The 72,089-nt window shown below is 36.8% G+C and overlaps 2 protein-coding genes across 3 annotated transcripts; one reads left to right on the top strand and one right to left on the bottom strand.

The window, feature by feature from the left end:
* Positions 1-6,188: 6,188 nt before the first annotated feature.
* Positions 6,189-22,590, bottom strand: proza (protein Z, vitamin K-dependent plasma glycoprotein a). 2 transcript variants are annotated; one of them, XM_059347139.1, is made up of 9 exons: positions 22,434-22,590; positions 20,238-20,397; positions 19,083-19,219; positions 18,966-18,990; positions 17,553-17,666; positions 16,740-16,874; positions 15,025-15,140; positions 14,227-14,344; positions 6,189-9,053 (listed from the first exon to the last, which is right to left on the bottom strand). In XM_059347139.1, the coding sequence occupies exons 2-9, from the start codon at positions 20,338-20,340 to the stop codon at positions 8,518-8,520; spliced, it is 1,284 nt and encodes a 427-aa protein (XP_059203122.1). In that variant the 5' UTR covers positions 20,341-20,397; positions 22,434-22,590; the 3' UTR covers positions 6,189-8,517. The 2 variants fall into 2 exon arrangements, with proteins under 2 accessions (XP_059203122.1, XP_059203123.1); XM_059347140.1 differs by having other exon boundaries at positions 20,238-20,429; positions 22,434-22,559.
* Positions 22,591-40,291: 17,701 nt separating this feature from the next.
* Positions 40,292-69,950, top strand: gpr139 (G protein-coupled receptor 139). The gene is made up of 2 exons (XM_059347156.1): positions 40,292-40,427; positions 68,825-69,950. Exons 1-2 carry the CDS (start codon positions 40,292-40,294, stop codon positions 69,820-69,822), a joined length of 1,134 nt encoding a protein of 377 aa, XP_059203139.1. The 3' UTR covers positions 69,823-69,950.
* Positions 69,951-72,089: the final 2,139 nt, after the last annotated feature.

Raw genomic sequence — 72,089 nt, 5'->3', positions numbered from 1 at the left:
AAAATGACCAAAAAAAGACACAAGAAAGACACAAAAAAAGACAAAAAAAAAGACACAAAATTACTAAAAAAAGACACAAAATTATTATTTTATTATTTTTTAAAAAGACACAAAATTTACGAGATTAAAGTGGCAAATCCACGAGGAAAAAATGTGCAGATTTATGAGATTTAAAGTGGTGAATCTGGGAGAAAAAAGTTTCAGATTCACCACTTTAAATCTCTTAAATGTGCGATTTATTTCTTGTAGATTTGCCACTTTAATCTAGTAAATTTGAAACTTTTTTCTTGAAATATTAAGTGTTGGAAGCTGCTGTGTGGTGGGGGTCTGCAGAGCCTGGTGTCTGTGGATTCCTGGAGGGAGAAGATTGGGGACAGTTTTTGGGGTTTTTGGGGTGTGGGGGGATTATTGGAGCAGATCTGTGGCGAGCCTTCACAGATATCAGAGCGCTCATTACACAGAGCACCAGACTCTAACTCGTCTATCAGACACACTGCTAGATCTGTTAACCCCCCGCAAGGAATCAGACTCCACACAGACACATAATCCCCCAGAGTCTGTTGTTTCATGTTGCCCCCTCCAGATGCACCAGACATAAATATGCACGTGTGTGTTATGCATATATACAAGCGTGCACTGCAAAAAAAATGGTGTTAAAACAAGATAGAAACAGTAAATCTGAGGGAAATGATCTTGCTGCATGGACAGATAATTTACCTTGACAAGATTTATTCAATTAAGATTATTAAATCTAGAAATAAGCATGTTGAACACTTAAAATAAGAAATTAACACTTAAAACATGGGTCTCAAACTCGCTGCCCGTGGGCCAATTTTTTTTGGTAAAAAAAAAATGTGTGTCTTTTTTGGTAATTAGTTAATATATAATAATAATAAGCAATAGTTAGGTCTTTTCTTTTTAGTAATTTTGCATTTTTTTCAAAATAACTATATAATAATAACAATAATAATAAAATAATAATAATTTTCTGTCTTTTTAAAATAATTTTCTGTCTTTTTTAAATAATTTTCTGTCTTTTTTTAAGTAATTTTGTGTATTTTTTAAATAATTTTGTGTCTTTTTTTGGTAATTCTGTGTCTTTTTAAAGTAATTTAGTGTTTTTTCAGTCATTTTGTGTCTTTTTTGTCATTTTGTGTCTTTTTTTAGGTCATTTTGTGTCTTTTTTTAACTAATTTATTTTTTTTCTGCAATTTTGTATCTTTTTTTTGTCATTTTGTGTCTTTTTTAAGTAATTTAGCTTTTTCCTGCCATTTTGTGTTTTTCACCGTAAAATCTACCGACATTTTTTACAGTGCACACACACTCACACACAGGGAGGATTTGCCATCACAGCATGCAACTATTTTTGGGGTTTGGGGAGAGTTAAGGATTATTGATGTAGGACAGCAGCCAGCTGTACCCAAACACTGGAGAAACATTCAACCATTTACATCAATCTGGTCCAGCAAAAGGATCATTTAATATGTGTAGAGAGAAAGGTTTTACATTGAGTGCTTTCTCTTTCCTCCATCAGTAATAATGTCCTCTAATGTGTCTCTCCAGGGCCTTTTCATTCATGTCTGATATGCTGCAGGTCCATCAACCCGTCCACACAAGGACCCACTACTTTTATTATTGGACCAGATCACTGACTATTTAAAAAGACACACAATTATTTAAAAAAGACACAAAATTACCAAAAAAAAACCCAAAGAATGACCAAAAAAGACACAAAATTATTTTAAAAAAGACACAATTATTTAAAAAAGACACAAAATTACCAAAAAAACCCCCACAGAATTACCAAAAAAGACACAAAATTATTTTAAAAAAGACACAATTATTTAAAAAAACACAGCATTATTAAACAAAGACACAAAATGACCAAAAAAAGACACAAAATGACCAAAAAAAGACACAAAATGACAAAAAAAAAAGACACAAAATGACTAAAAAAAGACACAAAATGACTAAAAAAAGACACAAAATGACTAAAAAAAGACACAAAATGACCAAAAAAAGACACAAAATGACAAAAAAAAGACACAAAATGACCCAAAAAAGACACAAAATGACCCAAAAAAGACACAAAATGACTAAAAAAAAGACACAAAATGACTAAAAAAAGACACAAAATGACTAAAAAAAGACACAAAATGACTAAAAAAAGACACAAAATGACCCAAAAAAGACACCAAATGACTAAAAAAAGACAGAAAATGTCTAAAAGAAGACAAAAAATGACCAAAAAAGACACAAAATGACAAAAAAAGAAACAAAATGACAAAAAAAAGACACAAAATGACCCAAAAAAGACACAAAATGACCCAAAAAAGACACAAAATGACTAAAAAAAAGACACAAAATGACTAAAAAAAGACACAAAATGACTAAAAAAAGACACAAAATGACCCAAAAAAGACACCAAATGACTAAAAAAAGACAGAAAATGTCTAAAAGAAGACAAAAAATGACCAAAAAAGACACAAAATGACAAAAAAAGAAACAAAATGTCTAAAAAAAGACACAAAATGACAAAAAAAGACACAAAATGACCAAAAAATACACAAAATGACAAAAAAAGAAACAAAATGTCTAAAAAAAAAAACACAAAATGACTAAAAAAAGACACAAAATGACCAAAAAAAGATACAAAATGACCCAAAAAAGACACAAAATGACTAAAAAAAGACACAAAATGACTAAAAAAGACACAAAATGACCAAAAAAAGACACAAAATGACCAAAAAAATACACAAAATGACAAAAAAAGAAACAAAATGTCTAAAAAAAGACACAAAATTACAAAAAAATACACAAATGACAAAAAAAGAAACAAAATGTCTAAAAAAAGACACAAAATGACAAAAAAATACACAAAATGACAAAAAAAAAGAAACAAAATGTCTAAAAAATGACACAAAATGACAAAAAAAGACACAAAATGACTAAAAAAGACACAAAATGACTAAAAAAGACACAAAATGACAAAAAAAATACACAAAATGACAAAAAAAATACACAAAATGACAAAAAAAAGAAACAAAATGTCTAAAAAAAGACACAAAATGACAAAAAAAGACACAAAATGACCAAAAAAGACACAAAATGACTAAAAAAAAAGACACAAAATGACTAAAAAAAGACACAAAATGACTAAAAAATACACAAAATGACAAAAAAAAGAAACGAAATGTCTAAAAAAAGACACAAAATGACTAAAAAAAAAAGACACAAAATGACTAAAAAAAGACACAAAATGTTCCACTGTTTCACTTGTTTTAATTGTTTTGGTCCTTAATGATCTAAATCAGATATTACAGCTTGTTGCTGAGATTTTATGACCTATACTGAGTAAATACATGCTGGAAACTAGAATATCAACAGTTACAAAGCTGTTTCATCAACACTTACAATTATAAAACTGATATTTCAAAGTAATAATTTCTCCAGGGCCTTTTCATTCATGTCTGATATGCTGCAGGTCCATCAACCCATCCACAGGACCGACTTGTTTTCTGTGTCAACATTATAAATCCCAGGTCTCTGGATCTGTTCCTGCTCTTCATCTAGAACTCATCTTCATCTCTTTGTGTTCTCAGCCTGTCAAACATCTCTCACTCTGTCTCTTTTCTCTCTGCTGATATTTTGTCCCTCTCCGCATTCACGTCACGTCCTCGCTTCCCCATTCTGCTCAGGTTTTTCACTGCAAAAACTGAAATATAACTCAGATTAAATATCTTAGATTAGGGGATATCTGCTTATTTATTGTCTGATAAGACAGTTCTTCTTAGTCAGCATCTTTTATGTTCCACTGTTTCACTTGTTCTGGTCCTTAATTATCTAAATCAGATATTACAGCTTGTTACCTGGGGGCCGCTGGAGGCAGTATCAGAATGACCAAAAAAGACACAAAATTACCAAAAAAATAGACAAAATGACTTATAAAAAAAGACACAAAATGACCAAAAAAAGACACAAAATGTCTAAAAAAAGACACAAAATGACAAAAAAAAAGACACAAAATGACTAAAAAAGACACACAATGACTAAAAAAAGACACAAAATGTCTAAAAAAAGACACAAAATGACCAAAAAAGACACAAAATTACAAAAAAGACATAAAATGACAAAAAAGACACAAATTGACAGAAAAAAAAACAAAATTACTTAAAAAAGAAACAAAATGACCAAAAAAGAGACAAAAATATTTTAAAAAGACACAAAATGACCCAAAAAAGACACAAAATTACTAAACTACTAATTTTTTTTGGTAATTTATAGTCATTTTAGTCTTTCTTTTTGTCTTTTTTTTTTGTAATTTTATGTCTTCTTTTGGTCATTTTGATTCTGCCTCCAGTGGCCCCCAGGTAATTTGAGTTTGAGACCCCTGCTCTAAGGTATTTTTGGGTTCCTTAAGATTAGATATTTTTACTTGTTTTGGAAAGTCTTGCCAATTTTTGCACGTTTTCTCTTCTTTTTGATAGGTGGCTTTTTGCAGTTTGGGTTTGTTTCATGGAATATAATCTGTGATATGGAGGTGAAACATGAAACAGACTTTAGAATGAATCCCCAGCAGCTCAGAGCAGCTTTAAGTGTAGCTGTCGTTATATTATCTGTAAGCTGGAGCATATAAATGGAGCTGGCAGCAGCAGACTCAGGAAGGAAGGAGCTCCACTCACATTAATCTCCACTGGACGGCCCAGTAAAGGAGCACAGCCATTTTTGGGAGAAAGGAGCCATCTCCTAGGTGAGCGCCATGGCAACAGCCAACGTGGGCCCCAGCTTTCAGGGCTGTCCTTTTCAGGCGCCCGATCAGAAGTGGCAGGCCAGGTTTTTGTGTTCTGTGGCGTCTCTCTCTCTCTCTCTCTCTCTCTCTCTCTTTCCATTCTTCTGCCTCCTTTTCTCCTCCTGTGTGACTGGGCCCTGGCCTTCACCAGGAGGCTGTGAGAAGCTCAGAGGTCTGTGGGAAAATGTTGCCAGACAACACGAGGGTATGTGGCAGCGAGGGAAGCTAATATCAGCACAAACAGGCAGAATAATCAGGCTGCTGGAGAGATTTAAAGAGATACGGCTGGTTTGAGCTGCAGAGTGGAGGAACTGATGATCTCTGCTTGGTGCAGGATAATAATAATAATAATAATAATAATAATAATAGCAATAATAGTAATAATGATGATGATAATAATAATAACAGTAATAATAATAATAATAGACCTCCTGACGTCTAACACACTCCAAAACAGTGAATTATGTAAATGTATCTTCCATTTTAACATAAGCCTTTGCACACACACACACACACACACACACACACACATCCAGCCCCTCACAAACATCATGTATATATATATATATATATATATATATATATATATATATATATACATGATGTTTGTGAGGGGCTGGGGCTGACCAATGAGGCCTGTTGTTGTGATGATAATGTGACTCATTGCACAGGATGATGTGCAGTACCTGACAGAATTATTATTATTATTATTATTATCATTATTAATATTTTTATTATTATTATTTATTTATGTATTATTATTATTATTATCATCATTATTATTATTTTATTATTATTATTATTATTATTGTTATTATTATTTTTAATTATTATTTTAATTATTATTATTATTATTGTTATTATTATTACTATTATCATTGTTATTATTATTTTATAATTATTATTGTTATTATTATCATAATCATTATTACTATTATCATCCTTATTATCATTATTATTTTATATTATTATTATTTATTATTATTGTTATATCATTATTATTATTATTATCATTATTACTGTTATCATTATTATTATCATAATCATTAACAATATTGTTATTATTATTATTGTTATTATTATCATAATCATTATTATTATCATCATTATTATTTTGACTGGAATGATCACTTGAAGTCTTTTTAAGGCCTGTGTTTACTTTCCTTTGCTTTCATAACTATTTCTGTTCTGATGTGCAGCCAGAACCAACAGAGAGGTCAAAGGTCAGTCAGCTGCTCCAGACTGCTTCAACTGTTTACTGAGTCAAATGTCTCAACGACGATCGGAAAGAAAACTAGTTCACATTCAAAATGAATCATAATCACAATCAACTAACAATCGTCCTCAGCATCCAGAATAACTGGTGAACATCCTGAAACAATGAGAGAAGAAGTGAATCTTGTGTGTTTTTATGGTTTATTACATTCAGAGGACACTTATTAGCTGTTAGAGTTACAAGGTCCAAGTCAACCAGAACAGTAGTCACTAAAATAACATCACATAAAGGTTATTAAAAGGGATGAACATCACTAAACACATGCTGAATAATTCATTTCTGACCCGACAGACTCTTCTTCTGTGGTTCTGTCATCAGGGCGCCCCCTGGTGGATGAAACAGGAACTCCACAGAAGCTTAAATAACTTAGAGTGAGACTATATGGATGTTATAGTTTCCATTATGAGAGAGATATTATTATTATTATTATTATTATTAGGAGATAGAGACAAAACCAAGGTGGAGCTAGAACAGGGGTCAGCAAATTAAACAATTATACCAAATTAAAAGGTTATTTCTTCACATTTTAATGTTCATTTATCATTAGTGGAGGCCAAGGTTATAATAGTTTTGGATTTTTCAAATTCAGTTAGTTTTAATTCGTTTTTTAGAGTGAGTTTGCTAGTTTTAATTTTTATTTTATTTTTTTTTATGCTTAGTTTTAGTTTAGTTTTTATTAGTTTTAGTCTAAATTTCGTTATGATTTTTTTGTTTTCAAATTCAGTTCGTTTTAATGAGTTTTTAGAGTGAGTTTGCTAGTTTTAATTAGTTTTTATTTTTTGAAAATGCTTAGTTTTAGTTTAGTTTTTATTAGTTTTAGTTTTTTTGTAATGGGGTATTTGTTGGGTGCCAGATTTTAAAATACAAAACCAGATAGATGAAATAGATTTAATATCAGGACATTTTCACTATAATTTTAGTTAGTTTTGTAACAAGTGTAGTAACATGATTTTCCTTTTTTTGCACCGATTTTTCGAATTTTGCAGTGTGCATTCAGCTTTTTTTGTGTTAACTGTTTTTTGTTATTTCTTTGTGTGTTTTTATCTGTTTTGCATGTGTATTTTTGTGTTTTTATGTGTTTTTGTGTGTATTTTTTGTAATTTAAAAAAAATGTTTTTGATGTGTTTTTTGTGTGTTTTTATCCGTTTTACGTGTATTTTTGTGTTTTTTATGTGTGTTTTTGTAATTATTTTTGTGTGTTTTTTGTGTTCAAAATGTTGATCCAGTAAGTGAAATTGAAAAAAATAATAATCAGGTCATATAGTTGATGTTGTGCTGAAAACAATAATACCAACACGTCATGGTGAAGAAGTCCAAAACCATAAAAAGATAAGGTTTGTGGCTCCATTCCAACATTTTTTCTCTTTTTTTGCCAACAGCGGCTCTTTTGTTAGTAAAGGTTGCTGACCCCTGAACTAGAAACACTCAATGAAAATGTGATTCCCTGTTTTTAATATTTATTTACCTGCATCAAACTGTATTTCCCATAGATATCTATGAGAAAGGCTAGATGGCTCGAGGCAGCTCGCCCACTCATAACATCAGTCTAAGGTGCACGAAGCATTTAAATAACCAGAGATTGATTCATTTTAAACCGATTTTCAAACGGTTTGGTTTGTTCTAAACCTCAGAGTTTTGGTTATGTTCCTTCGGTTATGTTCCCTCAAGAATAATTTTAATACATTTTTATATAAGTTATTCTTGAGTATGCAGGAACATAACCACAACTCTGAGGTTTATAACAAACCAAACCATTTGAAAATCAGCTTAACTCTATGGAGTTTTGGGCTATTTTGTCCATTTCTGAATCATTTTCATCCTGCCTGTATTCACCACTTAAAACATGTTTTAATGCCATGTTGTATTTGTGTGTCTTCTTTTTTTTAGTCATTTTGTGTCTTTTTTTGGTCATTTTCTGTCTTTATGTGTCTGTTTTTAGTCATTTTGTGTCTTTTATTGGTAATTTTGTGTCTTTTTGTGTCTGTTTTTAGTCATTTTGTGTCTTTTTGTGTCTTAAGTTGGTCATTTTGTGTCTTTTTGTGTCTGTTTTTGGTCATTTTGTGTCTTTTTCTGTCTGTTTTTAGTCATTTTCTGTCTTTTATTGGTCATTTTCTGTCTTTTTGTGTCTGTTTTTAGTCATTTTGTGTCTTTTTGTGTCTTTTGTTGGTCATTTTCTCTCTTTTTGTGTCTTTTCTGCTTTGTTTTTACGTCTGGATATGATGAACAAGTCATGCTTTGGAGCTTTTGGCGACTCCAGAGGGTTAAAATGAATCAATCTCTGGTTATTTAAATGCTACATGCAACATAGACTATGATGCTATGAGCTGCCTGTGGCAAGATGGCCGCCATGCAAGAACATTGGCCTCATTGTGTAACAGCGTGGTGAGCCATCTAGTGTTTATAAATACATATCTATGGTACTTCATCTCCGTTAACCTCCATGTTTCTCAGACTAGCGTGAGCTCATGAGCGTCTGCAGCCAGCCGAGGTGACGCGACACCTTCTGGAAGACGAATCCTCGGCTGCAGTCGGCGCCGGGCGGCTGGATGACGACCCCGGTGAGGAAGAAGACCTCCCGGTGCAGGGTGAGCAGGGGGCTGCCGGAGCTCATGGTGCAGTCGGCGTTGGGCCGGGGCTCGGTGCAGCCCAGCCGGGTGGTCATGAGGTCGGGGAAGGTCTCCAGACACTCAGCCAGAGGTTTGTACTGCAGCGAGTTCAGCATCAGGTTCCCCTGGAAGGCGGCGCCCTGGGTGGGGTCCTTCCAGCCGGACACGATGGCGGCTTTGTCTCTGGTCATCAGGACGTTCTCCGCAAAGTCCCTCTCCGGCAGACAGGCGGCGGCAACCTCCTTCTTAAAGACGATGCGGTCACTCAGCTCGATGACGGCCAGGTCGTACTCAGGACGTCCCTGAACGTAGCGCGGGTGGTTGTGGACCACTTTCACATTCAGAGAACGTTCTCCGTCCTCGTAGTCGGTGCTTTGTTTACCTGAAGAGGAGACATTAAGATTCAGGGGATTCTCAAAGATCATGCACATAAATACACTGTAAATAAAAAGGTGTTTAGTCTAAAAACCAGATCAAACAGTAAATCTGAGGGAAATGATCTTGCTGCATGGACAGATATTTTGGGTCGTTTTGTGTCTTTTTTTTGTAATTTTGTGTCTTTTTTTGGTCATTTTGTGTCTTTTTTTTAAAAGTAATTTTGTATTTTTTCAATCATTTTGTGTCTTTTTTTTGTCATTTTGTGTCTTTTGGTAATTCTGTGTATTTTTTTTGTCATTTTGTGTCTTTTGGTAATTCTGTGTATTTTTTTTTGTCATTTTGTGTCTTTTTTTGGTCATTTTGTGTCTTTTTTTTAAAGTAATTTTGTATTTTTTCAATCATTTTGTGTATTTTTTTGGTCATTTTGTGTCTTTTTTTTAAAGTAATTTTGTATTTTTTCAATCATTTTGTGTATTTTTTTGGTCATTTTGTGTCTTTTTTAAAGTCATTTAGGTTTTTTTGCCCCCTCCAGATGCACGAGACACAAATATGCACGTATGTGTTATGGATATATACAAGCGTGCACTGCAAAAAAAATGGTGTTAAAAACCAGATAAAAACAGTAAATCTGAGGGAAATGATCTTGCTGCATGGACAGATAATTTACCTTGACAAGATTTCTTAAATTAAGATTGATAGAAATAAGCATGTTGAACACTAAAAAACAAAAACAAAAACAAAAGGGGTGTCTAAAAACAAGATAAATTATCTAACACATCTAAATCTAAATCTAAATCACACAAAATGACAAAAATCTGGCATAAAATGACCTAAACAGACACAAAATGACAAAAAAAAACAGGTACAAAATTAGAGAAAAATACACAAAATGACCAAAAATAGGCATAAAATGACCTAAACAGACACAAAATGACAAAAAAAAAACAGGTATAAAATTACAGAAAAATACACAAAATGACCAAAAATAGGCATAAAATGACCTCCCCACACTGCAATAAAGGTGTTTAGTCTAAAAACCAGATAAAACAGTAAATCTGAGGGAAATTATCTTGCTGCATGGACAGATATTTTGGGTCATTTTGTGTCTTTTTTTGTAATTTTGTGTCTTTTTTTGGTCATTTTGTGTCTTTTTTTTAAAAGTAATTTTGTATTTTTTCAATCATTTTGTGTCTTTTTTTGGTCATTTTGTGTCTTTTGGTAATTCTGTGTATTTTTTTTGTCATTTTGTGTCTTTTTTTGGTCATTTTGTGTCTTTTTTTTAAAGTAATTTTGTATTTTTTCAATCATTTTGTGTATTTTTTTGGTCATTTTGTGTCTTTTTTAAAGTCATTTAGGTTTTTTTGCCCCCTCCAGATGCACGAGACACAAATATGCACGTATGTGTTATGGATATATACAAGCGTGCACTGCAAAAAAAATGGTGTCTAAAAACCAGATAAAAACAGTAAATCTGAGGGAAATGATCTTGCTGCATGGACAGATAATTTACCTAGACAAGATTTCTTAAGTTAAGATTGATAGAAATAAGCATGTTGAACACTAAAAAACAAAAACAAAAACAAAAGGGGTGTCTAAAAACAAGATAAATTATCTAACACATCTAAATCTAAATCTAAATCACACAAAATGACAAAAATCTGGCATAAAATGACCTAAACAGACACAAAATGACAAAAAAAACAGGTATAAAATTACAGAAAAATACACAAAATGACCAAAAATAGGCATAAAATGACCTCCCCACACTGCAATAAAGGTGTTTAGTCTAAAAACCAGATCAAACAGTAAATCTGAGGGAAATTATCTTGCTGCATGGACAGATATTTTGGGTCATTTTGTGTCTTTTTTTGTAATTTTGTGTCTTTTTTTGGTCATTTTGTGTCTTTTTTTTTAAAGTAATTTTGTATTTTTTCAATCATTTTGTGTCTTTTTTTGGTCATTTTGTGTCTTTTGGTAATTCTCTGTATTTTTTTTGTCATTTTGTGTATTTTTTTGGTCATTTTGTGTCTTTTTTTAAAGTCATTTAGGTTTTTTTGCCCCCTCCAGATGCACGAGACACAAATATGCACGTATGTGTTATGGATATATACAAGCATGCACTGCAAAAAAAATGGTGTTAAAAACGAGATCAAACAGTAAATCTGAGGGAAATGATCTTGCTGCATGGACAGATAATTTACCTTGACAAGATTTCTTAAATTAAGATTGATAGAAATAAGCATGTTGAACACTAAAAAACAAAAACAAAAACAAAAGGGGTGTCTAAAAACAAGATAAATTATCTAACACATCTAAATCTAAATCTAAATCACACAAAATGACAAAAATCTGGCATAAAATGACCTAAACAGACACAAAATGACAAAAAAAAACAGGTATAAAATTAGAGAAAAATACACAAAATGACCAAAAATAGGCATAAAATGACCTAAACAGACACAAAATGACAAAAAAAAACAGGTATAAAATTACAGAAAAATACACAAAATGACCAAAAATAGGCATAAAATGACCTCCCCACACTGCAATAAAGGTGTTTAGTCTAAAAACCAGATAAAACAGTAAATCTGAGGGAAATTATCTTGCTGCATGGACAGATATTTTGGGTCATTTTGTGTCTTTTTTTGTAATTTTGTGTCTTTTTTTGGTCATTTTGTGTCTTTTTTTTTAAAGTAATTTTGTATTTTTTCAATCATTTTGTGTCTTTTTTTGGTCATTTTGTGTCTTTTGGTAATTCTGTGTATTTTTTTTGTCATTTTGTGTCTTTTTTTGGTCATTTTGTGTCTTTTTTTTAAAGTAATTTTGTATTTTTTCAATCATTTTGTGTATTTTTTTGGTCATTTTGTGTCTTTTTTAAAGTCATTTAGGTTTTTTTGCCCCCTCCAGATGCACGAGACACAAATATGCACGTATGTGTTATGGATATATACAAGCGTGCACTGCAAAAAAAATGGTGTCTAAAAACCAGATAAAAACAGTAAATCTGAGGGAAATGATCTTGCTGCATGGACAGATAATTTACCTAGACAAGATTTCTTAAGTTAAGATTGATAGAAATAAGCATGTTGAACACTAAAAAACAAAAACAAAAACAAAAGGGGTGTCTAAAAACAAGATAAATTATCTAACACATCTAAATCTAAATCTAAATCACACAAAATGACAAAAATCTGGCATAAAATGACCTAAACAGACACAAAATGACAAAAAAAAACAGGTATAAAATTACAGAAAAATACACAAAATGACCAAAAATAGGCATAAAATGACCTCCCCACACTGCAATAAAGGTGTTTAGTCTAAAAACCAGATAAAACAGTAAATCTGAGGGAAATTATCTTGCTGCATGGACAGATATTTCGGGTCATTTTGTGTCTTTTTTTGTAATTTTGTGTCTTTTTTTGGTCATTTTGTGTCTTTTTTTTAAAGTAATTTTGTATTTTTTCAATCATTTTGTGTCTTTTTTTGGTCATTTTGTGTCTTTTTGGTAATTCTGTGTATTTTTTTTGTCATTTTGTGTATTTTTTTGGTCATTTTGTGTATTTTTTAAAGTCATTTAGGTTTTTTTGCCCCCTCCAGATGCATGAGACACAAATATGCACGTATGTGTTATGGATATATACAAGCGTGCACTGCAAAAAAAATGGTGTTAAAAACCAGATCAAACAGTAAATCTGAGGGAAATGATCTTGCTGCATGGACAGATAATTTACCTTGACAAGATTTATAAAATTAAGATTATTAAATCTAAAAATAAGCATGTTGAACGCTTAAAATAAGAAATTAACTCTTAAAACAAGATAAATTAATGAAGTGGCCCGAGCAGAGTGAACTGACAGTTATTTGTTTCTTAGCAAGATAAAAAAAAAAAACCTTTAGATTTAGAAGTGTTTGATTTATTTTGTTCATTTTGTGTCTCTTTTGGTAATTTTGTGACCGAAAAAAAGATGTAAAAAGACACAAAAAAAGACACAAAAATGACCAAAAAGAGAAACAAAAGACGTAAAATCACCCAAAAAGACATAAAAAGAAAAAAACAAAACAAAAAAAGAAACAAACATACTTAAAAATGACCAAAAAAAGACACAAAATGACCAAAAAAAGACACAAAAAGAAAAAAATCCCCAAAAAAGGATGTACATTGAGGTATAAAGCAACACAGAAATAGTTATTTTAAGAAAAAGAAACTTAATCATCAACATGATTAGACATGCACTGCAAAAAAAGGTGTTTAGTCTAAAAACCAGATCAAACAGTAAATCTGAGGGAAATGATCTTGCTGCATGGACAGATAATTTACCTTGACAAGATTTCTTAAATTAAGATTATTAAATCTAAAAACAAGCATGTTGAACGCTTAAAATAAGAAATTAACTCTTAAAACAAGATAAATTAATGAAGTGGCCCGAGCAGAGTGAACTGACAGTTATTTGTTTCTTAGCAAGATAAAAAAAAAACCTTTAGATTTAGAAGTGTTTGATTTATTTTGTTAATTTTGTGTCTCTTTTGGTAATTTTGTGACCGAAAAAAAGATGTAAAATGACACAAAAAAAGACACAAAAATGACCAAAAAGAGAAACAAAAGACGTAGAATCACCCAAAAAGACATAAAAAGAAAAAAAGAAAAAAAAAACGTAAAAATGACCAAAAAAAGACACAAAATGACCAAAAAAAGGATGTACATTGAGGTATAAAGAGACACAGAAATAGTTATTTTAAGAAAAAGAAACTTAATCATCAACATGATTAGACATGCACTGCAAAAAAAGGTGTTTAGTATAAAACCAGATAAAACAGTAAATCTGAGGGAAATGATCTTGCTGCATGGACAGATAATTTACCTTGACAAGATTTCTTAAATTAAGATTATTAAATCTAAAAACAAGCATGTTGAACGCTTAAAATAAGAAACTAACTATCTAACAAGATAAATATCTAACACTTCTAAATCTAAAGTTTTTTTTTAATCTTGGTAAGAACCAAATAATCATCAGGTCACTCTGCTCGGGCCAGTTCATCACTGCTTCCAGCTTTAATTTATCTGGTTTTAAGAGTAAATTTCTTATTTATGAATACTTTTTTAAAGGCATTGTATTCTGGAGTTTCTTTTATTGGTAGTAGCAGTAATCGTGGTAAAACCAACACCACCAACTCACCAACAGCCACCTTGAAGGTGCTGTATTTGTTGGCGCACTGAGCTGAAGTCAACACCAAACTCTCCTTCAGGATGACGCCGCTGCAGAAACCTGCAGACTCTGAGCTGGTCAGAAGAGCCTGCAGACACCAAGACATGAAGCAATAAGACTCTGGTTCACTGTCACCTGTAGCGTGTCACAGTGTGTGTGTGTGTGTGTGTGTGTGTGTCAAGGTTATTATAGTTAACGAAAACTAACAAAATAACGAAAACTAAAGTTAAAAAAACATTTTCGTTAACTGAAATAAAAATAAAAACAAGAGTTTTTAAAAAAAACGATAACTAACTGAAACTGTATTGTGTGGTTACAAAACTAACTAAAACTAACTGAAATTATCGTGAAAATGTCCTTAGTTTTCGTTTTTGTCAACTTTTTTCATACATAATTCAGTGTTTCTATTTCAACATGCAGGAACACATGGTGAATATGTTTACTGAGACTGGGATGTTTACACTCCAACCCAAATACAAAACACCCAGAACTGTAAGAGTTAATAACCTTATTGAGGCTGAGATGATAAACCAAAAGGAAATGAAGGCACATACCCATTACAAAAAAACTAAAACTAACACTAAAACGAATAAAACCTAAACTAAAACTAAGCATTTTCAAAAAATAAAAACTAAACTAAAACTAGCAAACTCACTGTAAAAACTAATTAAAACTAATTGAATTTGAAAACAAAAATTCACAACGAAATTAAAACTAAAACTAATGAAAAATCCAAAACTATTATAACCTTGGTGTGTGTGTTCCTACCTGCCAGGGACACTCTGTTGAAGAGCACCTGAGGCCTTCAAAGTTGCTGCGAATGTTTTCGCTCAGTCTGCTATCCCAGCGCCTCAGACTGTTCACCTTACCGCAGGGGAAAGTCACTGAGGAAGAACGGGAGACGGTTAGAAACACTTTATGTTAACCAGGCGGCAACCTCCGGGTCTGAGCCAGGCGGCAACCTCCGGGTCTGAGCCAGGCGGCAACCTCCGGGTCTGAGCCAGGTGGCAACCTCCGGGTCTGAGCCAGGCGGCAACCTCCGGGTCTGAGCCAGGTGGCAACCTCCGGGTCTGAGCCAGGCGGCAACCTCCGGGTCTGAGTCAGGCGGCAACCTCCGGGTCTGAGCCAGGCGGCAACCTCCGGGCCTGAGCCAGGCGGTAACCTCTGGTTCTGAGCCAGGCGGCAACCTCCTGGTCTGAGCCAGGCGGCAACCTCCGGGGCTGAGCCAGGCGGCAACCTCCGGGGCTGAGCCAGGCGGCAACCTCCGGGGCTGAGCCAGGCGGCAACCTCCGGGTCTGAGCCAGGCGGCAACCTCCTGGTCTGAGCCAGGCGGCAACCTCCGGGTCTGAGCCAGGCGGCAACCTCCGGGTCTGAGCCAGGCGGCAACCTTCTGGTCTGAGCAGGGAGGCAAACCAGGAAGTGCCTTAAGCGGCATTCTACCAAAATTCCAGCAGGGGGCGCTAAGTTTGGCTGCAAAAACGATTTTTGTCCATTCATTTCAGTGCAAAATGAGAAAACTTCTCACTTGATTTATCACCTCAGAAATGTTTTTCAGGACAACACTATGGTCTCAATCACTAGTAAAAAATCTTCTTCAAGACAATCTGATGTTAATAGTGTAAATAATGTCCCCATTTAGAAGAAAATAGAAGATAAAGGATCGTATGATTTGGGGCGGGGCTACCTTTGATTGACAGGTCACTAACAAGACGAGCCGTCATCAGGAGAGAAGCAGAACAATGCGTATCCACGGCAACGAGTCAATAAAGTTACATATAACGTTATATACATATTAAAAAAGGACGTTTAGCGGTTTGGTCTCATAACTTTGACCCTTTCACTGTTTTGTTTTTTGCTAGCCAAAATAAACATCCCAGTTAATGCTAACATGAATTAGCATTAACAGGGCAATAAACAAAAACAAAATGTTGGTTCCTGACCTCAGAAAACTGAGCAGCGACTCCTTGGAGTGTCTGTTAGTCCAACCGAACGCTGAACAAGACATTTAATGGAATGAATGAAAACGTTCAAATAAACTGTCATTAAGTGAAAATACAGTGAAAGGGTCAAAGTTATGAGACCAAAGCGCTAAACCTCCTTTTTTATATCTATATAACGCTATATATAACTTTATTGACACGTTGCCGTGGATACGCATTGCTCTGCTTCTCTCTTAACATCAGATTGTCTTGAAGAAGATTTTTACTAGTGATTGAGACCATAGTGTTGTCCTAAAAAACATTTCTGAGGGAATAAATCAAGTGAGAAGTTTTCTCATTTTGCATGGAAATGAATGGACAGAAATCTTTTTGCTGTAATTTTCGGTAGAATGCAGCTTAAGGCACTTCCTGGTTTGCCTCCCTGCTCAGACCAGGAGGTTGCCGCCTGCACTAAACACAGATTAAACACAGGCCAGGTGGTCCTCCGACCACTAGGGGCGTTTTTTTAGTTCAGTTAGACTGAAACAGTGACAACAGACGTACCTGCAGCCTCACACTTGTCCTTTTCCTGGGTGCTGAGCTTCCATCCAGGGGCGCAGGAGCATTCGTAGGACGTGTAGCCTGGTTTACAGAACTGGGAGCAGCCTTTGTTCAGCTCCAGGGTGCACAGAGTCTGGTCTACATGGTGGAAACACAAGGGGTTATTATAGTTAACGAAAACTAACGAAATAACAAAAACTAGAATTGGAAAAACATTTTTTTGTTTTTTAAAAAACGATGAAACTGTATTTTGTGGTTACAAAACTAACTAAAATTATAGTGAAAATGTCCTTCGTTTTCGTCTTTGTCAACTTTTTTCATACATAATCCAGAGTTTCTATTAGAAAGAGGATTCTATTAGTGAACATGCAGGAACACATGGTAAATATATTTACTGAGACTGGGATGTCTACACTCCAACCAACATTCAAAACACCCGGAACTGTAAGAGTTAATAACCTCATTGGGGCTGAGATGATAAACCAAAGGAAATAAAGACAAAATTTGACAAAATGACCTCTTTGAATCTGGCACCCAACACATAGCCCATTACAAACAAACTAAAACTAATAAAAACTAAACTAAAACTAGCAAACTCACTCTAAAACTAACTAAAACTAACTGAATTTGAAAACAAAAATTCACAATGAAATTCAAACTAAACTAAAACTATTGAAAAATCCAAAACTATTATAACTTTGAGTTGCAGCATTCACCCACCGCATGAGAAGAGAATTAACTACGACAACCAGGTACAACTTGCAGACTCCTCCTCCTCCTCCTCCTCCTCCTCCTCCTCCTCCTCCTCCTCCTCACCTTTCTCACAGTGGACTCCTGTGAAACCCGACTTGCAGACGCAGTCGTAGCCTCCAACGCTGTCTGAACACATGGCTCCGTTCTTGCAGGGTTTCTCGATGCACTGGTCTCCGTCTGAACACAAACAGAAAGCCTAGGAGTTCATTTAATGTAGTGGTCATAGTGGGGCAGATAACCAGAAGGATTGTGCATTTTATGATAAAAGCGTCAAATTTGGTATGCTTGTAGCCAAAGAAAAAAAAAATTAGATGTGGAGGCACGACAAATTTTCAATATGGCGGCCATTTTTCAAGATGGCCACCAGTGACCACTGTTTTTAGATTAAATTTCAAATTAACAATAGATAATAGGTGATAGAAACATAAAATTTGGTACAGTTATAGCCAAAGACATGGGAAACATGTGGAGGGATCAAGACTTTTCAATATGACAAAAATTAGACGTGGAGGCATTACAAATTTTCAATATGGCGGCCATTTTTCAAGATGGCCGCCAGTGGTGACTGTTTTTAGATTAAATTTCACATTAAAAATTGATAATAGGTGATAGAAACATAAAGTTTGGTACAGTTCCAGCCAAAGACATGGGGAACATGTGGAGGGATCAAGACTTTTAATATGACAAAAATTAGACGTGAAGGCACGACAAATTTTCAATATGGCAGCCATTTTTCAAGATGGCCACCAGTGACAACTGTTTATAGATAGATAATATATAATAGATTTTTTAAGATTAATAGTCTTGATCTCTCTACATGTTCCCCATTTCTCTGGCTATAATTGGACCAAATTTCATGTTTCTATGACCTATTATCCATTGTTAATGTGATATTTAATCTCAAAACAAGCAGTCACTGGCGGCCATCTTGAAAATGGCAGTGACAAGTGTTTTTAGATTAAATTTCATACATAGATAGATAATATATAATAGATTTCACATTAACAATATGTAATATAAGCATCAAATTTGGTACCATTATGGCCAAATACACAAATAAAACAGATATGGACCCTCATAAATGATCAATATGGCGGCCATTTTCCAAATTGGCTGCCAGTGACAACTGCTTTTAGATCAATTTTCATATTTTTTTGATAAAGTCTTGATCCCTCCGCATGTTCCCATGTCTTTGGCTATAACTGTACCAAAGTGTATGTTTCTATCACTTATTATCTATTGTTAATGTGAAATTTAATCTCAAAACAGGCGGTCACTGGCGGCCATCTTGAAAATGGCCGCCATATTGAAAATTTGTCGTGCCTCCACATCGAATTTTGTTCTATATATCTTTGGCTACAAGTGTACCAAATTTGACGCTTTTATCATAAAATGCACAATCCTTATATCATTTCTAGCTAAGCTGCCCCACTATAATGAATATATAATAAAAAATCATTTTGACGCAGCACTCACCAATGTAGACCGACCAGAAGATATCCTGTGGGAGAAAATGGTACATTCATGAAATAGATAAAGCAGAGAGGAGGTGAGACAGAAAGTAAGAGGTTTCTGGTGGAGTCCTGTACTCACCGTGCGGTACGAGTCCTTGAAGATCTTTCTGGCCTCCTCGTAGTTGCACACTTTCTCCATGCAGACCTGCTCCAGGCCTTCCACATCTCTCTTCTGACGGGAGATCATCAGGTTGGCCTGCTGCTTGTCCAGGAACACTGGAGGAACAGGGAACGTCTCAGCCGGTTAGTCTCATTTCAGTGCATTTCTTCTTGTAGGAAATTATACAAATTGTTCATGAGAACAGTCTGACCAAACAGAAGTTAACCCTGTGGAGTGTCCAAAAGCTCCAAATAATCCAGACTTGTTGCCTCCATCAGACTAGAAAACAAAGCAGCGTGGAGCCCTACTGTAAATTTACCTCTAAAGTTCTTGCTGTAAACTCCATGAGGCCAGTTTCAGTTTGATGATGATATACCAAGTAAAACTGGAGACAAGCTCAAATAGATTTAGTATCAAATGATAGAACTGGATGGAACCCTCTTATATGTTAGATTTGACACCTTTGGTCACATTTGACACATTTAAAATTCTTTATTGAGCATGATAGTGTTTTGAAAGTAAAAAGGACTAAAAAAGGACTAAAAAAATACACAAAACACTAAAAAAGACACAAAATGACCAAAAAAAGACACAAAATGACCGAAAAAGTCACAAAATGATAAAAAAAAATACATAAAAAGACACAAAATGTCTAAAAAAAGACACAAAATGACTTAAAAAAAGACACAAAATGACCAAAAAAGACACAAAATGATTAAAAAGACACAAATGTCTAAAAAAGACACAAAATGTCTAAAAAAAAAAAGACACAAAATGATAAAAAAGACACAAAATGAGAAGACAAAATTACAAAAAAAAAACCCACAGAAGAAGACACAAAATGACTAAAAAAAGACACAACAAAAGACACAAACAGACACACAAAAAAAGGTTCTCCTGTTGTTATACAGTATTTACGTTAACTTAAATAAATGGCTTTAATAAAACTACTTGTGACATGTCATATTTGACTTTGACTGAACATTTGCTCTCACTTTGCAATAAAAAATATCACGATATATATATTGTTTATCAATATTCAGCCTAAATATATCAAGATATGACTTTTGGTCCATATCGCCCAGCCCTAGGACCCAACTGGCCTCCCGTTGGCCCCATGTTGGCCCCTCTCACCTGAGTCTGGGGTCTGAAGAGCCGCCACGGCCCCCAACAGCAGAAACAGCAGAGCAGCAGAGGAGGAGGAGGAGGAGGAGGAGGAGGAGGAGGAGGAGCTCATGGTGACTCTGGAGATGATCCCAGTTCAGATGTTGGTGCAGAGGATCAAAGTGTTCTCCTACAGACAAGACGAGCAGAGTAACGATGATTCTACAGAGACAATGAGATGAAGAAGAGTAGTGTTCTAATGGAAGATTTAATGGAAGTTTTAATGGAAGATAATGGCTGCATCTCTGGCACCACAATAATATTCACTAATATGCTCTGCTCTTTTTTTTGGATGGTTGGTTTTCTTGCATCTTTTGTCTTAAGTAAGATAGACAGACAGACAGACATATCTATCTATCTATCTATCTATCCATCTATCCATCTATCCATCCATCCATCCATCCATCCATCCATCCATCCATCCATCCAACCAACCAACCAACCAACCAACCATCCATCCATCCATCCATCCATCCATCCATCCATCCATCCATCCAACCAACCAACCAACCAACCAACCAACCAACCAACCAACCAACCATCCATCCATCCATCCATCCATCCAACCAACCAACCAACCAACCAACCAACCAACCAACCAACCAACCAACCATCCATCCATCCATCCATCCATCCATCCATCCATCCAACCAACCAACCAACCAACCAACCAACCAACCAACCAACCAACCAACCATCCATCCAACCAACCAACCAACCAACCAACCAACCAACCAACCATCCAACCATCCATCCATCCATCCATCCATCCATCCATCCATCCATCCAACCAACCAACCAACCATCCATCCATCCATCCATCCATCCATCCATCATCCATCCATCCATCCATCCATCTAACTAACTATCTATCTATCTATCTATACGTTTTTTGATACATGTACGTGATTAGTTTGTGCATATCTGAGTGCCGTGTGTCTGAGTAGCAGTGATAAGATAATGTTTTGCACATTTGTCATGACTGTTGCAATATTTATTTAATGTTTCATCCATGAAGCAATATTCCCTTATCCAAGACAGATTCCTCCCAAGGGAGACGAATAAGGAAATCTTGAACATTTATAGCAATTTCAAGTCTTTTTGTGGTGTCTTTGTAGTTGTTTGGTAGGATTTTTTTGTCAAGCCAAGTAAAGTCAAACTTTATTTATAAAGCACATTTAAAACAACCGGGGTTGACCAAAGTGCTGTACAGATATCACAGAAATACGGTAAAAACTAAAATATTAAAATACATAAACATAGTACAACAATAGAATAAAATAAATGAATAAAAATAGAATAAAATAAATTAATGTTTTTTAAATAAATTGTTTTTGCACGATGTCCAATTAAACTGGATTAAAAGCCAGGGAGAAAAAGTGTGTTTTTAGGGAGGATTTAAAATCCTCTTTGTTGTCTTTTTATGTTTCTTTGTTCTCTTTATATTCCTTTCGAGTATTTTTCTGGTTCTTTTGTAGCTGTTTTTGTCTCTTTGTAATCATTTTATGTTTCTTTGTGGTCATCTAGAGTCTCTTTCTAGTTGTTTTGAGTCTCTTTATAGTCTTTTTGAGTCTATCTATCATCATAAAATATAAATAAATTAAAAATTGAATCAATTCAAACCTCCCAGTCCCAAGGGAATGTAAACGCATGTTGTAAATGTGATGTAATCCTTAATGTTATTGTCTTGTCTATGATTAGTTTAGTATTGGATTAGTGCTGAATGACCTCATGCTGTTTTACCATCAGTGATGGTGCAGTTTTCATGCTAACTGTTGCACTGCTGCCATAATCTACGGGCCTTATTATAAATCATATTTACACAATAAAACACAAACATAGAAGGCCTCTTAAATAATCTAATGCACGTCACAGTACAATGTATTTATTTCTCATTACAGAGGCCACGCCCTCTTTCTCTGTGCAGCTTTTTACCCCTGATAGCATTTAGCTCATAACAAAACCAGATCCAGATCAGCTGTAATCCGCCTCACATCATCATTAATCACCAGATTGTGTTTTCCTGCAAGACGCAAACATATTACACGTGCAAAAATGTTTTTACATGTCTGTTTTTAGTGCAAAGTCTAATATGTGTCTCAGTAACGGGACAAAACAACAACAACAACAACAACAACAGCAGCAACAGAGAGTAGAGGTTCCTACCGATCCGGACTGGTTTGTGGAGGTTCGGGTCCCGGTCTGGTTCCGCTCTGGTCCTGAATCACTCCGCAGCCTGCTGATGCTCGTTCCGGGCCTATCGATCCAAAATATCGGCTGATGATGATGATGATGATGATGATGACCACATCCGAGCCTGCTCACTGTTTACTGCCGGTGATGTAATGATGAAGAGCAGCCAGCAGGGGGCGCTGCAGGACAGGACAGCTACAGCTCAATACATTAGAATATCATGAAAAAGGTTTTTTTGTCAATCATTTCAGAAAGTGAAACTCATACATTATATAGATTCATTACACATAGAGTGAAATATTTCAAGTCTGTTTTTCTTGTAATTGTGATGATTGTGGCTTAGAGAGAATGAAAATTGAAAATACAAAACTCTTTTAGAATTTAGAATATTGTGAAGGAGGAGGAGGAGAAAAAAGAGGAGTAGGAGGAGGAGGAGCAAACAAACAAACGGAAAAAAAGACATCACACACAAATCACAAAAGTAAGGGACTGTAAACAGAGACACATGGCAAAGGAAAAACCTATTGCACATGTCACACAGAGAACAAGCTTATTGCACATGTTCTACAGTAAAAAATAAAGCCTTTTGCACATGTTATACATGAATGTGTACATGAATGTGAAACGATGTGGCTGAAACCACAGTGTGACAGTGAAACGAGTGTGTCAACTGTTTCCGTTTAACCCTCCTGTCGTCCTTCCGGGTCAAATTGACCCAATCTGGTTTGACTATTCCTTCTTTCCTCCCTCCTCCTGCCTTCCTCTCTTCTTTCCTCCTTCCTTATTTCCTTCCCTCGCCCCTCCTTTCTTTCTTTCCTTCCTTTCCTCCCTCCTTCCCTTCTTTTCTTTCCTCCTTCCGCTATCTCCTTTCCTTTCTCTCTTCTTTCCTTCCTCCTGATTTCCTCTCCTTTCCTCCTTCCTTCCTTCCTTCTTTCATCCCTCCCGCCTCCATCCCTTCCTCTATCCTCCTTCCTTCTTCCCTTCCCTCGCCCCCCCTTTCCTTCCCTCCTTTCTTCCCTTCCTCCTTTCTTTCTGCCCTCTTTCCTTCCTTCCTCCCTCCTTTCTGCCCTCTTTCCTTCCTGCCTCCCTCCTTTTCTCCCTCCTTCCTTCTTTATTTTTTCCGTCCTTTCTTCTCCTCCTCCCCTTTCTTTCCTCCATCCTCCTTCCTTTCTCTCTCCTTTCCATTCTTTCTCCTTTTCCTCCTCTCTTCTTTCCTTACTCCATCCTTCTTTCTTTCCTTCCTTCTTTCCTCCATCCTTTTTTACTTCCCTTTGCGTCCTTCCCTCTTCTTCCTTCCTCGACCCGAGGACAACAGGAGGGTTAACAGGGCTATAGTTCTGTTGTAAAAACTGTCCCTCAGTGTGTTTGTCCGTGTTTTAAGCATCATGAAGGTGTCCTGGGTGTGTACTCTCTCTTTAAAAGAACTGTAAGAGAAATTAACCTTTCATTTTGTATAATTTTGTTGTCTCAGCCACAGGAAGCCACTGTAGATGGCTTGAGGAGCCTGATGAGGCTCCGGAGCCACAGGTTGCTGACCCCTGGTCTAGTGTCAGTGGTGGAATGTAACTAAATTAATTTACTGGAAAACCAGTACTAAATTATACACCCAGGCTTATGCACACACGCCTTAATCCTCTGGAGTCCATGAAAGCACCAGCCAATGACTTCTTTATGATGTCACAACGTAAAAACGAAGCAACGTTGAACCCTGTTGTCTTCTTTCCTCTAAAGTCAAATATATTTAGTCTAAAGATATAGAACTAGTAGGAATCCTCATTTTACCTCTTTTGTGTAATATTTTCAACCTGTGTTCACATTTGCAACATTTAAAATTCTTCACAGAGCATGATTGTGTTTTGAAAGTAAAAAAAACCCATAATTTTCTAAATCAGACTTTATCATTTTGGGGCTAAAATGTTAATCCAGTAAATCAAAATGAATAAAAAATAATTATCAGGTCATATAAATGAGTTTGCGCTGAAAAAACTGACACCAAGACGGCATGGTGAACGGTTTTTAAGTGGAAAAATTATTTAAATTTGTATTTAAAAAATGGAGAAAATAGCCCAAAACTCCAAAGGGTTAAAAATAAATAAAAATAAAGTAAAGATGCAGGAGTCAGCAGTGTGATCAGAATCAGGAGCTCCTCTGATCTTCACACTCGATCAAACAGAACGGGACTCTATCTGCGGATCAATAGGAGAAGCTGAACCGCAAACACACACACGAGTCTAGACAACAACAAACAGCTGACAGCAGATAAACAGACAGAGAATCAAAGTGGAGGAGATTAGAGGGAAACTGTTGACAAACTGAAAGGCTCAGAAGTTTCTCCTCTTATCTACTCTGAAGTAAAGGCTGCAAGATTTATTATTGAGGAAGAGTTATGAGTTGGTATTTAGAGTTGATGCATATTTGATGTGAAACTTTGTGCACTGCAAAAAAGGTAAAAAAAACAAACAAAAAAGAAACGGATAAAACAGTAAATCTGAGGGAAATGATCTTGCTGCATGGACAGATAATTTACCTTGACAAGATTTATTAAATTAAGATTATTAAATCTAGAAATAAGCATGTTGAACACTTAAAATAAGAAATTAACTACTAAAACCAGATAAATTAAAGCTGCCAGCAGTGATGAACTGGCCCGAGCAGAGTGACCTGATGATTATTTGTTTCTTACAAAGATAAAAAAAACAACTTTTTATGTATTTTTTGGTAATTTTAAGTCTTTTGTGTCTTTTTTGGTAATTTTACATCTTTTTATGTCTTTTTTTGTGTCTTTTTGTGTCCTTTTTGTGTCTTTTTTTTCATTTTTTGTGTCTTTTTTGTGTCTTTTATTGGTCTTTTTGTCCTTTTTTGTCTTTTTTGTGTCATTTTGTGTCTTTTTACATCTTCTTCTAGCACTGCAAATTATTTGTTTCTTATCAAGATAAAAAAAACAACAACACAACTTTAGATTTAGAAGTGTTAGATAATTTATCTTGTTTTAAGAGTTCATTTTTTATTTTAAGTGTTCGACATGCTTATTTCTAGATTTAATAATCTTAATTTAATAAATCTTGTCAAGGTAAATTATCTCTCCATGCAGCAAGATCATTTCCCTCAGATTTACTGTTTGATCTGGTTTTTAGACTAAACAACTTTATTGCAGTGTGGGGAGGTCATTTTATGCCTATTTTTGGTCATTTTGTGTATTTTTCTGTAATTGTATGCCTGTTTTTTTGTTATTTTGTGTCTGTTTAGGTCATTTTATGCCAGATTTTTGTCATTTTGTGTGATTTAGATTTAGATTTAGATGTGTTAGATAATTTATCTTGTTTTTAGACACCCCTTTTGTTTTTGTTTTTTAGTGTTCAACATGCTTATTTCTAAATCTAATAATCTTAATTTAATAAATCTTGTCAAGGTAAATTATCTGTCCATGCAGCAAGATCATTTCCCTCAGATTTACTGTTTTTATCTGGTTTTTAGACACGTTTGTTTGTTTTTTCCAGTGCATGTGCTTGTGATTCCACCTCGGACCACAATCACCAGGGAAATTACCAGCGTCCTAATCATTTACACATCTAGCTGCAGTTCTGCGTGTCAGGACAGGGTCCCCACCCCGGGGTGGGTCTCCCTGGACTGGGCAGCCCAGCTCCTGCCCCTGACCAGCACTAGGGACCAGCTGGTCCAACAGGCTCTTATAATACCTCCGTTATTAGACTCCGGAAATGGAGACATTTAACACGGCTGCAGCTGAGACTAAAGCCCCACGGCCCTGTCTGCAAATTACATTGCTCTCACAAACAATCCCATTGAAATAAGGCCACTGAGGAGAAAAGCCTCCATGTCCCAGTTTCAGCAGCTCTTATCACTGTGTTTGATAATCGGAGCCAGGAATCACTAATCACACTGCAAGAAAAAAAAAGGTGTTTAGTCTAAAAACCAGATCAAACAGTAAATCTGAGGGAAATGATCTTGCTGCATGGACAGATAATTTACCTTGACAAGATTTATTAAATTAAGACGATTAAATTTAGAAATTAGCATGTTGAACACTTAAAATAAGAAATTAACTCTTAAAACAAGAATAAAACCAGAATAAAACCACATAAAACCAGAATAAAACCACATAAAACCAGATTAAAACCAGTTAAAACCAGAATAAACCCAGTTCAAACCAGATTAAATCCAGTTAAAACCAGATTAAAACCATTTACAACCAGAATAAAAACATTTAAAACCAGAATAAAACAATTTAAAAGCAGAATAAAACCAAGAGATTTCTTAAATAAAACCACATAAAACCAGAATGTCTTTTTTGGTCATTTTTTACGTCTTTTTTTTCTTTTTATGTGTCTTTTTGGTCTTTTTTGTGTCTTTTTTTTGTGGTATTTTTTGTGTATTTTTTGTGTCTTTTTTTGTGTCTTTTTTTGGTCTTTTTTGGTATTTTTTGTCTACAAAAATTTTTACAAAATGTAAAAAATTAAAGCTGCAAGCAGTGATGAACTGGCCCGAGCAGAATGCACTGCAAATCATTTGTTTCTTAACAAGATAAAATAATAATAATAATAATAATAATAATAATAAGATATTTCATCTTGTTTCAAGAGTTAATCTCTTATTGTAAGTGTTCAACATGCTTATTTCTAGATTTAATCATCTTAATTTAAGAAATCTTGTCAAGGTAAATTATCTGTCCATGCAGCAAGATCATTTCCCTCAGATTTACTGTTTTTATCTGGTTTTAGACTAAACACCTTCTCTGCAATTTGCACATACATGTGCAACATTAAACAGTACATTGACTGTGGGAGCATGCTCTGGATTGGAAAGCTCCACATATTTCCCTCTATCATGCATCCATCTATTTCTCTCAGTTATGTTTTATTCAGCAACCCCCCTCCTGTGTTGTCTCTCTCTCATTAGTCTTTGGATGCCGGCTCTTTATTGGATGGGAGCAGAGAGAAGGAGTCACGTGTGACCTCGCTGACCCGTTCCTCTTCAAATCCAGCCTCCAATTCTACAGGCACGCTAAACAAACATCACCATCACACAAGGCATCTATAATTAATGTCACCTGCTACTTGACAACTTTTCTAGTGATGGATTTAACGAGCCGGAGACGAAGTCCCCGGGACTCCCTGCATGTTGGAATCTCTATTATTCCTCCTGCATCCTATTAGCGCCTCCATTTTTAATCACTCCTTGACTTTTTGTGCTCATTAGCGAATGTAAGAATGCTAAAATGTTAAACTAAAATAGTGAACCATGGGTGGATTACTGAACAGGCACAAGCCCTGCAGACACAAGAGTCTGAGGGGATGAAGAAACACAAAATAACTAGAAAAAGACTCAAGATGACCACAAAGTAACAAACAAAGACTACAAAGAGATGCAAAACAACTAAAAAGTGACTCAAGATTACCACAAAGAGGCACGAAAAGCCTACTAAGAGACAGACAACAACTGCAAAGTGAAAAAAAATCTACAAAAAGACTCAAAATGACTACAGGGAGGCACGAAAAGGCTACAAATAGACAAAAAAAACGACTAAAAGGAGAAAAAACAACTAAAAAGACAATCATAAAGACCACAAAGTCACATAAAAAGACTACAAAGAGGCACGAAAAGACTACAAAGAGACAAAAAAACGACTAAAAGGAGAAAAAACAACTAGAAAGACAATCATAAAGACCACAAAGTAACATAAAAAGACTACAAAGAGAAACAAAAACAACTAAAAAGTGACTCAAGATGACCACAAAGAGGCACGAAAAGACCACAAAGAGACAGACAACAACTGCAAAGTGAAAATAAATCCACAAAAAGACTCGAAATGACTACAGGGAGGCACAAAAAGGCTACAAACTGCTACAAAGAGGGACAAAATCCACAAAAAGACACAAAAAGACTATAAAGAGATGCAAAACAACTAGAAAGAGACTCAAGATGACCACAAAGTAACAAAAACAAAAACTACAAAGAGACAAAAAATGACTAAAAGGGGGGCGATCTGACCGTCTAAAGGGGGGCGATCTGACCGTCTAAAGGGGGGCAAGGCAATGACCAGACGTCACGTGACTCAGCACCACAAGTGACAAAATGTCATTGTTTATCTGTTTCTTTATTTTGTTAATATTTATTATTTTCAAGACAGAACATGAAGGGAGGGCGACAATGGGCATCGGAAATTATAATTGTACACATTTTTTTTTCTCGAGATAACTTTGAATTGAAATTGAAATGAAATTAATTCGTTATCACGAGAAAACGGGGGGAAAAATATATGAATGCATGGCTTTTTAGGGCTTCCGTCTTTTACAGTGGAGTAATGTATTTAAAATAGAATAAAAAAGTAAATTATACAGTTTTGGCTGATATATGCATTGTTATTGAAACTGAATTAACTAATTTATCATTTTACGGTCTTTTACTGTCATGGATTAACAGTTTTTCACCGTTAGACATTTTTTACAGTGTAGTTCAGATCAGGTAACACGTGTTTGTTTTTGCACGTTTGGGCAAGTCAGCATGTGATTGTTCAGTTCGGAGAGGTTGTGACAGTGTGAGGTCCCCAGACAATATATGTAATGATGATGTAATGTGTTAATAACACACACACGTAATCACACACTCGCTCACACACACACACACACACACACACACACACACACACACACTAACGACCTGCCCAGACCTTTCCTGGTGCTAATCCTTTACACATATATTACAACAGGAAGTAATGAGGTCAGATGACCGACAGCCTGCCCTGGTTTCCTTTGTGTTGTTTCACCACGTTCTAGTTCCACATGAGGAACATCCTCACACACGTAGAGTTTCTGTTGTCCTGGATCCAGTCCAGCAGCAAGCAACAACCCACACACAACAGGATCACGCCGATATCAAAGCGCCAGCAGATTGCAGGTAATGGAGTTATGGTGACAAGGAGCAATGATGATGGCGTGTTAAGTAGTGTTCTCCGGCCCTGTGGGGGTCTTTCACAGCTCTGCTAGCTACTCTTGAAGAATCACCTCGCCCTGTCCCACATTTCCCCGTGATCAATTCATGTCAGCCGCCCATATTTTATTTAACACTTAATCGCGGCGCTCCCCTCCCTGCTTTGGCCCCCGCAGCTCATTTGTTCACATGTAAGAAAAAAGAGAATTAAGAGCCTGTGATCGCTGCCTCAACACTCTTCTCACCTTCCTTTCACACTTTCACTGCACCTGATTCAGGAGCATTCAGCAGAAACAGGTCAGCCATTGTTGGACTGTTTCTGTTATACATTTTCTATTCATACAATCTCCTTCATTTGAGGCTAAAGATGCTACACTCTCAGAAAATAAAGTACAGAATTGTACCTTTAGGTCAGGGATGGGCAACTTAAATGCTGCAGGGGGCCTCAGTTTATCATGTTCACTACCACAGGGCCACATATAGGAGCGTGCACTAAACCCATTGAAGCCTGGAAAGCGGATATGTCGTTTTGTAGTATTTGTATAAGCTCTCAACTACTTTTTGAATTTAATTTCTATCTGCTACAGAGGCTGAAAAATCTATTATTTAGTAGAAGAGTTGACACTTCTGTTGAATTTCCAGAAAAACCTTCAGGTTTTAGGGGCTTATTTTAAAATCGCCCAGAGGTTTTACAGGCAGTTTTAGGCGTCAATGGGTTATGAAACTGCAATTTTAAATATGTTTACAGTGCAGTAACTTAACATATTTCATGCTCAAATGCATGTTTAACAGTATAAATAGGAATACAAAAGGTTTGAAGCAAATAAAAAATAACCACTCACTGTGATTTCTTTTTTTTTCAGTGCAAGAACAGCAGACCAACATTAATTATAAGAAGTAATTTTGTGCATTTTTACACTGCACTTTTAAGATTTCATGTTTTTGTTCATTTTGTGTCTTTTTTTTGTTCATTTGTGTCTTTTTTTGTTCATTTTGTGTCTTTTTTGTTCATTTGTGTCTTTTTTTGTTCATTTGTGTCTTTTTTTTTGTTCATTTGTGTCTTTTTTGTTCATTTTGTGTCTTTTTTTGTTCATTTGTGTCTTTTTTTTGTTCATTTGTGTCTTTTTTGTTCATTTTGTGTCTTTTTTGTTCATTTGTGTCTTTTTTGTTCATTTTGTGTCTTTTTTGTTCATTTTGTGTCTTTTTTGTTCATTTTGTGTCTTTTTTTGTTCATTTGTGTATTTTTTGTTCATTTTGTGTCTTTTTTGTTCATTTTGTGTCTTTTTTTGTTCATTTGTGTCTTTTTTGTTCATTTTGTGTCTTTTTTTGTTCATTTGTGTCTTTTTTGTTCATTTGTGTATTTTTTGTTCATTTTGTGTCTTTTTTGTTCATTTTGTGTCTTTTTTTGTTCATTTGTGTCTTTTTTGTTCATTTTGTGTCTTTTTTTTGTTCATTTGTGTCTTTTTTGTTCATTTTGTGTCTTTTTTTTGTTCATTTTGTGTCTTTTTTTGTTCATTTGTGTCTTTTTTTTGTTCATTTTGTGTCTTTTTTTGTTCATTTGTGTCTTTTTTGTTCATTTTGTGTCTTTTTTTGGTCATTTGTGTCTTTTTTGTTCATTTTGTGCCTTTTTTGTTCATTTGTGTCTTTTTTTTGTTCATTTGTGTCTTTTTTTGTTCATTTTGTGTCTTTTTTGTTCATTTTGTGTGTTTTTTTTGTTCATTTGTGTATTTTTTTTTCATTTTGTATTTTTTTTCATTTTGTGTTTTTTTGTTCATTTGTGTCTTTTTTTGTTCATTTGTGTCTTTTTTGTTCATTTTGTGTCTTTTTTTGGTCATTTGTGTCTTTTTTGTTCATTTTGTGCCTTTTTTGTTCATTTGTGTCTTTTTTTGTTCATTTGTGTCTTTTTTTGTTCATTTTGTGTCTTTTTTGTTCATTTTGTGTCTTTTTTTTGTTCATTTGTGTCTTTTTGTTCATTTTGTGTCTTTTTGTTTGTTCATTTGTGTCTTTTTATGTTCATTTTGTGTCTTCTTTCTTCATTTTGTGTCTTTTTTGTTCATTTGCGTCTTTTTTTTGTTCATTTGTGTCTTTTTTGTTCATTTTGTGTCTTTTTTGTTCATTTTGTGTCTTTTTTTTGTTCATTTGTGTCTTTTTTTTCATTCTGTGTTTTTTTGTTCATTTTGAGTCTATTTGTTTATTTTGTGTCTATTTGTTTACAGTGCAGTAACTTAACATATTTCATGCTCAAATTCATGTATAACAGTGTAAATAGGAATACAAAAGGTTTGAAGCAAATAAAAAATAACCACTTACTGTGATTTCTTTTTCAGTGCAAGAACAGCAGACCAACATTAATTACAAGAAGTCATTTTGTGCATTTTTACACTGAACTTTTAAGATTTCATGCTCAAATGCATGTAGTTGTACTGAGGGCCACTTCTAGTGAGGATGAGGGCCGTATGTGGCCCCCGGGCCTCCAGTTGCCCCTCCCTGCTTTAGGGGTACAGTGGCTTGTCATGGGGCAGTACCCTCAGAAGGTACAATGTTGTACCCTTGACACTGGGTACTTATTTGTACCTTACAAAGACCAATCTTGTACCTTTGGTGGCAATGAGCTAAAGTTTCCTGATATTCCAAATTTCAAGATCTCAAACTTCTTATAAATCATGTCAATGTGCAACATATAGGCAGAGAAATGACATTAAAAGTTTTGGGAGTCTGACTGCGGATTAAAACAATGCAATAGTTTTGTGTCTTTTTTGGTAATTCTGTGTCCTTTTTTGTCATTTTTGTTTCTTTTTAAAGTAATTCCGTTTTTTCTGTCTTTTTGGTCATTTTGTGTCTTTTTTGTGTCTCTTTTGTGTCATTTTGTGTCTTTTTGGTCATTTTGTGTCTTTTTTTGTTTTTTTTGTGTCTTTTTAAAAATAATTTTGTCTTTTTTAGTAATTTTTTGGTTATTTTATGTCTTTTTGGGTCATTTTGTGTCTTTTTGGTCATTTTGTGTCTTTTTTGTGTCATTTTGTGTCTTTTTAAAATAATTTTGTGTCTATTTTTGGTAATTCTGTGTATTTTTTTGGTCATTTTTTGTCATTTTTTGCCCTTTTGTAAGTAATTTAGGTATTTTTCTGTCATTTTGTGTATTTTTTTAGTAATTTTGTGTTTTTGGTCATTTTGATACTGCCTCCAGCGACTCCCAGGTAATTTGAGTAAAAAATAAAAATACAGTCTCACTCACATTCATCTGCTGAAGCTGTCAGACTTAAGTTTGGCTGCTGCCGTTTGTCTATTGTACCTCAGCATGTAGAAAAAAGGGTACATATATGTACCTTTTACCACTTGGGTACATAGATGTACCTTTTGGGCCCTCAAAAAGGAACATATAGCTACCTTAAGGTCCAATAAGTGGCCCTAGGGATCTACATTAGTGTAGATTTTACCTCGAGGGACAGAAAAGGACTGGTACAGTATCCCTGTTTCTGAGAGAGTACAAGTGAAGGTTTTAATATGGTCCCGATTCTCCTTCTCCATCCCCTGCTTTGTGACTCTTTCTTCCTTCTTTCTTTGTGTGAAACTCTTTAATCTGGTCTGCCCTCAGGTCCTTGTCGCAGCCACATGCAGCCGCTGCCTTTTAAATGATATAGAGCATGTGGCTCAGACAGCAGAGCAGAGCTGCTGACTGTCTCAGACCTGGAGAGGTCTTGATTGTGCTGAAGAGGCTCAGAAAGAGCAGAAGCTCAGCTGGCAGCTGTCTAAGTGGACATGATGCTTCACATGTCTACTTTCTGCACATATAGCGTCTCCTAAAAGCCCACAGGAGTCATGAAATAATTAAACCTCTGAAGTCCACAAGATTTGGGTTCAAATTTGTCAGCTTCCTATGCATTAACCCTTTGGAGTTTGGGGCTATTTTGCTGGTTTTTGACTCTTTTTTATTATAATTCTGTCTGTATTTGTAACTTAAATAATGATCACCATGCCATGCTGGTGTCATCTTTTTCAGCACAACCTCACCTCATTATTATTATTTTGTCATTTTGACTTACTGGATCAACATTTTGAAAGACAAAAAACACATAAAAACACAGACAAAAATAAATATTACAAAAAACACGTTAAAAAAAACAAAAAACGCACAAAACACACTCAAAATTACAAAAAACACAAATAAAAAACACATTTATTTAACAAAAAACACACAAGAAACACATAAAAACACAAGAACATTTACCAAAAAACCCCCATAAAAACACACAGAATGACAAAAAAAAACACAGATAAAAACACAAAAAATGACAAAAAACACAGATAAAAACACACAAAATGACAAAAAAACACTGATAAAAACACACAAAAATTTACAAAAAACACAACAAAAATTTACCAAAAAATAAAAACACACAGAACACACATAAAAACCACAAAAAAACACACAAAATTGCAAAAAAAAAAACACAGATAAGGACACACAAAATGACAAAACAAAACACAGATAAAAACACACAAAAAATTACAAAAATCACACAAAAAATTACAAAAAATAGCCCCAAATCACACAAAAAACAGTAAACAAAAAAATTATTGCATTAAAAATGTTGAAATGCACACTGCAAAATCTGGAAAATCTAAAGTGAAATCATGTTACACTTGGTTGTGGTGATTTTTACCTTTTCTGAAAAAGAGTTGATGCATTAAATTGGACATGGAAACTTGTTGAAAAGCCGCGCTCCGGTGCTTTCATGGACTCCAGAGGGTTAATAGTAAGAATAATTCCTTCTGTGCATCCATAAATCTGGCTACATACAGTAAAAAAGCTCATTATTCTTTGTGTTATGAAGGTTTTCCCTGAATAATATCTATAATTTTAAGAGAAAGACAACGGGACACAGAAATATGTTTTCAGAGGAGGAATGTGAGAGCTGAGAAAAAAGCCTCAGTGGTTTATTAGTTCCAGACATGATTATAAATCAGCGGTAAGAGAAGAATAAAAATCTTTTAGCTAATAAAAAGTAGCAATACAACAAAGTAAAAAAAAGTCCTGCATTTGTTTATTGATAAAACATCAGCAAGATGCATTAAAGTATCAAAACAAAAAGCATCATGATGCAGAATTTAAAGAATATATATATATAAAATGTAAATTATTACGGCGTTATTACGGTTGAATTAATGTATGAGGACTATTTTAATGTTGAAGCTGGTGGAAGGAAAGCTCATTTCCTTTTCCAGGAGACCCTTTACCACCTGTTAAACTTTTTTAATAAAAGTCCTTTATTTATGTTTTGCACAACAAATACAGAAACGTTTAACAATGTCCATAAAAGATGGTGGGGGGAAAAAAACAACAGAAAATCATGACACACAAATAGTGCCAGTGAATATAAAATAAATCCATATAAATTTAGACAGTTGTAGACAAGAAGTCAAGAAAAAAAATGTAAAGTGAAGAGGTCAAAAGTCAAAATAGTTCAAAAGTCTTCTGACTCCAGTGATGCAGCTCCCTCTGATCCTGGTGGTTCCGTCTGCTAGACGCCAGCAGGCTGAACAGTTTGTGTCTGGGGTGATCGGGGTCTTTGATAATCCTGCTGGTCCTCTTCCTGCACCCTGGGTGCAGAGGTCGGTCCTGGTGAAGTGCTGAGCAGTTTTCACCTCCTTCTCTGGAGCTTTATGGGTGAAGGTGGTGCAACTGCCACACCAGGTGGAGATACAGCCAGTTAAAACAGTCTTGATGATGCACCTGGAGAGGCTGCACAGTATCCCGGAGTCCCTGCGCCAACTGTGCACAACATCAGCAGCTGAAACCAGCATGGCTAATTATGCACACAGTCTCTACTGATCATAAACATAGTGATGGTGAATTAACCCGCATCACTAACTGTGCACAGAGTGTCTGGTGCTTGTTGTAAACAAACAGAGATCGCTAAGTGAACACCTCCTGCAGCAGCAGCACATACACACTGTACTGCTACAGAGCTAACTGTTAGCCTGTTAGCACATACACACTGTACTGCTACAGAGCTAACTGTTAGCCTGTTAGCACATACACACTGTACTGCTACAGAGCTAACTGTTAGCCTGTTAGCACATACACACTGTACTGCTACAGAGCTAACTGATAGCCTGTTAGCACATACACACTGTACTGCTACAGAGCTAACTGTTAGCCTGTTAGCACATACACACTGTACTGCTACAGAGCTAACTGTTAGCCTGTTAGCACATACACACTGTACTGCTACAGAGCTAACTGTTAGCCTATTAGCACATACACACTGTACTGCTACAGAGCTTATTGTTAGCCTGTTAGCACATACACACTGTACTGCTACATAGCTAAATGTTAGCCTGTTAGCACATACACACTGTACTGCTACAGAGCTAACTGTTAGCCTGTTAGCACATACACACTGTACTGCTACAGAGCTAACTGTTAGCCTGTTAGCACATACACACTGTACTGATACAGAGCTAACTGTTAGCCTATTAGCACATACACACTGTACTGCTACAGAGCTAACTGTTAGCCTGTTAGCACATACACACTGTACTGCTACAGAGCTAACTGTTAGCCTGTTAGCACATACACACTGTACAGCTACATAGCTAAATGTTAGCCTGTTAGCACATACACACTGTACTGCTACAGAGCTAACTGTTAGCCTGTTAGCACATACACACTGTACTGCTACAGAGCTAACTGTTAGCCTGTTAGCACATACACACTGTACAGCTACATAGCTAAATGTTAGCCTGTTAGCACATACACACTGTACTGCTACAGAGCTAACTGTTAGCCTGTTAGCACATACACACTGTACTGCTACAGAGCTAACTGTTAGCCTGTTGGCACATACACACTGTACTGCTACACTTGCACTCGCTTTCTTGAAAAATAGACACTAAGGGGGTCTGAAAAGTCGCTAAATTTAGCAACAAAGTCGCTAAGTTAGCAACACTGCTTCGCTGGCTTTTACAAATGGCGCGTGTTGTTGTGGCGTCGAGTACTACGTCACATCCTGCTTAGTGTTCTATCCAATCAGCAACCAGGCTTTTATCAGGGAAGAAAAAAGACCCTGCTCTTCTACAGGGACGGAAAAAGTCCAGACAAAAGTCAGCTCGTATTCAAATTCGGTGTGTTTCGGGGAGTGAGACCAGCCTCATTCCGGGTATTGCCCGGTAGTGGAAACAGCACTATAGTGATTGCTTTTTAAATGAAACTCTGTCACAGTTCAGCTCTGCTCCCTCCTGCTCATTCCTGTAGCTTCTGTCCCCCGGTACTTTTCTTTTTTACCTATTCCCCACCTCATTAGCCCAAATCCACTCACCTTTTCACTCAGCTGCTTCAGATCACCAGTCAAGGCAGTATAAAGGCTCCTGCCTCACACACACATTCACTGTCAGATTGTTCTAAGACTTCGATTTCAAACTTTCCAGCGTTTTACTTTGGACTGTTTGCCTGTTGCCGACCCTGCCTGTCTCTGACTCTTCCTCTTCCTCAATTTCCCCTGTAAACGCCTTAGCCTTCTGCCCCTGACAACAAGTTTAGCCTCTGCTCCTCCTGGTTTCTGTCTGCCTGTTCCTGTGGCTGTCTGCTGTTCACCTGCCTTAGCAGCACTGAGTGAGTCCACACAGCAAAAAAGGTGTTTAGTCTAAAAACCAGATCAAACAGTAAATCTGAGGGAAATGATCTTGCTGCATGGACAGATAATTTACCTTGACAAGATTTCTTAAATTAAGATTATTAAATCTATAAATATGCATGTTCAGCGCTTAAAATGAGAAATTAACTCTTAAAACAAGATAAATTTCTAAAAATTTCTAAATCTACATTTTTTTAAATCTTGGTAAGAAACAAATAATCATCAGGTCACTCTGCTCGGGCCAGTTCATCACTGCTGGCAGCTTTAATTGTATCTCTTTTGTAAATTTTTTGTCTTTTTTGGTCATTTTGTGCCCGAAACAAGATGTAAAAAGACACAAAATGACCAAAAAAAGACACAAAATGACAAAAAAAAGACAAAAGAAAGACACAAAAAAGACAAAAAAAAGACAAAAACAAAACAAAAAATACACCACAAAAAAGACGTAAATTGACCAAAAAAAGAAAAAAAAACCACACAAAAAAGGACACAAAAGACGTAAAATCTGCTTGCAGCTTTAATTTATCTTGTTTTAAGAGTTCATTTCTTATTTTAAGTGTTTTTATCTTGTTTTTTTTGCAGTGTGCAGTACTAAAGTAAATGTACTTTGCTGCATTCCACCACTGGAGCTGTGTGTGGCCTCACAGTCATGCATGAACAGGAAGCATCTACCAACAAATTAATAAACAGGTCTCAAAACTGCTCTCAGGCATTTAACAATATATTCCCCAAACGTTATTTTTTCAGCTCCATTGCCTTCATTCGACGGGTGAAATCAATGCACTTAAAGCTGATGGTAGACTTTTGTGGATTTGCATCAAATATGCAGTTTTCTGTGCATTCATAGAATCAGGAATTATATTTTTCTGTATTGTGAAAATGAACAAATTGATCTGTAAAGACAATCAGTGTCAGCTGCAGCTCTGATAAACCAGACTGAGTGTTTCTAAAGAAGGCATGCTCGTGTTTTTCACTGTTAGCCTCCTGCTCATTAGCACATTTTAGCTGCAGATTCAGACAGTTCACACTGCATGGCAAATTAGATTGAGCAGCGCCAGTCCCAACCCCCACTCCCACTCCCACACACACACACACACACACACACACACACACACACACACACACACACACACCTACATACATACACCAAATCAAATGTATTTATACTGTATGGAATGTTTATGATATGCTAATAGGGTAATGGCTGCATGTTTGGATTGTGCTCGTTTCCTTATTTGTGGGTAAAAGCCAAAAGCAACCATGAAGTTACCTAATATGCACTCAAAAGATGTGCAACACACACTGTAAAAAATGTCCCGTTGTTTTTACAGAAAAAAAAACTGCCAGCTGTGGTTACCAGAATATTTCCGTAAAAAATACAGTACGCCAAAGATCCACGGGGGGTCGCAAAGCCCTCTTGATTTTAAGGGATGTAATAATTCTAATGTGTTAAATATAGATGAGTCAGCATTTAATTCATTAGTGGGACAAAAACAACTAACTAAGGGCTACATTAAACGTTTATTCATTTATTTAAATAGAAAAATCGCTATAGAAAAGTTTAAAAATAAAGGCTATATCGCAAGAATAAGGACATGTGTAACATCCCTCCTGCAGTATACACAGGTAACCTCACCTAGTGGTAACCTCACCTAGCGGTAACCTCACCTAGTGGTAACCTCACCTAGCGGTAACCTCACTTAGTGGTAACCTCACCTAGTGGTAACCTCACCTAGCGGTAACCTCACCTAGCGGTAACCTCACCTAGCGGTAACCTCACCAAGTGGTAACCTCACCAAGCGGTAACTTCACCTAGTGGTAACCTCAGCTAGCGGTAACCTTACCAAGCGGTAACCTCACCTAGTGGTAACCTCACCTAGTGGTAACCTCACCTAGAGGTAACCTCACCTAGTGGTAACCTCACCTAGTGGTAACCTCACCCAGCGGTAACCTCACCCATCGGTAACCTCAGCTAGCGGTAACCTCACCTAGAGGTAACCTCACCTAGTGGTAACCTCACCCAGCGGTAACCTCACCTAGCGGTAACCTCACCTAGTGGTAACCTCACCAAGCGGTAACCTCCCCCAGAGGTAACCTCGCCTATCGGTTACCTCACCTAGCGGTCACCTCACCTAGAGGTAACCTCACCTAGCGGTAACCTCGCCTAGCGGTAACCTCACCTAACAACAGAAACACAGAGCTTTTATACAAATTATTTATGCAAAATTTACATGCAGATTTTGCTTATTGTGCAGTGAATACCAGTAAATTAACATTCAGTTATTATTTATTGTACACTGAATACCAATAAAATTTACAAGTTGTTCTGTAAAGTTGTTTACATTTGTACTGTATTTTTTGCAGAATTTTTTTTACAGTGTATTTATACTGTATGTAATGTTTATGATATGCTAATAGGGTTATGGCTGCATGTTTGGATTGTGCTCGTTTCCTTATTTGTGGGTAAAAGGCAACCATGAAGTTACTGAATATGCACTAAAAAGATGTGCAACACAGAGAAACATTGACAATTTGACAAGGACACTCGTTTCTTTCCTACAGTCGCCTCAACTAACCCTCCATTTATCTTTCCTCTTCTGTCACATTCTCATCACTTTTATTGTCTTTGTGTCCACTGGAAACCTCCTTTTCTCTCTCCGAGCATCCCTCCCTCCGCCAGTCTCCCTCTCTCCCTCACTTTCTGCTCTCCCTGTGCCCTTGCTCCCCATCCTCCTCCTCCTCCTCCCTCTCTCCTCCTCCTCTTCCTCCTCCTCCTCCTCCTCCCGCTGTGCTCTGACTCCCTCTCAGTCCTCTTCACTCGCACACACACTCAGGCAGCATCCTCCCCTCTCCACTTCTACCTTCACACTCACCTCTTCCTCTTCGCGCCTCCTCCTTCCTCTCCATCACCTACTAACACATATCATCCCTCCTTCCATCCCTCCATCCCTCCGTCTCTCTGTCTGTCGTCTCCCTCTCTTTTCTCCATCTCTACCTCCTTCTCACACACACTCAACCTTGCTATTTGCACACACACTCATGCTGATTGGCACCCAAGGACAGAGCACCCTCTCTCTCTCTCTCTCTCTCTCTCTCTCTCTCTCTCTCTCTCTCTCTCTCTCTCTCTCTCTCTGTCTCTCTCTCCCGTACCGGCAGCCAGGCGGCGGTTTGCTGTTAGCGTGGACGGGCTTCTGGACACTGAGCTCAGCTGAGGAAGAGGACGAGGAAGAGGAAAAGGAAGAGGAAGAGGCCATGGAGCACAGCCACATCTTCCCTGTTTTCCCCCCCAACGGGAGCAGCTGGAGCCCGGGGCAGTTAGCCCAGGGATGCCCCCTCGGACCGCTGCCCGTCATCTACTACAGCGTGCTGCTCTGCCTCGGCCTGCCAGGTAATCAATAATCAATAATTGATAATGAATGTGCACGAGTGTGTATTTAATAACAAGTCTCGTTCTGTATTAATTTGCTGGTTGGAGGGTTGCAGGAGTCACGCTTTGCATCTTGATTTGTTGTGCACAACAGCTGCTCCGGAGTGTCACTCTTTGCACACACACACACACACACACACACACACACACACACACACACACACACACACACACACACACGCACACACACACAGACGCATTCTTGTACTTCTATCTTTGTGAGGACCCTCATTGTAATAGTGAATTCCCTACCAAGGTTATAATAGTTTTGGATTTTTCATTAGTTTTAGTTTTAATTTCATTGTGAATTTTTGTTTTCAAATTCAGTTAGTTTTAATGAGTTTGCTTGTTTTGGTTTAGTGTTTTTTTTTTAAATTATCATTATCATGTAACCTTTAACCCTTAAAACAAAGTCTGAAATCTCAAAAAAGCCTTTAAAGAAGTGAGGACCGGCCGAAATGTCCTCACTTTGCAAAAATGTCCTCACTCTGTTGGTTAAAAACGTGTTCCGGTCCCCGCTATGTAGGAAGTACAAGAACACACATGCACACACACACACACACACACACACACACACACACACACACACACACACACACACACACATTCTTGTACTTCTATCTTTGTGAGGACCCTCATTATAATAGTGAATTCCCTACCAAGGTTATACTAGTTTTGGATTTTTCATTAGTTTTAGTTTTAATTTCGTTGTGAATTTTTGTTTTTAAATTCAGTTAGTTTTAATACGTTTTTAGAGTGAGTTTGCTAGTTTAGTTTAGCATTTATTTTTTTAAATGCTTTAGTTTTAGCTTAGTTTTTATTGTTTTTAGTTTTTTGTAATGGGGTATTTGTTGGGTGGGAGATTAAAAGAGGTCACAGTAAATTTTGCCTTTATTTTCTTTGTCTGATCCATCTTCATTATGTATGAAAAAAATAGAAAAAGACGAAAAAGAAGGACATTTTCACTATAATTTAAGTTAGTTTTGTAACCACACAATACAGTTTCAGTTAATTATCATCATCATGTAACCTTTAACCCTTAAAACAAAGTCTGAAATCTAAAAAAAGCCTTTAAAGAAGTGAGGACCGGCCGAAATGTCCTCACTTTGCAAAAATGTCCTCACTCTGTTGGTTAAAAACGTGTTCTGGTCCCCACTATGTAGGACGTACAAGAACACACACACACACACACACACTGTTGATTTGTCATTCTGACCTTGTGGCAGTCACTTATTTGCTGGTGCTTGTGCTCGTCTGTTTGGAGTTTGTTTTGTTACATTTGTCTCTTTAGTTGGAAATATTCAAGCATCATTTAACCCTCTAGAGTCCATCTATTTATTGAAAATACAAATGTTTTATTTACAGTAATAACTTTATTTATATCTGATATGTAGACAAGCTGAGAAAGCCAGTTAAAGTTCAATCATAGGAGCTTTCACAGTGTGACATTTATGTTTCTAGAACATTTTTAAAATGTGAATTTTCTTTCTACAATGAAAACTATTACTTTTTAATTTACATGCAAATAGACTGTTTTGTAGTTTTATTACTTATTATTTTTTCTGCTGTTTTTGTGTGTATAAATGGTTTAAAAAAAAGGTACCTATTCCCTAGAAACCTGTGTCTTTTGTTTGTGTCTTCAGTATTTTCGGCAGCTTTATACTTTAATTAAAATAAAATTAAAATGCATGTGATGTAAGGACAGACTGAAAGATGCTGAACAGAGACAGAAATGAATGCAGAGGAAGTTGACAAATTTGCACAAAAGACACAAAATGACCAAAAAAATACACAAAATGACCCAAAAAGACACAAAATGACCAAAAAGGACACAAAATTACAAAAAAAGACACAAAATGGCCAAAAAAGACACAAAATAACCAAAAAAAAAATACACAAAATGACTAAAAAACCCCACAAAATGACTAAAATAGACACAAAAAGAAACAAAATGACTAAAAAAAGACACAAAAAGACCCCCAAAAGACACAAAATGACCAAAAAAAGACACAAAATGACCAAAAAAAAGACACAAAATGACTAAAAAAAACCACAAAATGACTAAAATAGACACAAAAAGAAACAAAATGACTAAAAAAAGAGACAAAAAGACTTAAAAAAGACACAAAATGACTAAAAAAAAAGAGACAAAAAGAAACAAAATGACTAAAAAAAGACACAAAATGACTAAAAAAAAGACACTAAACCACCTGTGTCTTTTGTTTGTATTTTGGGTTCCTGGCAGCTTTATACTTTGTTAATTAAAATAAAATGTAAAATCTGACTGATAGCTAGTTTGTGTGGAGAAAAAGGAGCCATGCATGTGATGTAAGGACAGACTGGAAGATGATGGACAGAGACAGAAATTAATGCAGAGGAAGATGACACATTTGAACCAAAATCTCCTGGACTTGAGAGGTAGAAAACAGCAACACCAAGAAGGAAAACAGCGTCTGTGTGTGCAGAGCTTCATTAAGTCTTATGACTTGTGAACCTTAAAAAGCGAAACTCAACTTGTTCTAGCTGCGTACGTGCACGACAGAGGAGGGAACCAACAGACGATACGATAATATCACACTGCAAAAATCAACTGACAATAAATAAATAACAATATAAAGTTACTAATTAACTTTTAGTTACTAATAATTAGTTGTGGTTGAAGGAATCATGAATTATTGTCATAGAAGAGGCTGGCATATTGTACAACAGTGTTACAACATCTTCTCTTTTATTTATTTATTTGCTACTATTTATTAGTCTAATATATATATATATATATATATATATATATATATATATATATCATGTGCTACTTTTTAATCATTTATTTCTTGTTTTCACCTCTTTTCAATTTTTTTTTCTTTTTATTGTTATCATTTTTTACTTTTTATTGTTATTGTTATTTACTTTTGTTTTTTTATTTTATTTTATCTTACCTTTTTTTAATTTTTATTCTATCTCCTTAATTTCTAACCTGCCTCCACTGCAAAAACCACCTGACAAAAAATAAGAAATAAATAACTAGAATTAAGCAAATACATCCTCGAAACAAGTAAATTTTTCTGCCAGTGCAGTAAGTACATGTTTCTTTGTAAGAAATTTTTAAATAAGCAAAAATATCTAGGCACTGGAAAAACCAATGGTAGCTTGAAATAAATCCAAATATACTAATTTTCGAGCAATTGTGGCTTTTATAGCCGACTGTAACAACGTAACATTAAAATAAGCCAACAATACTTGAAACAAGCATGTTTTGGTGGATAAAAAATGTTTTTTTAAATAACATTCAATCTACATGCAACTAAAACTCTCAATTGATGGAAAAAACTTTTATTTATACAGTAAAAAAATTAATAAAATGTCAATCTTAAACGTGAAAGCAACAGTGCCAATATCTTTTTACCGTAATATTTTAAAAAAGATGCACTGTATTTATTACGGTAAAATTCTGGCAACCACAGCTGCTGGTTTTTTACCGTAAAAACAACAGGTTTTTTTTTACAGTGTAATATATTTTTACCATAATATTTTTAAAAAGGTGCACCGTATTTATTACGGTAAAGTTCTGGCAACCACAGATGCTGTTTTTTACCGTAAAACAACAGTCTTTTTTTACAGTGTAATATTTTTTTACTGTAATATTAGAAAAAGTTGCACCGAATTTACTACGGTAAATTTCTGGCAACCATAGCTGCTGTTTTTTTTTATCGTAAAAACAACAGGTTTATTTTTTACAGTTAAGTGTAATATCCTTTTACTGTAATATTTTTAAAAAGGTCCACTGTATTTATTACGGTAAAGTTCTGGCAACCACAGCTGCTGTTTTTTTACCGTAAAAACAACAGGTTTTTTTTTACAGTGTAATATCTTTTTACCGTAATATTTTTAAAAAGGCGCACCATATTTATTACCGTAAAGTTCTGGCAACCACAGCTGCTGTTTTTTTTTACCGTAAAATCAACAGTTGTTGTTTTTTACAGTGTAATATCCTTTTACCGTAATATTAGAAAAAAGGTGCACCGTATTTATTACGGTAAAGTTCTGGCAACCACAGCTGCTGTTTTTTTTACCGTAAAATCAACAGTTGTTGTTTTTTACAGTGTAGCCACGCTAGAATATAGTGATACTATGCTGTATTGATTATTCCCGTCTCCTGTAGTGTGTGACAGGTTGTGTGAGTGATGACTCAGCTGGACCTCAGGGACATGAACGTTACGTGGCTCCTCTTGATGACCTGATTTAATGACACTTCCTTGTTGCGTCTTTGCCGTTGACTGATGAGTCCATTCACAGTCACTGTTGGACCCGTTTACTGCCTCTCTCCCACTGCGTGATCTATGAGCGCTGACCTGGTCACACACAGGGAAGCAAAGTGGTGTGTGTGTGTGTGTGTTTGTGTGTGTGTGTCTGAGAGAGACAGAAAACATGGAGGTCAGATGAAAGGGAAAAAGTGTGGATGAATAGATGCTTCTGGATGCTGCAACAAGGGACGACTTCCTCTGGGTAAATTCTGAAAGGGCCACGGGGGCTACTGCCGGTGTGTGTACACTATGATGAGATTCTTCAGAGATTTATAACAATTTATACTAGTAATGTTATGATACTATATAATATACAAGGAGCACACCTACAACAAGCATTCCTTTTCAAGTATTTATTTATACAGCAACCTATGACCTTTAACCTCAAAATGTGTGTGTGTGTGTGTGTGTGTGTGTGTGTGTGTGTGTGTGTGTGTGAGAAACATGTGTGTGTGTGTATCGAAAATCACATAAAGTTACTTGTGTGTGTGTGTGTTTGAAGCATGTGTATCTGGAGGAGTGTGTGTGTGTGTGTGTGTGTGTGTGTGTGTGTGTGTGTGTGTATCTGTAACTGTAATCACATCAAAGATCAAAGGCAATCAAAGCAGAGCAATCAACAGAATTAACTGCCACGAACTGCCAATGGTCTGGAACAGTGTAAGCATTTTTGTATGTGTATCTGGAGGAGTGTGTGTGTGTGTGTGTGTGTGTGTGTGTGTGTCTGTAACTGTAATCACACCAAAGATCAAAGGCGATCAAAGCAGAGCAATCAACTGAATTAACTGCCACCAACTGCCAATGGTCTGGAAGAGTGTAAGCATTTTTGGCCAAACCATAATACCTATCATTGATCCGACTTCACTTTGAGCGTCCTGAGTTCTTCCTGAACCTCTACATATGTTTGTTTTTAAAGAAAAATGAAGAAATAGCTTTGTTAGAGCGATCTAAAAAAAACTGTTACATCTCACTTTTTCAGAAATCTTCCTGCGTTTTTAATTTGGGAGCCAATGAGGCTATCGGTGGTGTTGGTGGATCATCTACATACAGATAAAAATCTTTGAAGCTGTATCAAGAAAAGTACACTAGCATTTACTTATTATTAATTCAAGAATGTTTTCCAACATATTGAGAAAATAGGTCACATGTATTTCATTAAAATCAAGAAAAAATTCACTTGTTATTCGTTAGAATACACTAATTCTAAGGTATTTGTGGGTTAATTAAGATTAGATATTTTTACTTTTTTTGGAAAATCTTGACAAGCCAAATTTTCTTGTTCCATTGTCAGATAATTTTGCTATTTTTATGCAAAATACACCTAATTTTTGTACTTTTTTTCTTGTTTTTAAGAGCTGGCTTTTTGCAGTGTAAATCCTGGTTTTGATTATTGCAACTAGTGACTTTTCTTGTCTTAATAGAAAAGATAAACACATCTTCTTAAGCTCTGCACCTCTTTTATTTGCTTAAAACTGCGAATAAGATGTTCTCATCAACTGAAGCTGTTCTGGTGGAGAAAAAAAACAACAAATCTGCAATGCAAAGTGAAAAGCTTTTCTACGCCAAGACTGCAGTTACTCCACAAGATTTGCAGCCTTGTAAAAGCAAAAGTCTGTCGTTCTGATCAAATCTCGCCTAATTATTTCTCCTGGATGGAGAATCAAGTCTCTCACGAGCAATTCTCCCCGCTGTCATTTAAACTTTCTCCTGCCTCGCAAGTTTTATTCGATCCTGCTGCTGCTGAGTCGTCTCTACAAACGTGATCGGGGCTGTTTGTTTAATCACTGAGCAACAATAACTGGGAGTGTAATGCAATCTTACAATAGTTGTCTGAATTAATGGCAGGGTTGAGTGCGGCGGGCTGATACTTTGCAGCAGCCGGGCTTCGACTTATTCAATCATTATGACACGGCTCGTTCCACTCAAGCTGCACCATGAATGTTTCATGAGCGCTGCATGTGAGAGTAGTGACGCCGTGACCTGCACACACACACACACACACACACACACACACGTATTACACTGTGGACGGTTCAAGGCTGTTTCCTTCATCACCACTCACTGTTTCATCAGGAATAACAGGTGGTTTTAAACAATGCAGGTTGGACAATAAAGTTATGCTGCCCCTTTAGCCACTGGGGGCTTTGAAAATATGTAGAATTATCATAAAGAAATCCTCGATACGATTGTGTAGCGATGCAATATACATTGTAAAAACAAAAGGTCTTTTTTGGTCATTTTGTGTCTTTTTTTGTCATTTTGTGTCTTTTTTCAGTCATTTTGTGTCTTTTTTTTAGTCATTTTGTGTCTATTCTTAGTCATTTTGTGTCTTTTTTTTGTCTTTTTCAGTCATTTTGTGTCTTTTTAGTCATTTTGTGTCTTTTTAGTCATTTTGTGTCTTTTTTGGTCATTTTGTGTCTTTTTTGTCATTTTGTGGCATTTTTGTGTCTTTTTTGGTCATTTTGTGTCTTTTTTAGTCATTTTGTTTCTTTTTTTGTCATTTTGTCTTCTCATTTTGTGTCTTTTTTGGTCATTTTTGTGTCTTTTTTTAGTCATTTTGTGTCATTTTTAGTCCTTTAGTCCAACCTAAAAATGTGATTTTTAACCTTTTTTTCTACTTTCAAAACACTATCATGCTCAATAAAGAATTTTAAATGTTTCAAATGTGACCAAAGGTGTCAAATCTAACATATAATAGGGTTCCATCCAGTTCTATCATTTGATACTAAATCTATTTGAGCTTGTCTCCAGTTTTACTTGGTATATCATCATCAAACTGAAACTGGCCTCATGGAGTTTACAGCCAGAACTTTAGAGGTAAATTTACAGTAGGGCTCCACGCTGCTTTGTTTTCTAGTCTGATGGAGGCAACAAGTCTGGATTATTTGGAGCTTTTGTACACTCCAAAAAAGTTAAAAAGACAAGAAATAACAGCAACACGCCGCCACCATCGTAACACTTCTCACAGATTTTGACCTTTTAAGCTGCAGGCGGAGACGGATCACAGATCTGAGGATGAGAAGTTGATGATGGAAGGTGATGAGAAAAGGGATTACGCAAGTCAAGTGGTGGGAAATGATTACAGCGTGACCTAGGGAGATGATTAACTGGGATCTGGGGATGGCGCATAAGGAAGGACAAGGACACCAAGAAGAAGAAGAAGAGGAAGAAGAGTGGCGTTAAGAGAAAGAGATTAACCGTCTGGAGTCTCCAAAAGCGGCAAAGCTTCTTCATCACATCCAGACTAGAAAACAAAGCAGACCAAAAAAAGACACAAAATCACTAAAAAAAGACACAAAATGACCAAAAAAGACACAAAAAAGACACAAATTACCAAAAAAGACACAAAAAAGACCCAAATGACCAAAAAGACACAAAATAACTAAAAAAGACACAACAGACACAAAATGATCAAAAAAGACACAAATGACCAAAAAATGCACAAAATGACCAAAAAAAGACGCAAAATTATCAAAAAAGACACAAAAAGACACAAAATAACTAAAAATAGACACAACAACAGACACAAAATGATAAAAAAGACACAAAAAAGACACCAATGACCAAAAAAAGACACAACAACAGACACAAAATTACCAAAAAGGACACAAAAAAGACACAAATGACCAAAAAAGACACAAAAAGACTTGAAAAGGATTCAAAAATGGACAGAACAGCCCTTTAAGACTCCACAGAGATTAATAAGAGGCGAGCCAGTGAAGTAGCACCTCGGAGCCCTGAGTGGAGCTACAGACGACGGAGCTGAGACGAATTGCCACATTTTTAATTAATCGCCAACTCGCTCTCTCTCTCTCTCTCTACTCAACACACCACACGGCCTGAGACAGAACAGACGTGAGCAAAGAGCACAACAACTCTGACAGAAGGAGTTCTGCTCTTTGTTCAGTACAGTATGTCTCAAAACACACTGTACAATATGTTGAAGCTGATGAGTGATATGAGTGAAGCTGCTCTGAATATCCGGGCTGAGACAGCTGTTTTTTATGGCTTGTCCTTTCAGTTGGACATTTTCTTGCACGATCAGTTCTTTCTGGTGGTAGACAGGACCCAATTTGGGGGAAAAAACCCTTCAAAAAATGAGGCATTTGGGGGTAAAAGTGTTTTCTTGGTTGTTCTTATCGTATTTTTTTTAGGGCTGAATCCATTTCTGCCCGATGTCAAGCTGTGGATTTTTTCTTCTTCCTCTTCCGGAAGCAATTTCGTCCCGCTACTAGACAAATTATATATCAAAACGTGCGGTTTGATCGGGATCAGTGTGCTATTGCTTTTCTCTACAGAATACGAATTTCTGCGCAAAATTTTGCATTGAAATGAATGGGACGGCCGAAAAAAAATGAGCAAAAAAGAACAATAATTGGAGATTTTTAAACGTCTACCTCTCCGGCATAATTTCACCTAGAGACTCCATTTAAACTTCAAACAGTAGACACAAGTCTTGTGTATCGGTGTATTAATCCATGTTTCGATAGGTCATATAGTTTTTTATCAATCCCTGTTCAATGACCATGATAATTTTTGGAGAAATTCTGAGATTATAATGGGTGTGTATTGCACGGAATGTTCGTGTCACAGTGTGTGACATCATCGCCAGAGTGTAGAGGGAAAGAAAAAACTGTCACAAAAATAAATTTGAAAACTGCACTCCAGGCCGCAAATTCCACTCTACAGAAATAATTTATACATAGAAACGTAGGAAAATTAGCCTTCTCCCTCACAATCCTCTGGTAAAGCTGTCAGAGTTATAGTTTGGGCGTAGGACGCAAAGATGCACCACCAACACCACCAACAGCCTCATTGGCTCCCATATTAAAAACGCAGGATTTCTGATAAAGGGAGATGGAACAGTTTTTTTAGATCGTTCTAACAAAGCTATTTTTTCATTTTTCTTAAAAAAAAACATATGTAGACGTTCAGGAAGAACTCAGGACGCTCAAAGTGAAGTCGGATCAATGATAGGTATTATGGTTTTGCCAAAAATGCTTTCTGTTCGAGGCCAGAAATTCCAGTCTGTCCACCTCTGGCTGCTGTCACTGTTCTGGAACATTCAGGTGGCAGTTAATTCTGTTGATTGCTCTGCTCTGATTGGTCAACCACAACGCCTTTGATCCTTTGATGTGATTACAGTTACAGATACACACACGCACGCACACACACAGACACACACATTTTGAGGTTAAAGGTCATAGGTTGCTGTATAAATAAATACTTGTAAAGGAATGCTTGTTGTAGGTGTGCTCCTTGTATATTATATAGTATCATAACATTACTAGTATTAATTGTTATAAATCTCTGAAGAATCTCATCATAGTGTACACACACCGGCAGTAGCCCCCGTGGCCCTTTCAGAATTTCCCCAGAGGAAATTTTCTAGTTTCTATTCTTGTTTTTATTAATTCTACCTCAGTATTTTATTCTATTGTATTTTATTGTACTTTATCTATCTATCTATCTATCTATCTATCTATCTATCTATCTCAAAATAATCCTGTAAAGTTATCTACAGACAGTAACTTTATTCAGAATACCACCAATTTAAATTGCAACGATAACATATTACAGTTACTTATATTTTGTATTTTAAAGATAGATAGATAGATAGATAGATAGATAGATAGATAGATAGATAGATAGATAGATAGATAGATAGATAGATAGATAGATAGATAGATAGATAGATAGATAGATAGATAGATAGATAGATAGATAGATAGATAGATAGATAGGTTACCCTGTTACCTGTACTCTGTTACTTCCCAAACCCTGGTTACAGTAAACTGGAGATATTTGGTCTCTATCTTGGAGCATTTGTTGGAAACAGCATGAGCAATTAAATCAGCATCACTCAGATGTCACCAAGTGGAACGTGTCGTCCTGGTCGTCTACCTGTGCAGGAGAACATGTCTGCCCTCACGTCCTCCACAGCCTGTTGTAGCGTTCCCTCTCTCCTCCTTGAAGCCTCTGACAGTTGGTAGTGACGTGGAGAATGTGGGAGTTAAACACCACCTCCTCCCACTGCCACTTCTCCTCCCACTGCCACTTCTCCTCCCACTGCCACTTCTCCTCCCACCGAGGGGGAAGAGGGCGGAGATGTTTGACGTTAACAGGCCAGGCCAGGAGTCGCCCTCTGCTTAATGAAGAGGTGGAGCCAGACATTTATCAGTTTGGACTATTGATCTATTAATCTGCCCGGCGACAGGCCATGAGGGGCGGATGGTGTCTCGTTAAAAGATACTGTCGCTCTACAAGTGGAGTTTCAGATTAGATGGTGTTAAAAAATCTGTTAAAAAATCTTCACCATGTTGGTGGTTACCTCACCTTTATGTCCTGGTAATTAATTTTTAACTTTGACTTACTTGATAAAAATGTTGAACCCAAAAGAAACAAAGGAAACATAAAATCTGATCTGGAAAACTATATTTCAATACACAGAATTTTAAATGTTGCAAATATAAAAATTCAACAAAAAGAAAGGCAGCTGCTACCGTTTATTATCCGCCGTGTTGTTGTTACTGTAAGAAGTGGAAATGTTATGGAATGTCATTTTGTTTCTCTTTTTGTAATTTTGTGTCTTTTTGTTTTTAGTCATTTTGTGTCTTTTTTTGTAATTTTGTGTCTTTTTTTATAATTTTGTGTCTTTTCAGTCATTTTGTGTCTTTTTTGTAATTTTGTGTCTTTTTTGTCATTTTGTTTCTTTTTTAAGTTATTTAGTTGTTTTCTGTCATTTTGTGTCTTTTCTAATAATTTTGCGTCTTTTTCGGTAATTCTCTGTATTTTTTTTTGTTATTTTGTGTCTTTTTTAAAGTAATTTTGTGTTTTTTCAGTCATTTTGTATCTTTCTTTGTAATTTTGTGTCTTTTTTTGGTCATTTTGTGTACTTTTTTGGTAATTATGTGTCTTTTTTGTTGTTGTAATTTTGGTAATTTTGTGTCTATTTTTTTTGTAATTTTGTGTCTTTTTTTGGTCATTTTGATACTGTCTCCTGTGGCCCCCAGGTAATTTGAGTTTGAGACCCCTGATCTAGAGGGTTAAAGGACATAATAGATTTCAGAGGGTTAATGGGACGTGAAGCACGTGTTGCAGCATGGAGGCTGCAGGAGAAGATGGTGAATATTCATTGAATGTAATAGATGAGAGGTCTGAGCTCTGGTTTGTCTCCAGTCTGAGAAAGGAGAGGAAGGGAAGGAGAGAAGTGGGGACAACTTGTCATGGAGGAGACGAGCCAGAGAGGACAGAGGAGGCAAGAGAGGAGGCGAGAGAGGAGGCGAGAGAGGAGGCGAGAGAGGAGGCGAGAGAGGAGGCGAGAGAGGAGGGAGGTGTTGTTGGAGGCAATAAATCAGAGATGTTGATGCAGTGACAGCTGACTTTGCTTACAGAATGATGTCACCAGAGTTTAACTCTCTGGAGTCTTTTTGGGCTGTTTAGTCCATTTCTGACTCCTTTCCATCCTGCCTGTATTCACCACTTAAAACATGTTTAAAGGTCTTGTGTGTTTAGTGGAACAATTTTGGTAATGTTGTGTCTTTTTTAGTCATTTTGTGTCTTATTTGGTCATTTTGTGTCTTTTTTTTTGTAATTTTGTGTAATTTTGTGTCTTTTTAAAGTCATTTTGTGTCTTTTTGGGTCATTTTGTGGGTTTTTTTTGGTAATTTTGTGTAATTTTGTGTCTTTTTAAAGTCATTTTGTGTTTTTTTTGGGTCATTTTGTGTCTTTTTTTTTGTAATTTTGTGTCTTTCTTTGGTCATCCAAGTCTGGTTTTTCTTGTAGTGTGACTTATGTTATTTGTGTCTTGTGTGTTTAGTGTAACAATTTTTGGTCATTTTGTCTTCTCATTTTGTGTCTTTTTTTGTATTTTGTGTCTTTTTTTTTTATCGTTTTGTCTTTTTTTTAAAAATCATTTTGTGTCTTTTTTTTTTTTTATCATTTTGTGTCTTTTTTAGTCATTTTGTGTCTTTTTTAGTCCTTTAGTCCAACATAAAATGTGATTTTGAATCTTTTTTTAACTTTCAAAACACTATCATGCTCAATAAAGAATTTTAAATGTGTCAAACGTGACCAAAGGTGTCAAATCTAACATATAAGAGGGTTCCATCCAATTCTATCATTTTATACTAAATATATTTGAGCTTGTCTCCAGTTTTGCTTGGTATATCTGGATGTGATGAAGAAGTGAGGGTTAAAACACTTGAAACCTGAATCCCTGTGTGTCGTTTGCCTTTCTGTGGTCGTCAGTAACTCATCAGTCTGAGGATAATTATAGTGCTGTGATCTAACAACGTCTTAATGTTTCATTTTCCTCCTCGTCTTCTATCCATTCACCCTTCTTCTTCCCCTGCATTTACATTTACAACGTGTCATTTTCTGCTGCTAGGGGTCCTCAGTCAAACAGTAACAGTAGACAGAGCAACCCTGTCACTGAAGTCTTCTAGTTATGGATTACTTCAGTTTTCATCATTCAGGAGGTTTTTTACCAGGAGACAAATGATCCCGGAGGTCTAATCCTCCCAGACAAACACACCTGAAGGTTTAACTTCTTCATCACATCCAGATATACCAAGTAAAACTGGAGACAAGCTCAAATAGATTTAGTATAAAATGATAGAACTGGATGGAACCCTCTTATATGTTAGATTTGCATATTATATATCATGTTTGCACCTTTGTTCACATTTGCAACTTTTAAAATTCTTTATTGAGCATGATAGTTCTTTGAAAGTAAAAAAAAAAGATTCCAAATCACATTTTATGTTGGACTAAAGGACTAAAAAAGACACAAAATGACCAAAAAAAGACCCTAAATGAATAAAAAAGACACAAACTAAAAAAAAAACCCACAAAATGACTAAAAAAGACACAAAAAGACACAAAATAACTAAAAAAAAGACACAAAATTACCAAAAAAGACACAAAATGACCAAAAAAAGACACAACAAAAGACCTAAAATGAATAAAAAAGACCAAAAATGACCAAAAAAGACAAAATAAATGACCAAATCAAATGGAGTCCCACTAGAATAAAAGCCAGAGTTGATGACAGGATCACACACAATCACAAGATCACATTTATGTTGGTTTCCCTTTGTTTCTTTTTGGTTCTAAATGTTGATCCAGTAAGTCAGAATAAAAAATCAATTATTATTATTATCAGGTCATATAGGTGAAAAATATACCAACATGGTATTTAAACATGTTTTCAGTGGTGAATACAGGCAGGATGGAAAGGAGTCAGACATGGACATAAAAATTCGTGTTTTTCTGTTACTCGGCTTGTTCCTGTGATAAGTTAAGATCCTCAGGAGGTTTTTTACTGGGAGCTGAGTCATACACAGAGGTCTCATCCTCTTAAAACAAACAGGCCGAGTGATGAAACCAGTAAAAACACTGAATGGAGCAGGTTTCATTTTAAAGGTCTGTGTTTCTCTCACACTGTTCAGTTCGTCCCAGAGGGGCTGTAGCTGACATTTGCTGAGCTTTTTTCTCTGATTAATTTACATCTTACATTTCCACTAACTGTCTGTACATATGACAGTTACCCAGAAGTCCATTCATTCCTATAGAGTCCTGATAAGAACACGTCACTCTAGCATTTCACGCGATTGCACACAAATGCAGAAGGAATCAGAAGTAGTCTTTAGGGCTGTTTCCACTACCGGGCAACACCCAGAATGAGGCGGGTCTCACTCGCCGAAACGCCCCTAATTTGAATATGAGCCGTCCTAGTGGACTTTTGTCAGGACTTTTTTCATCCCTGTAGAAGAGCAGGGTCTTTATTCTCCCCTGAAAACAGCCTGGTTACTGATTGGATAGAACGCTAAGTACTCGACGCCACAACAACACGCAACATTTGTAAAAGCCGGCGAAGCAGTGTTGCCAACTTAGCGACTTTGTTGCTATATTTAGTGACTTTTCGGCTCTTCTTAAGAAGAGTAAGAACAAGTCGAAGTGGCCCAGTCCTCCTGCAGCAGTCTCTCCCAGCTGCAGAGCCGGAGGGGATGTTTACCCCTTAGCGTCCAGTCTGCAAATTGCTAACAGGCTAACAGTTAGCTCTGTAGCAGTACAGTGTGTATGTGCTAATAGGCTAACAGTTAGCTCTGTAGCAGCACAGTGTGTATGTGCTAACAGGCTAACAGTTAGCTCTGTATCAGTACAGTGTGTATGTGCTAACAGGCTAACAGTTAGCTCTGTAGCAGTACAGTGTGTATGTTCTAACAGGCTAACAGTTAGCTCTGTAGCAGTACAGTGTGTATGTGCTAACAGGCTAACAGTTAGCTCTGTAGCAGTACAGTGTCTATGTGCTAACAGGCTAACAGTTAGCTCTGTAGCAGTACAGTGTGTATGTGCTAACAGGCTAACAGTTAGCTCTGTAGCAGTACAGTGTGTATGTGCTAACAGGCTAACAGTTAGCTCTGTAGCAGTACAGTGTGTATGTGCTAACAGGCTAACAGTTAGCTCTGTAGCAGTACAGTGTGTATGTGCTGCTGCTGCAGGAGGTGTTCACTTAGCGATCTCTGTTTGTTTACAACAAGCACCAGACACTCTGTGTACAGTTAGTGATGCCGGTTAATTCACCATCACTATGTTTATGATCAGCGGAGACGCTGTGCATAATAAGCCATGCTGGTTTGTTTATGATCAGCTGCCAACTTTGTGCACGGTTAGTGACGGAGGCCACAGATGACAGGAGGAGTTGTAATCTGATATTTTTTGTGCGTTGGGCTGTCAATACCCAAATGGTATTCTAAAATATATATTATTATTCTATACATTTACATAGACATTTTTCATAATTGCCTATCCCTGAGTGATAAGTTGATATAATTTCGAGACGGCATCAAACTGTGAAATAAAGAAAATATCCTGCAAGTCTTTTTTGCTCGCTAGTTTTTGTTTTTAGACCATATCACATATATCGATATAGTTCTGTCTTTTTGTTCTTTCTTTATATATAAATGCTGCCCTTACTAGGGTTTGTCATATTTAGTTATTTTGTAATGTTTGTTATTCTTTTCTCATATAAATATAAATATGTATGGCCATATGATGGTCATATTTATGATTAGGATTTTAAGCATTTTTTGACCATTTTTGACAAATATAGACATACTATAGTATGAGTTTTTTTCCAGGGAGTCATTTTTGGACGTCCCATAATGTGGTAATTTGTTGTTATTTTTTGACAAATAGTTCTTGACCCGTGAGTCCTGGGATTCGAACCAGCGACCTTTAGGACACAGACCTCACATATATAATTGTGTTTTTCAGCTACTTTCGGACGAACTATACCTCCATTGGCCTATTCTATATCATAGGCTATTTTTATTTAAGATATATTTTTTATTTAAATGTGCACTTTATGGAGCTTTGCTTTTTTTTAATTTATTTTTTTTAAAAAGGTTCTCCTGTTGTTATACAGTATTTATGTTCACTTAGGCTAAATTAACAGTTTCAATAAAACTACTAGTGACATGTCATATTTGACTTTGACTGAACATTTGCTCTCACTTTGCAATAAAAATATCGTATATCGATATTCAGCCTAGATATATATCGGGATATGACTTTTGGTCCATATCGCCCAGCCCTAATAGGCTACAGCAGGTAAATCAAAGGTAAATTACAGTTCATTATTACTGATGTGGCCTTTCTATCCATCTGTAAAAAGGACACAACTTATCAGAAATATATAACATAGGTGCAGCAGTGTTCTGACATCTTAATGAGGAAATGTGACATATTATACTTTTAATTCTCTCCCCTGGTCTCTAGCTCACTCCCACTGAATTTCACCTTCCATGCTTTTTCCTCATAAAAACCATTTGGAAGAGATCCAAGAGCACATTATAATTGTTAGCATTGTTTAAAAAGCCTTCAGACGGGACGAGCCGAGTTCATCAGTCTGCAGAGTGTCTTTACTGGCAGCAGCCTCCATGTGAGGACACTGATGCCCAGCAAACTTTGACTCAGGGCCTGTCTGTCTGCAGGATGGATGGCTGAGAGGTGAGCAGAGGCTCAGTACTGCAGCAGCATCAATATCATTAGCAGCAACCAGCAACCAGCAACCAGGGCTCTCTCTCTCTCTCTCTCTCTCTCTCTCTCTCTCTCTCTCTCTCTCTGTCTCCTCATATGCTCCCTAACCTTAAATATTTTGGTACTTTCACACCTCTCTTTTTTTCTTTCTTGCTCTTTTTTTCTTGCTAGTGCAGTACCTGTAGGAAGTCTGTATTCTTACATTACATGCAGACCAAAACAACGTCTGCAACTCCATAAAACACTTTTCACAAGGTACTTCAATATGTACAATATGTGAGGAAAACTGTTTCGATAATTTTGTGTAGTAATTTTTTGGCCATTTTGTGTCTTTTTTTTGTGTGGTCATTTTGTGTCATTTTTTTGGTCATTTTGTGTCTTTTTTTTTGTCATTTTATGTCTTTTTTTTTGGTAATTTTGTGTCATTTTTGGTCTTTTTTTAGTCATTTTGTGTCATTTTTTTGGTCATTTTGTGTTTTTTTTGGGTCATTTTGTGTCATTTTGTGTCTTTTTTTGGTCATTTTGTGTCATTTTGTGTCTTTTTTTTTTGGTCATTTTGTGTCATTTTTGGTCTTTTTTTAGTCATTTTGTGTCATTTTTTTTGGTCATTTTGTGTCTTTTTTTGGTCATTTGTGTCTGTTTTGGTCCCTTTTACAACATTCGTGTTTATCAGACTACTGCAGTGCCGTTGGAAGTACGTATTCATCTGCAACTCCATAAAACACTTACTTTTCATAAGGTACCACACCATCCAGCACATACACATTGAACATTGATATTTGCTGGAAACTATTCGATTCCATGCATCAATCCATTCTCGTCCGCTTATCCGGGGCCGGGTCGCGTGGGCAGAAGGCTAAGCAGGGTGAACACAGACTATTGAACACATGGAGGGAAGGGAGCACCAGGTGAACACAGACTTTATTGGAGCACATGGAGGGAAGGGAGCACCAGGTGAACACAATCAGTGATTAGGGGAGACAATCAGACAGACGACACACGGGGAAGGACAAGTGACCTGAAACGAGAGGAGAGTTACTATTTCAAAATAAAACAGGAAATATCAAGACCAGAGCACAAAATAAAACACCACCTCACCGTGGTGTGACATTTATATTGGTTTAGAGGAGGTGGTAATGGCCAGTCTCATTTTTATGTTGATTAATTGTCCAAATTGTATGCATTTTTTGTTTGTGCTTTGTGTGGCGAGTCCAATATAAAAAATAATAAGTACGAGCCTGATAATTAACATAACATGTCCCTTTTAAAACATGTCAGAAAAATCATAATTTTCTCTCCGACCTGTGGGTTTTCTGTTGGGGGGCTCTGCAGCAGGACATGGTCCTGGTTTTCTGTTGGGGGGCTCTGCAGCAGGGACGTGGTCCTGGTTTTCTGTTGGGGGGGCTCTGCAGCAGGGACGTGGTCCTGGTTTTCTGTTGGGGGGCTCTGCAGCAGGGATGTGGTCCTGGTTTTGTGTTGGGGGGTCTGCAGCAGGGATGTGGTCCTGGTTTTCTGTTGGGGGGCTCTGCAGCAGGGACGTGGTCCTGGTTTTCTGTTGGGGGGCTCTGCAGCAGGACGTGGTCCTGGTTTTGTGTTGGAGGGCTCTGCAGCAGGACGTGGTCCTGGTTTTCTGTTGGGGGGCTCTGCAGCAGGACGTGGTCCTGGTTTTGTGTTGGGGGGCTCTGCAGCAGGACGTGGTCCTGGTTTTGTGTTGGGGGGCTCTGCAGCAGGGACGTGGTCCTGGTTTTGTGTTGGGGGGCTCTGCAGCAGGGACGTGGTCCTGGTTCTCTGTTGGGGGGCTCTGCAGCAGGACGTGGTCCTGGTTTTCTGTTGGGGGGCTCTGCAGCAGGACGTGGTCCTGGTTTTCTGTTGGGGGGCTCTGCAGCGGGACGTGGTCCTGGTTTCCTGTTGGGGGGCTCTGCAGCAGGACCTGGTCCTGGTTTTGTGTTGGGGGGCTCTGCAGCAGGGACGTGGTCCTGGTTTTCTGTTGGGGGGCTCTGCAGCAGGGACATGGTCCTGGTTTTCTGTTGGGGGGCTCTGCAGCAGGACCTGGTCCTGGTTTTCTGTTGGGGGGCTCTGCAGCAGGACCTGGTCCTGGTTTTCGTTTGGGGGAATTAACGAGTGGCCCTGCTTTATGTTCTGTGACACTTAGAGGAGACAAAAGGGAAACGGTTGTCATCGGGAACAAAGTGCTGCTGACCTTTGAATCAAGCTTTGATATTCACCCCCCCCCTCTCTCTCTCTCTCTCTCTCTCTCTCTCTCTCTCTATTTCTCTCTTCCTCTCTGTTTCTCTGTCTCATTCTGTCTCTCCATCTAATCCTCCCCTCATTCCCCCTCAACAGCCTGCTGTCTCTCTTTTCTTTTTTTTTAACTCTCTGTGACCTTCCTCAGACCACGCTTTCCTTCTCCTTCCATCTATTTCTTCATCCCTCTCTTCTCGACTCGTCTTGTCTTATTAACCTCCGGATGAGACGTCGAAGCCAAACATCATTTTTTTCCCCGAATGGCAAAAAAAATGCCTTAATTGCAATGCTATCATATCATATCATTTTCATCTTCATGATATTCTTTCTTCCTCATTTGAGGCAAATAATATCGATGAGAAGGATTTAATGAAAACATCAGGGGTTATCTCTTTATTTGGAACAGTTTAAACAGGGGACATATTTCTTCTGTATTGTGGACTGCCTGGATCAGAAACATGGGATTCAATAAACTAGTCAGATTTGGCTCATTAGAGTTTATCCACCGACTGAACCACCTTCAGTTTAAGATTTTTTTGACTCCTTTTCATTCTGTATAAACCATTTAAAAATCTTTACCATGACATGTTGGTATCATTGTTTTCAGCACAACCTCACCTATGACCTGGTTATTTTTTTCATTTTGACTTACTGGATCATCGTTTTAAACACAAAAAAACACACAAAAATGACAAAAAACACACATTAAAACACACATTAAACACCAAAAAATACAAAACACACACATAAAACACACCAAAAACACCCAAAACATCTAAAAACACAAAAATCCCCAAAAACACATACAAACACACTCAAAACACACCAAAAACATCAACAACAAAAAAAATCCTTAATTGCAATGCTGACTTTGATTGCCCTTTTTGGTGTATAATTTTCATCTTCATGATATTCCTTCTTTTTCATATGAGGACCACGAGGAGGCCTATAGAACCCCCCCCCCCCCCCCCCCCCCCCAACAAAAAAAAACCAACAACAAAAAAATGACCAAAAACACACATAAAAACATGCACAAAAAAAACACAGAAAACACAGAAAAACAGAAAAACACACCAAAAACACAAAAAGCAAAAAACACACACAAATACAAAAAACACACAAAAAATACAAGAACCATACATAAAACACACAAAAACTAAAAAAAAAAACACACAAAAAACACCAAAAACATACACAAAAAAAAAAAAACACCAAAATACACACAAAATTACAAAAAAACACATACAAACACACTCAAAACACACCAAAAATATTTTTAAAAATCCATGAAGTGTTGGTATCGTTGTTTTCAGGACAACCTCACCTATATGACCTGATTATTATTTCGGTTTTGACTTACTGGATCATCATTTTGAACAAACCCCCCCCCCCCCCCCCCCCAAAAAAAAAACACACACAAAAATGATTAAAAAAAACACATAAAAACACAAAAACACAAAAAAAAATACAAAAAACACATACAAACACACCAAACATTTTTAAAAATCCTTAAATGCGATGCTGACTTTGATTGCCCTTTTTGGGGTATAATTTTCATCTTCATACTATTCCCCCTCCCTCATGTAGGGACCACGAGGCCTATAGAGTTTCCTGTCTTGCCTCCAGTCGGGAGGGTTAAAGAGGCGGTGTGTGTCTGTTAACAGCCTGTCTCACCTCTCGTCTCACCTCTCGTCTCACCTCTCGTCTCTTTAGAGGATGAGTCAGCCTCGTTACACCTCGGGAGCTCGCTCTGCTTCTCCTCCCCGCTAAACAACGCCAATGGCCTCGTCCCTCGCCATATTAGGGGAGCAGCAGGGGAGGACAGACACACACACACACAGACAGAAAGGGTCACCCATGCAATCACACACACACACACACACACACACACAAGCAAATGCAAAAAGGCAGCCCAACACACAGCAGCCCATTATCGGTCCTGTAGGTCATTTTAATCCCCTCTCTCTCTCTGCTGGAGGCATTTCCCTGCAAAGAGGAAACGTGGGGACGTTTTGCACGTCCTGAATGTCCAAACAGGAGACGCTCATGTCTCTGCATGCATGTAAAGATGCCTCTGAGTACACTGTAAAAAAAACAAACTGTTGATTTTACGGTAAAAAAAAACAGCAGCTGTGGTTGCCAGAACTTTACCGTAATAAATACGGTGCAACTTTTTTAAAATATTACAGTAAAATGATATTAGCACTGTTGATTTGATGTTTAAGATTGACATTTTATTCCATATTTCTGCCATATAATTGACAAGAAAATACTTGGCTGATTTATACATTTACAGTGTTTCATTGTTACTAAAACTGAATTAACCCATTTATCATTTTACGTCTTTTACTGTCATGGTTTAGCAGTTTTTCACCGTAAAATCTACAGACATTTTTTACAGTGCTAAAATTATAGTGATGGCTTGTATATATATATATATATATATTACAGAATATTGTTGTTACAAACGTGGTGCCAGTGTATTTTACAGTGGAGTAATTCTTTTTTTTTTTTAACTGTAAAAAAATTTAGTAATTTTTTGTGTGTTTTTTTAAATTCATTTTACATCCTCTTCCAGTATTTTTTTTTGTCTTTTTTATTCATTCAACATCCTTTTTTGGTAATTTTGTGTCTTTTTTTTTTTTTTATTTAAAATTTAAAAAAAAAATAGTTTGGCTGATATATTTAAGGTGTTTCATTGTTACTGAAACTGAATTAACCCATTTATCATTTTACGTCTTTTACTGTCATGGTTTAGCAGTTTTTCACCGTAAAACAGACATAAATCTACAGATATTTTTTACAGTGTATGTGTCTTCCTCATGTGCATCTCTCCAGCTCGTTTGCCCCCCACGAGACAACGTAAAGAGCAAGAGTCAATTGAAATGAATGGGACCCAGTGAAGCTGGCTGCTGCTAAATGGAAATGTCAAGCTGGCCACAGATCCCTTTTGTTTGTGTGTAGAAGGTTTGGTCTCAGCGGGGAGCAACAGAATAATACCAGCCGCTGACAGTCAGCACCTCACTGTTTCTATCTCTGCCTCTCCCTTTTAACATGTGGAGAGAAGGAGAGAGAGTGGTAGAATAGATGAGCAGAGGTAGAATAAAGGAGGAGAGGTGATGGATTTAACCCTCTAGAGTCCAGAAAATCATCCAGAGCACAACTTCTTCATGACGTCACAATGTAAAAACATTCAGCAGCATGTTTCCTGCTGGCAGCTGAACTCTAGTTTTGGCTTTTACACAAGTTTACATGTTCAATTTAATGCATTAACGCTTTTTCAGCAAAGTTAAAAAAAAAAAAAAAAAAAAAAACACCTCGACCAAGTGTAGTGACATGATTTTACTTTTTTTTGCAGAGATTTTTAAAATTTTGCAGTGGGCATTCAGCATTTTTTGTGTTAACTATCTTTTGTTATTTCTTTGTGTGTTTTTGTCTTTTTCCATCTGTTTTTTGTGTGTTTTTCTTTTTTGTGTTTTTGAGTGTGTTTTTATGTGTGTTTATTGTAATTTTGTGTTTTTTGTTTTAAAAAAAATGTGTTTTTTCTCATTTTTTGTGTTTTTTCTATGTTTTTGATGTGTTTTTTTGTGTATTTTGAGTGTGTTTTATGTATGTTTATTGTAATTTTGTGTTTTTTGTCATTTTTTTGTTTTTTGTGTTTTTTTTTGTAATTTTATGTTTTTTTAAATCATTTTTATGTTTTTGATGTGTTTTTTGTCTTTTTTTTGTGAGTTTTTATGTGTTTTTTTTTTTATTTTTTTTAAATGTTTTTTATGTGTTTTGTGTGTGTTTTTATGTGTGTTTATTGTAATTTTGTGTGTTTTTTTTGTTAAAAAAATTTTGGTTTTTGTGTATTTTCTGTCATTTTTTGTGTGTTTTTTGTAATTATTTGTTTGTGTTTTTTCTGTTCAAAATGTTGATCCAGTAAGTCAAAATGAAAATAATAATAATCATATCATATAGGTGAGGTTGTGCTGAAAACAATGATACCAACACGTCATGGTGAAGAAGTCCAAAACTCCAGAGAGTTAAAACCTCATAAAGCCTTTTGTGGAGATCCACATCCTTGAGTTAAAGGTTAAACCTAAAAATCAAATGTATTCTGGATTAATTTAATTAATTAATGAATATGATCGTGGAGCAACAGAAAAGAGGAAGAAAACAGGCTCAGAGTGTAAGAGCAGCAGCTGGAAACAAAAATCAATAACACAGGCAACTAAGATTCGACATGAAAGCAATTTAAGTTGCCTGTATACGTGCGGAGGATGGCGTGGTGACTAGTGTGTGTGTGTGTGTGTGTGTGTGTGTGTACTAGTAATCTAGTAGCTCTACATTGTCCAGTCTTGTAAACAGCTTTGACGTCTCATTTATGTTTATTGATGGATTGTACGTTAATGTATTGGCACATCACTAATGATCTGTGTGTGTGTGTGTGTGTGCGCAGACATGTGTTAATGTGTGTGTGTGTGTGTGTGTGTGTGTGTGTGTGTGTCTTTCCTCCAGTCTGGCAAGGACATCTTTAGTCATTATCTGGAGCCAGCTTTGTAATTTGTAATCAGCTGATAGTGGCCGAGGCTGTGAAGTGTGATGTACCAGACTCCTAGCTGCCATATTTAATCCAATCCCAGATCTATTACTGCAGAGGGGGACAGGACCACAGGACACACACACACACACACACACACACACACACACTCTGAGACGCGTGCATGGACAGTGACAGCTGCTAAGTGCATTGATGTCTCAGTGATGCTGCGATGCAAATCAATGTCAGAGGCATCTTCGTCTGAAAAAACACATCGGACATGTCTTCATGCTGCACCAGCAAGTTGCACTACACTGCAACAAAAAGGGTGAAAAACCAGATAAAAACAGTAAATCTGAGGGAAATGATCTTGCTGCATGGACAGATAATTTACCTTGATAAGATTTCTTAAATTAAGATTATTAAATCTAGAAATAAGGCATGTTGAACACTTAAGATAAGAAATTAAGAAATATGTTGCCCTTTATTTCCTTTGTCTGATCCATCAATTTGTGACTTTTTTCTTGTAAATTTGTCCACTTTTTTCGCGCAAATTTGACAATTTTTTTCTTGTAAATTTGTCACTTTTTTCTTGTAAATTTGTCACTTTTTTCTTGTTGTCACTTTTTTCTCATAAATTTGTCACTTTTTTCTCGTAAATTTGACTTTTTTTTCTTTAAATTTGTCACTTTTTTCTCATAAATTCGTCACTTTTTTCTTGTAAATTTGTTACTTTTTTCTTGTAAATTTGTCGCTTTTTTTTCTCATAAATTTGTGATTTTTAAAATTAGTTTTAGGCAAGGCAAGTTTATTTATATAGCACAATTCGGACACAGGGGCATTCAAAGTGCTCTACAGGGGCAAGATTAAAATACATAAAACACATTAGAAGATATTTAAAAGCGAATTAAAAAAAAAAAAGTGAATGAATAAAACATTTTTGTTTTAGTTTTTATTAGTTTTAGTTTTTTTGTTGTAACTTTTGGTTTTATTGAAAGACCAGAAGACCTGAGGGTCCTCCAGGGTTCAGAGGATAAAAGTAAACCAGATAAAAAGGCTGGACTAAGACCATTAATAGATTTATAAACCAGTAAAAGAATCTTAAAATCGAATTCATGAGTTCTCTGTACTGAAACGACAGTGACTCATTCAACTGATTTGATTGTTTTTCACACCACAGCAGCACTACAGTCTTAGCAAAGCTTGTTATCGAGTCTCCTACATGTTTGAGGAAAGGTTTTAGCGAGCTTGTGACCTGCAAACTCAGCTGTCAGATGATGAGAATCACCTGGGAATAACGTGCTCACATGGTGATGCAGGATACAGAATAGACGACAAAGACGAGTAAATAATGAGCCTGTTCAATAGAATCACCAAACTGCAGTTGCACGTGAGAGGCAGAAAGCTGCTCCTGCTGTCTGATGCAGAGGTCAGGCTTTGATGGAGGCAGCAGGGGGATAAATCACATCCAGGCCTGTTTACCACGTTCGTTTTAGCAAAAAAAAGAGTTGTGGTCCAGCTGTCCTATGAAGGAAAGTTGGAATACATACACTGCAAAAAAGGTGTTTAGTCTAAAAACCAGATCAAACAGTAAATCTGAGGGAAATGATCTTGCTGCATGGACAGATAATTTACCTTGACAAGATTTATTAAATTAAGATGATTAAATCTAGAAATAAGCATGTTGAACACTTAAAATAAGAAATTAACTCTTAAAACAAGTTAAATTAAAGCTGCCAGCAGTGATGAACTGGCCCGAGCAGTTTGAACTGGTTTTATTCTGGTTTTATTCTGTTTTTAAGTGGTTTTATTTAAGAAATCTCTTGGTTTTATTCTGGTTTTATGTGGTTTGAACTGGGTTTTATTCTGGTTTGAACTGGTTTTATTCTTTTTTTATGTGGTTTTATTCTGGTTTTAACTGGTTTGAACTGGGTTTTATTCTGGTTTTAAGTGGTTTTATTCTGATTTTATTCTGGTTTTAAGTGGTTTGAACTGGTTTTATTCTGGTTTTATTCTGGGTTTAAGTGGTTTGAACTAGGTTTTATTCTGGTTTTAACTGGTTTTATTCTTTTTTTATGTGGTTTTATTCTGGTTTGAACTGGTTTGAACTGGGTTTTATTCTGGTTTTAAGTGGTTTTATTCTGATTTTATTCTGGTTTTAAGTGGTTTGAACTGGTTTTATTCTGGTTTTATTCTGGGTTTAAGTGGTTTGAACTGGGTTTTATTCTGGTTTTAAGTGGTTTTATTCTGGTTTTATGTGGTTTTATTCTGGTTTTAAGTGGTTTGAACTGGGTTTTATTCTGGTTTTAAGTGGTTTTATTCTGGTTTTATGTGGGTTTTATTCTGGTTTTATTCTTGTCATAGAGTTAATTTCTTATTTTAAGCATTCAACGTGCTTATTTCTAGATTTAATAATCTTAATTTAAGAAATCTTGTCAAGGTAAATTATCTGTCCATGCAGCAAGATCACTTCCCTCAGATTTAGTGTTTTTATCTTGTTTTTAGACTAAACACCTTTTTTGCAGTGAAGGTGGTGATGGAAACAACATGGAAGAGAAGGTATGGCGGTATATGTGGGGGATGTGGAGTAAAGGTGTAAAAAGAGATGCAGACAGGGAGAGACTGGGAGTCCTTGTGTTTTGTTTTAGGAGGTAAATTGCCGGCGGCAGCCAGGAGTGAAGTCAGCAGATTGCCATGGCTGTGATGTTGCACGTTGCCCTCCTGTTTTTGTTGTGGCTTTGCTCTTTATTAGAGATAACAATTTGGCCAAAGGCAGAGGCAGGTGCTGCTGGAATTACACAGCAGGTGTAGATGAAGGGGAGAAAGGAACGGAGCAATAAACAGAGGGGAGATTACACAGTGGGAGGGCTGGTTCAATGTGGTACATACTGACTGGGGACCACAACACATTTGTTTTCTTGTTGTTGTTTTTTGCATATAGGAGAACTGAAACTAAAAGAACATTTGAGCTTGGTGCTGTTGATGGTGCTGAAAGTCTTCCATGTAATTGAAATATTTATTTTTTCCTAATCTTGCTGTTTGTTTTGTATGTCTGTGTGCAGTTAGTGAGCATTTAACTACACTGTATTAAAAAAAAAATCAGTTTAATTTAAGGTAAAATACCGGCAGCTGTGGTTGCCAGAATTTCCGGGTGAAAAATACAGTGTGTGGGTTTTCTGTTGTACACTGTCAAAAAATTCTGTTGCTTTTAGAGACAAAAAATGGCAGCTGTGGTTACCAGAATAATTCTGCAAAAAATACAGTACATATGTCAACATCTTTACAGAACAACTTGTAAATTTTAAATCCTTAAAAAACCTCCCAAACTGTGCAACTCACACTGAAACTAAATAGATCGATAACAGCACTAGAGGTAAGAGGAAACATGTCGTTTTTATTTTGGGGTTAAACTTTTAGTTTAGGCAACAAAACTAATAGAGTAGGCAGAAACAGCGACAGACACAAACTCCAGTCTCCTGGGTCAGAGTACAGGATCTGTTTGTCCCCTAAACGGGCTTTGTGCTCTTACATCGGTGAATTTAAATCGATTCTAAAGGACAAAGAAATGTCTTCCCTTGGTCAGTGTGACTGCTCCTTATAAGTCTCTACTGAGGCTCGGTCAGTGTTGTTGTTATGGCTGTATTTGTATTTAATTGTTTATGATAACTGTGTTTAAATGTTGTAGCTTTCTTGGCCAGGTCTCTCTTGGAAAAGAGATTTTTTTTAATCTCAATGAGACTTTTACCCAATATTGTATATTTGACTAAAATTGACCAATAATAATGAAAAAGATATGAAAATTATATATAATTTTTTTGGTCATGAGTTGCTTTAAAAGGTGAAAAAAAAAAGTTGGTAATGATTTTTTTCTACATGTCCTGAAACCAGTCTAATGTCATGGGGTCCTTTTTGACCCCTGAGGAGGATGGGTGTTATACTTTTTTTAGGAGTACACAAGGGTTAAGTGTTTTAAGAGACCCTATACATGGAAGAAGCCGAAACTGTAGGCCGTCCCTGACGTTGTAGTGGAAATTACTACCTCTCTGAGTGAGAAAGTGAATTAAAGATCAAGTCGAACTTCCTTTTAGTTTTCTTTATTATCAAACATCAGAATACACTGCCTAGGTACAGTGGAGGAGAACTTTGTCCAATCTCAAAGGCTTCTGAAAAAAGGGTCATTCTCTAATCAAGCCTGAAGTCTCTCTCGATTTTCTGTCTGTGTGTAACACCTCCAATGTTTTCTGTCTGTGTGTAACACCTCCAACGTATGGGCACCTTTAACAGGAATGCGCATGCTGCTAAGTCTACTTTTTAACCTTAAAAGGATGCAACTTATACTGCTTATATTTCTGCTTCCAAACGCCTCTAATATCTGAAAAATCCCAGATCCTACAATACGTTATTCTGGTTTAAACCCACTGTTACATGATCTGAAAGTCATACTGGGGCCTTTTAGTAAAGCAGAGACTTTATGATTAAAAGTAACAGAAAATATACCACAACATGTCCATAACTGATGCAATATCCGTTGTTTTGGCATTGAGAGTGTGTTGGTGTGTGCACCTGTAGTATATTTCATGCTACAGATTTATATTACTCTAATATTAAAAGTTCTGCTTTGTTAAAAGGCCTCAGTATGACTTTTTGTTCAGAACAAAGTCTCCAGGTACCAACTAGTTCCAACCAGAATAATGAACATTAATACCTGGGAGTTGTCAGACAGTAAAGGAATTTGAATTTGAATATAAACAAGTATAAATTGTATCCTTTTAAGGTTAAAACATGTGAATTAAATGATCTTACACACAGACAGAAAAAGCCAGAGAGAACTGAGGGCTCCATTGGATTTGGGACAACTTTCATTCAGCAGCCTCGAAATTGAGAAAAAGTTCTGTCTCTGCTGTACCTGCAGTGTATTCTGATTGAGTGATAATAAAGAAAACTACAAGGAACGTCGACTTGGTTTTTAATCCACTTTTCTCACTCAGAGAGGTGGTAAATTTACACCACACACCAACATATCTGCTGCATCTCTATTGCTTTCATGTTTGTTGTTGCCACTTTTTAATGGCCTCCCCACTAATACTCAGTTTTTCTGTTTCCTTCCCTGCCCTAATCTCTTTCCATTCCTTTTCCAATCCCATCATACTTTTTTTCCTTTCCCATCATTTCTCTCTGTCCTCCACCTCTCCTCCTCCTCCTCCTCCTCCTCCTCCACCTCCTCCTCCTCCTCCTCCTCCTCCTAGCCAACATCCTGACGGTGGTCATCCTGTCCCAGCTGGTGCTGCGTCGTCAGAAGTCCTCCTACAACTATCTCCTGGCTCTGGCAGCCGCAGACATCCTGGTCCTGCTCCTCATTGTCTTTGTCGACTTCATCCTGGAGGATTTTATTCTGGCCACGCCGCTGCCTCCGTCGCTCAACAACGCCGTGCAGGTCCTGGAGTTCTCCTCCATCCACACCTCCATCTGGATCACGGTGCCTCTCACCATCGACCGCTACATCGCCGTTTGCCACCCGCTGCGCTACCACACCGTCTCCTACCCGGCCCGCACAAGAAGGGTCATATTTGCTGTGTATATTGGGTGCCTGCTGTCTGCAGCTCCTTACTACTGGTGGCCTGAGCTGTGGCACAGCCTATCTGGAGTGGGTGGTGGCGGTGGTGATGGCGGTGGCGGAGAAGGTGAGGGCGCCAGGAGAACCGTGGCCCAGCATGTTCTGGTGTGGGCCCACTGCGCCACCGTCTACCTCCTCCCCTGCACCGTCTTCTTCTCCCTCAACGCCGTCATCGTTCGCAAGCTGCGCAGACGCCGCAGCTGCTTCCGTCTGCGCGGCTACTCCACCGGCAAAACCACCGCCATCCTCCTGGCCATCACGTCCATTTTTGCCGTGTTGTGGGCGCCGCGTACCCTCATGATCCTCTACCACTTCTACTCCTCTCCCCCGGCCTCTCAAGGGGCCAGCCGACTGCTCCACATGCTAACCGATCTGGCTAACATGCTAGCGTTGCTCAACACCGGGGTCAACTTCTTCCTCTACTGCTTCATCAGCAAGCGTTTCCGGGGCATGGCGGCCAACGTGCTGCGCGCTCTGGTCCACTGCCGGAAGCAAGCGCCGCCGTTCTACGCCAGCCACAACTTTTCTATCACAAGCAGCCCTTGGATCTCACCAGCCAACTCCCACTGCATCAAGATGCTAGTGTACCAGTACGACAAAAACGGGAAACCCATCTGTATTTCCTCTTGAGTCCACAGCCACCAGCAGCCGCCCCCACCTACCTTCTGTTGTTGTCGGGGGAACATATTCGGGCATTGTCTCCTTGGTGACCAGCTTTGGGACTCTTTGAGGCTTGAAAATGTCAACACGCCTGGAGAGCACATGGGTGGCAGTTTAGCTAGCTTTGAGTGATAACAAAGTGGTTCGCTAGCAAGGTGGAAAAGCAAACAGCAGATGCGTGCTTGACAGCCTCTCATGTTCAATAAAGTATTCACAAAGCAGCGACCAGCATCAAACAGATGTTTCCTCCATGCAAAAAAAAAAAAAATCAGCTACTGTAAGAGACTGACTCACAGACTGATAATAGGATATTGCCACCATGTATCTTTGACTTTTACAAGCCACGGCATTTAAGAATAAACTGGCAACTAGATGAATCCTTGGTGAAGCTTCAAATGCCTGTTGACATTGATTTCTTTATGGGCGTTCTCCGTTGCCAATGGTGAGGAGCTTTGAACAGCTGCGTCTTTGTCCATTGGGAGTCGTTTTCCGGAAAGCAGAGACATCCAGTCAGAGTCTGGGCCCTGAACATCTCACCTCGAGGGGTGATTCACTCAGGCAGAGCCACCGACGGTTCTGGCTGTCTCTCAAGCAATGTTAAAAACAGCGCTGTCATTTCCAGTTTAATATGCAGAGGAGTCTCGGCGTGTTAATTTGGGCTTTTATGGAAACGAACAGCCCTCCCTGACTTTCCTCGTGTGTGTGCACGATGGAAGTGACCCCCATGTTGAGCAGACTCTATGCTTGTTGTTGGTTGAATATTTATTAATGGTAAATAGACTTGACTGTTATTGTAGTTTCTCAATAATACATACAAGACAAAAAATAAGACTTGGGGTTGGGCTCCAAGCTGTCATTAATCTAGTAGTCACATATCCAGTATTAGGAAGAGGAAATTTCTGCTACGAGTAGATAGTCCTCTATTAACTATTAACCCTTTGATGCACAACATGGGTCCAAAATGACCCTCATTCATTCCCCATGTTATTTAATGCTTTTGATATCAACTTATTTAATGATTGAATATTCCAAGTATTCTTTAAATATCTCGTTTTTGATAACAACAGATCATTATTTCCATTTTGCTTCTCATACTTTATGAAGAAAAAAAGTTTTTGTATTATTGCATAGCTAACTACTTAGCCAAGAAATTAGCTAAGAAGAAGTTAGCTTAGCAAGCTACTTAGCTAAATACTAAGCCAAGAAGTTAGCTAAGTAGTTATCTTAGCAAGCTACTTAGCTAAATACTAAGCCACGAAGTTAGCTAAGTAGTTAACTTAGCAAGCTACTTAGCTAAATACTTAGCCAAGAAGTTAGCTTAGTAGTTAATTAAGCAAGCTACTTAGCTTAATACTAAGCCACGAAGTTCGCTAAGTAGTTAGCTTGGCAAGCTACTTAGCTAAATACTAAGCCAAGAAGTTCGCTAAGTAGTTAGCTTAGCAAGCTACTTAGCTAAATACTAAGCCAAGAAGTTAACTAAATAGTTAGCTTAGCAAGCTACTTAGCTAAATACTTAGCCAAGAAGTTAGCTAAGTACTTAACTTAACAAGCTACTTAGCTAAAAATGGATATGGGTCTTTTTTGAGCCATGTTGTGCATTAGATGTGAAACAAAAATGTATTTTATTTCAACATTAATAAAGGAAAACATAAAAATTAGGATGTATGATGATCAAAGACAAACTAATTGAGGAAAACCTGGAATACTGAATGATGAAAATAATTTATTGCAAAGATATAGAACATAAAAACTCTGTCGGGTCACTTTAGACCCATGTTGTGCATCAAAGGGTTAATCTAGTAGTCACATATCCAGTATTAGGAAGAGGAAATTTCTGCTACGAGTAGATAGTCCTCTATTAACTATTAATGGCCCTTGATGACTTACTGTTAGATATTATCTGGATGAATATAATGAATGTAACAGCTCTTTAACCCTTTAGCTCTCTGAGAGACTGAGAGGAGTAAAAAAAAAAAGAGAGAGAGAGATGGAGAGGACGGAAATGTCTGCACCCTTTTGGTTTGTTTTCTCTCAGCCAAGGACGCAGCAGTGAATCTGGTCTCAGGGCCACAAATGACACATTTCAGCTCTGCTCATTCTGCTGCTGGCTGATGGCACACCAGCTAAATTTTACACCCAAACACAGTCACGTACATCAACTCTGTCTCAGTGCTGCCCGGTAACAACCCATAAATGTTAACACACACACACACACACACACTGAGCTCTGTACAGCC

Source organism: Centropristis striata, chromosome 13 (genome assembly GCF_030273125.1).
Source record: "Centropristis striata isolate RG_2023a ecotype Rhode Island chromosome 13, C.striata_1.0, whole genome shotgun sequence".
In the NCBI taxonomy this organism is placed as follows: Eukaryota; Metazoa; Chordata; class Actinopteri; order Perciformes; family Serranidae; genus Centropristis; species Centropristis striata.
The sequence above is the reverse complement of the archived record's forward strand: the minus strand, read 5'-3'. Positions and strand labels throughout refer to the sequence as shown.

What these genes read in the sequence shown, in the direction of transcription:
- gpr139 (XM_059347156.1), top strand. Translation starts at nt 40,292, where the DNA reads ATGGAGCACAGCCACATCTTCCCTGTTTTCCCCCCCAACGGGAGCAGC. An exon ending in GCTCTGCCTCGGCCTGCCAG is followed by an intron (nt 40,428 to 68,824) that starts GTAATCAATAAT and finishes TCCTCCTCCTAG; the next exon opens with CCAACATCCTGACGGTGGTC.
- proza (XM_059347139.1), bottom strand. Translation starts at nt 20,340, where the DNA reads ATGAGCTCCTCCTCCTCCTCCTCCTCCTCCTCCTCCTCCTCCTCTGCT. An exon ending in TCAAGGACTCGTACCGCACG is followed by an intron (nt 18,991 to 19,082) that starts GTGAGTACAGGA and finishes TTTCTCCCACAG; the next exon opens with GATATCTTCTGGTCGGTCTA. An exon ending in CACCTTCAAGGTGGCTGTTG is followed by an intron (nt 9,054 to 14,226) that starts GTGAGTTGGTGG and finishes TCTCCTCTTCAG; the next exon opens with GTAAACAAAGCACCGACTAC.